General features: G+C 39.0%; 1 protein-coding gene across 9 annotated transcripts; it reads right to left on the reverse strand.

Moving 5' to 3' along the window:
- Positions 1 to 11,137: 11,137 nt before the first annotated feature.
- On the reverse strand, positions 11,138 to 30,605 carry LOC107785883 (formin-like protein 20). Of its 9 annotated transcripts, none has more exons than XM_016607284.2 (17): positions 30,089 to 30,600; positions 28,717 to 29,423; positions 28,415 to 28,636; positions 25,946 to 28,317; positions 25,738 to 25,864; positions 25,379 to 25,450; positions 23,945 to 24,043; positions 23,736 to 23,777; positions 21,081 to 21,161; positions 20,963 to 21,013; positions 20,799 to 20,880; positions 19,450 to 19,544; positions 17,161 to 17,232; positions 16,965 to 17,081; positions 14,899 to 14,967; positions 14,743 to 14,804; positions 11,138 to 11,974 (listed from the first exon to the last, which is right to left on the reverse strand). In XM_016607284.2, exons 1-16 carry the CDS (start codon positions 30,159 to 30,161, stop codon positions 14,772 to 14,774), a joined length of 4,314 nt encoding a protein of 1,437 aa, XP_016462770.2. In that variant the 5' UTR covers positions 30,162 to 30,600; the 3' UTR covers positions 11,138 to 11,974; positions 14,743 to 14,771. The 9 variants fall into 9 exon arrangements, 3 of the variants coding, with proteins under 3 accessions (XP_016462770.2, XP_016462763.2, XP_075104142.1); XM_016607277.2 differs by having other exon boundaries at positions 14,743 to 14,809; positions 30,089 to 30,595; XR_012706620.1 differs by lacking the exon at positions 19,450 to 19,544 and having other exon boundaries at positions 30,089 to 30,603.
- Positions 30,606 to 72,089: the final 41,484 nt, after the last annotated feature.

Below are 72,089 nucleotides of genomic sequence, written 5' to 3' on the forward strand. Positions count from 1 at the left end.
TCCTACTCCAACACGCCCTTGCCTCACGAATTGGCCTCCAAATGTCTTGAATCTAGCCACAAATAGTTCGATACAATCAACACGAGCTAAAGGAATAAATCCCATAAGAAAATACTAAGTTATTAATCAAAAGTCAAAAAGTCAACTCAAAAGCTTGTCACGGCCCGACCTTGGGGAGCACGACCGGCGCTCAACCGAAATAACCCGGTCGAGCAAGCCTGTTAGATTTTCTTCTACCCAACTTATCCGTGAATAAAGAGGCTATATATTCTATTAATTAAACACTGAGATGATTTCATAAACAACCCCAACTCCATTTCCATTAGTTACTTCATTTTTAAGTCTCAAAATACAAACACTTTCATAATTTGAAGTGGAACATGTGATACACATACAACATTACTAGTTTGACTTTTCCAACACCAATACACAATCCACACTGTGTCTACGGAGCCTCTAATAGATACAAAAGAGTACAATGATCGTGCCGGCAATAAGGCTCCGACTATACCTCAAAACATAATACACACGGAATAAAAGATGCACGCCTCCGAAATGAAGTGGGGCTTATCTAGTCAGCTGGGAAGAGAGTGTACCGCTATCACTGGTCAATACCTCCCGCTGTGGAACCACCTGTATCCATTAAAGATGCAGTTCCCCCGACAAAAGGGACGTTAGTACATGTCAAATAGTACTAGTATGAAAACCAAAACACCTATTCAATGACTTGGAAATACAACATGAATATGATGAATCATGGTAACAATAATAGAGCTTAAATAGCCGTTAAAGTCAAAATAAATTTATTAAGAACTTCCAATATCATTCATAAATTTCAAGTCGGGGATCATCTGCAACCACCTTTACACAAAGCTGCCCTGCAGCCTCACCCCAATGTATGCGGGTGGAGGTGTAATCACAATACCACAACTCTACTCAAAGCGGCCTTGTCGCCTCACCCCAATGTATGCGGGTGGAGGTGTAACCATAATACCACAACTCTACACAAAGCAGCCCTACCGCCTCACCCCAATGTATGTGGGTGGAAGTGTAACCACAATACCATAACTCTACACAAAGCGGTCATGCCGCCTCACCCCTGTATATGGGTGGAGGTGTAACCACAATACCACAAATTGGATTCTCAAAATGATAACAGTTTGTACAAAAGATTTCCTTTCAAATCGATCCCTTTGGCACCTTTGGCCTTAACAACAATATGAGTTTATAAGATTTCATCATATAAGAAATAAGTGTTTGATTATATTAATTTTATACAAGGTTTTCTTCCCAAAAAGGGTATAAAATAATTAAGTCACAATAGAAATCTTTAACACATGAGGGTTCGGACACGCTATGCAATTTGGGAATCAATTTACTAGCTTGAACATCCCACCTCAATAGTGTTTCAAGTTCGACTACACATGATGGAGTTTTGCAGGGATTCGAGAATTCCGATACTAGAAGAAGCGTTTAGCCTTCATACCTCGAAATAGCTTTCCTTGGTGTAACAATAACGTCCCGACACTTCTAACGATGTTAATCTATAAAAGAGGGGAGAATTACAAGCATGATTATAGGAATTCGTATGGCAAGAGCTGCTACACTAATGACCCAACCTTCCCTCAACTAATTCAAGAATAAAACCACCCAAGATGGTTCAACAACTTCCCCACAGTCTCTATTAGCTAATGCATGTGATAAATCTATACCTCAGATTCAATGCTAATGCTTGAGTAACTCAAGCCATCTTCTTTGCCTCATATTCAATTCCTTCTGTTTGAAAATGTACTGAAGGATCTTATGGTCCGTGAATATATCCACATGGACCCCATACAGATAATGACACCAAATCTTCAATGGAAAAAACACCACCACAAGCTCTAAGTCTTGTGTTGGATAGTTCTTTTCATGATTTTTGAGTTGCCTAGAAGCATAAGCTACCACCTTTCCATGTTTCATTAATACACATCCAAGTCCGATTCTTGAAGCATCACAATATACCACAAACCCATCTGTGCCCTCTAGTAGGGTCAACAACGGTGCCGTAGTCAATCTTGATTTCAACCCCTGGAAGCTCCTTTCACAATCATATTACCATTGGAACTTAACCGCCTTCTGCATCAATTTAGTCAACGGAGAGTCAAGAGTAGAGAACCCCTCCACAAACTTTCTGTAATATCCAGCTAAACCCAAAAAACTGCGAATCTCTATTGGGGTAGTAGGTCTAGGCCAATTCTTCACCGCTGAAATCTTTTGAGGATCAACCTTGTTTCCTTCTCTAGAGATAACATAACCCAAGAACATGATAGACTCAAGCCAAAATTCACATTTTGAAAACTTCGCATACAACTGGTGCTGATACAGGGTCTGTAAAACTGACCTGAGATGATCGACATGGTCCTCCTGACTGCACGAATATACCAGAATATCGTCAATGAACACTATCACAAAGGAGTTAAGAAAAGGCTTTAAGACTCGATTCATAAGATCCATGAAAATTGCTAGGGAATTTGTTAGCCCAAAGGACATTACCAAAAATTCAAAGTGCCCATACCGGGTCCTGAAAGCTATTTTCGGAATATCCTACTCCTTGATCTTCAATTGGTGATACTCGGATCTTAGATCGATCTTGGAGAAGTACTTAGCACCTTGTAATTGGTCAAACAAGTCATCTATCCTTGGAAGTGGGTACTTATTCTTGATTGTGACCTTGTTGAGCTGTCGATAGTCAATACACATTCTCAGTGACCCATCTTTCTTCCTTACAAAAAGGACCGGTGCACCCCAAGGCGACAAACTCGGCCGGATGAAACCCTTCTCTAACAAATCCTTTAATTATTACTTTAGCTCCTTCAATTCTGCCGGTGCCATTCTGTAGGGTGGAATAGATATAGTCTGTGTGCCTGGTATCACATCAATCCCAAAATCAATCTCCCTGTCTGGTGGGATCCTAGGGAGCTCATCCGAAAAGACCCCCAGAAATTAATTCACAACAGGCATAGACTCAAGTGTAGGTGCCTCAGCATCGGTGTCCGTAACAAGGACCAAATGGTAGATACACCCTTTGTTAATTATCTTCGTGGCCTTAAGGTAAGAAATAAACCTACCCTTCGGCACCACATCATCCCCCTTCCATTCAATCACTGACTCATTTGGAAATTTAAACCTAACGGTTCTGGTTCGACAATCAAGCATAGGAAATATGAATAAAGCCACTCCAACCCATTACTACATCAAAATCAACCATCCCCAATTCAATGAGATCGACCATGGTGTCCCTACCATGCACCATGAAAACACAATCCCTATAAACCCTGCGGCCACAATAGACTCGCCAATCGTAGTAGATATACAGAATGGCTCATGAAGTTGTTCCGGTTCTATCCCAAACTCCATAGCAACATAAGGAGTGACATATGACAAAGTGGAACCGAGATCAATAAGAGCATATACATCATGGGATTGGACAGTCAATATACATGTGACAACATCTGGAGAAGCCTATGAATCCCGGCGCCTCCGCATAACATAAAATCTGCTGGGCCCTCCCGAGTTTTGGGTACCACGCCTAGCTGCACCACGCCCTGTGGGCGCTGGAGTGCCTCGAGCTGGAAGAGGCGTTGCGGATGTAGTAGCTGCAAAACTAGCTGGATGTGCCGCACCCCTGCCCATGATCTGGCGGGACGAGCAGCAATTCCTCTGAATGTGACCCCTCATACCGCACTCGTAGCATATAGGTAGGTCCATAAAGAAGACCCCAAAGTGCATCCTCCCATACTTAGGGCATGGGGGACTCCATTGCTACTGGAATCTCCCTCCAGGCCGACCCTGTTGGTAGGGTCCCCTATTGCCCTGACTGGGCCTAAAATGACTCCACTACTGCTGACTGGGCCTAGATGGTTGTGCACACATCGAGGACTGAGCGAATGACTGAGATGGCTCTAATGACCCTCCCCTAAATGTCATCCTACCACCACCACCACCGGAAGAACCACCAAAGTTTCCCACGGACAGGGCCTTAGTGCTACCCTCTCGCTCCATCCTGGTCTTTAATTTGTGGGTCTTTGTGGCTTGAGCAAATGCCACCGTCTTCCCATAGTTCATATCAGAATTCAAGGCAGCCATCACAACCTCATTAATAACCAAGGGGCCAAGGCCTTGTACAAACCGGCGCACTCTAGCCTCCATAGTGGGCAACATGTGAATAGCATACTTGGACAGGCACGCGAACTCCATATGGTAGTCCCACACATTCATGCTACCCTGCTTTAGGCTCTCAAACTCACTCCACCTCGCTGGAGGGCTCCCCTCCTCACGGGACTCCTCCCACATCTCAAACAAAGAGTAGACCATCCCTTTCAGGCGGTAGGAGGCCAACTCCACTACCTCCGTCTCAGTAGCATGCATAACTAGGAGAGTCTTGTGCATCTCATCAATGAAGTCCTGAGGGTCCTCCCCAGGATTAGTACCTGTGAACACTGAAGGATCCAACTAGAAAAATATGTTCACCCTGGAACTAGCGGAATCCCTTGGTTGACTAGAAGAAGTGGGTGCAACATTTGATCTCTGGGCCTGGGAGGCCACTATATGAGCCAACATCTGTATGGCTCCCCTAAGATCCCTATCAGAAACACCGGGACCAGAAGTTGGGGCTGGAGGTGGAACTGGAATATAAGTTGGAGGGACCGTTGCACCCTCAGTAGGTGTAGGAACTGGTGCAGTCTGAGCAGGAATAGTAGATTCATGCGGTGTAGTAATTGGGGGAATATCCTCACCCCTCAGGTGCTCACCCACATCATCAAATATAGAATCAATTGCCACTCCTGGGGTGACATTAGCTCCTTGGCCAGTTCTTGCCTTCTTCCTAGGCGCCATGTACTGAAAGTTAGAGCAATGCACGAGTTAAAGGAGGAACAATCTTACAATCAACATTATCGCACGATCGAGAACATCAAAGAAGGGTATTATTCCTAAATGTCCAAGTAGCCTCCTAATTATAGATGTGGTCGACAACACACCGATAAGAAGGACTCTACTAGATACAGCTCCGAGACATCCTAGGACACTTTAAAACCTTAGGCTCTGATACCAAGTTTGTCACGCCCCGACCTCAGAGAGCGCGACCGGCGCTCAACCGAGATAACCCGGCCGAGCAAGCTAGTTAGATTTCCTTCTACCCAACTCATTCATGAATAAAAAGGAGAAATATTCTATTAATTAAACACTAAGATGATTTCATAAACAACCCCAACTCCATTTCCATTAGTTACTCCATTTTTAAGTCTCAAAATACAAACACTTTCATAGCTTGAAGTGGAACACATGATACACATACAATATTACTAGCTTGACTTTCCCAACACCAATAAACAACCCACACTATGTCTACGGAACCTCTAATAGATACAAAAGAGTACAATGATCGTGCCGGCAATAAGGCTTCGGCTATACCTCAAAACATAATACACATGGAACAAAAGATGCACGACCCCGAAATAAAGTGGGGCTCACCAAGTCAACTGGGAAGAGAGTGTACAGCTATCACTGGTCAATGCCTCCCGCTGTGGAACCACCTGCATCCATTAAAGATGCAGCGCCCCCGGCAAAAAGGACGTTAGTACATGTCGAATAGTACTAGTATGAAAACCAAAACACCTATTCAAGGACTTGGAAATATAACATGAATATGATGAATCATGGTAACAATAATAGGGCTTAGATAGACGTTAAAGTCAAAAAACATTTATTAAGAACTTCCAATATCATTCATAAATTTCATGTCGGGGATCCTCTGCAACCACCTTTACACAAAGCGGCCCTGCCGCCTCACCCCAATGTATGTGAGTGGAGGTGTAACCACAATACCACAACTCTACACAAAGCAACCCTACCGCCTCACCCCAATGTATGCGGGTGGAGGTGTAACCACAATACCACAACTCTACACAAAGTGGCCCTACCACCTCACCCCAATGTATGCGGGTGGAGGTGTAACCACAATACCACAACTTGGATTCTCAAAACGATAATAGTTTGTAAAAAAGATTTCCTTTCAAATCAACCCCTTTGTCACCTTTGGCCTTAACAAAAATATGAATTCATAAGACTTCATCATATAAGAAATAAATGTTTGATCATATTGATTTCATACAAGGTTTTCTTCCCAAAAGGAGTATAAAATATGAAAAATGAAGCCCCGATGCATATCTGCATAATTCTGCGATTCGCAAAATGGACTGCATAATGACCCTATAAAATCGGGCGTTTCTGCTTCACTCTGCGATAGGTCTGCGGTCCGCAGACCAATTCTATGGTCACATAATGGACCGCAAAATCTCCTTCCGAAATTCTCATACGGGATCTGCGATGGGATCTGTGGCACGCATAATGGTTCTGCGGCTGCATAATGGTTCTCAAAATTGAAAAATCTTTCTACTTTATTCCGCGGGCGATCTGCTGCCCGCAAACTAGTTCTGCAGTCTCATAGTTGACCGCAAAACTACCATGTTCTGCAAACTTTTTTTCCTTCAACACCTCGACGCACTGAGCAACCCCAAAAGTCCGTACCATAGCGAGCTTGCGAGCCGCAAAGAATTTCTACAATCCTCAAACACATTAGCTTACCTCGGCACCACAAAAACCTCGGTATCTTGGTAAAATTTCGCTAGGCCTTATAAAGACGGCCCCCGAGCCCACATTTCGGAATCGGATAAAAGTCACAAAATTCGAACACCCATTCAACCACGATTCCACCCATAGATAAATTACTCAAATCCGAAACCAAAATCTCAATCAAATCCCCAAAATTTGGCCTAAGAACTTTCCTCCATTTTTCCCTAATTTGCCACCCCAACTCACTAATTAAATAATGAAATCAAAGACATAAACATGGAATTTAACCAAAACTAAGTAAGAATAACTTACCCCAATCACCCACTTGAAAATCTCTCCAAGAATCGCCTCCCACCGAGCTCCCAAAATCAAATTGTAAAAATGAACTCAAATCCTCGTTTTGAAATATTTAAATTTCTGCCCAGGTGACTTTTCTTCGCGAACGCGACCCTCTTCTCGCGTTCGCGTAGCACAAACCATTCTGCCGCCCAAAAACCTTATATGCGAACGTGAGGTCCCTCTCGCGAACGTGATGACTAACTGACCCCAGGCTTCGCGAATGCGGTCCCCCTACCATGAACGTGTGAGGTCCTAGTCTGTTCCTCTCTTCTTCACGAACGCGGCCCATTTCTCGCGTTCGCGATGCACCATCTGTTCCCAGACCTTCGCGAACACGGTTCCCCACTCGTGAACACGATGAAAAATTCTTCACATGCCTCCAGATACTCTTCGCGAACGCGGAACTCCCATCACAAATGCGAAGTAGGAAACCAGACACCAGAAATCTGCAGCTTCAACCATCTTCCAAGTCCAAATTTCCATCCGTTAACCATCCGAAATCCACTAAAGGCCCCCGGGACCTCAACCAAACCTACCAACAAGTCCTAAAATATCATACAAACTTAGTCGAGCCTTCAAATCACATCAAACAACGCTTAAACCACGAATCGCGCATCGATTCAAGCGCAACTTTTGAACTTTTGAACTTCCAACTTCTACATTCGATGCCGAAACCTATCGAATCACGTCTGATCGACCCCAAATTTTGCACACAAGTCACAAATGACACAACAGACCTACTCCAACTCCCGAAACTCTATTCCGAGCCCGGTAACCACAAAGTCCACTCTCGGTCAAACTTCCAAATTTTTAACTTTCGTCATTTCAAGTCTAATTCAACTATGGACCTCCAAATCACAATCTGGGCACACTACTAAGTCCAAAAATACCCAACGGAGCTAACGGAACCATCAAAACTCTATTCCAGAGTCATTTATACACAAGTCAACATTCAGTTAACCTTTTTAACCTAAGCTTTCAACCATGAGACGAAGTGTCTCAATTCATTCCGAAACCTTCTCGGACCCGAATCAACTACCCCGGTAAGTCACATAACAACAATGAAGCAGGGAATGAACAGTAAATGGGGAAATAGGGCTACAACTCTTAAAACAACCGGTTGGGTCGTTACAAGTAGTTACATCCTCCATTGTCCTTTAAAACATATCCAACTAAATCAGTTTAAAAAACTGCAAATTCGTACCAATATTAAGATCAAAGAAACAGAAAAGATTATCGAAATATATACTTACTACACCATGTTTGCATACAAAATACCTTATGTCTGGGTTTACCGAACTCCGTGAGATTTTCGACACACATGCCCGATCACATCGACACGAATCAGTCCTCTCTGAATTTTCAGACATTGTCAAGCAACAAACTGAGAGAGAGAAGATGTGAAGAAAGCTTCAACTGAAATCGAAGGAGGACGGGGGTCTTTCAAATTGGAGAAAAAAAATTCAATTTTGCCAGAGAAATTCGGGCTGAAGAAGAGGAATTAGGGCTTGGAGAAGAAGAAGAAGAAATGGGAAAATGGGTTAATATAACGTGGGGTTTAGGATTTTTACCGCTGGAATAGTCCAGTCAGACTATATTTTTACATTCACGTGCTCATTATATGTGATTCACATGCGAAGTGCCTCGTGGGATTTTAATATTTAAGTGGCACAAGAACGGACTAAAGAATAAGTAGTAAAGTGGAAAGCGATCTCAACTTTAGGGGGATGTCGATGTATTTGGCCTTAAGTAAAAGAGATAGTTTACTTAAATTATTATTTGAAACAGAAAGCAAATTTCTACTGTTTAATTACGATAAAGATTCTTTAGTTTTTATATGTTTCGGTTTGAATACACACATAAATATTAAAATATTACATCTAGAATTGAACAATGTGTAATTTATATTGTTTGTTTTCTCAACAGCTGAATGTGTAAATTTATTTTTATTTAAAAAATAATAAATATAAGATTTACATAAATTAATGATATTATTATATTCATAAATATAAATATTAATTTATAAGGTATTGTATGAATTGTTTCTTTGATGAATCACACTATGGAACTAGAATGATGGCATGCGGCAGCTGGAGTTGGTGGTGGTCGTATGATGGCCGTAAGGTGGTGGCTGGTGGAGGAGGCTGACAATGTATTGTGGTGTCTCATGATGGTTATGTAAAGGCGGCAACTAAATGCGTCGTGGTAGCTCAAAGTGGTGGTGGTGCCTGGCGATGAGGTCGTTGGTGGTAGTAGTTGCGTGATCGAGGTTAGTGGTAGAGATGGTTGGTGGTGGTAACTAGTGGTGGAGGTAGTTGGTGGCGATAATTATGCGAGGTAGGTAAGTAGTAGAGGTGGTTAATGGTCAGGGCAGGGGCGACTCGACATAATATGGGGCTAAGGCGAAAATAAAAAGTGAGGCCTTAAATTGTTTTTAATTTTTTACTATTATAATTTATCGAAATCTAAAGAAGTTATAATCAGTTTAATTATTAATGTCTAACCAATTTGTTTAATTTCTCTTGTGTTATCATGTTGAACTTTATTAATTTAGTTTTGAAAAACTTTTTCAACCGAGGCAACTGCTATAGAAATTATTATCGGTAATTGAATTAACACTGTTTACCTGATTGAGTTTGCCAATTAGAGTATTCTTCTACTTATACAGTTTCTCTTAGCATTTTTTATTCTAAATATAAGTTGAAACAAATAATACTGTAGTAACTATTATGTTTCAAGAGTAATTCAATGTTAAGGACGAATTTTAATTGTTACTTATCAAAGTAGCTTGAAAAATACCTACAAAAGCACTCAAATAATTAAGAAAATTGTTCTAAACTAACATTGTAAGAAGATCAACTTAAATTGGGACGAATTAGAGACAGGAAACAACTAGTAACTACAATTTAAGATGTGTAAAACTTTTAGTTATAACTATTTTAACCAAATGGTTTAAAAATTCTTTCAATAGTGCATAATTATTAAATATTATAAAGATTATTTATAGATTTTGGGGCCCTAAGTATTTTGGGGACTAAGGTCATTGCCTTAGTGGCCTTAGGCTCCAGCCGGCCTAGGTCAGGGGTGGAACTATAAGCCTGAGTATGGGTTCGGCAGAACCTATTAGTTTTGATCCTAATCATATATTTGCATTAAAAAATTCATTTAATATATATATAAATAAGTTATCCAAAACCCAATAAGATATTTTTTCTATAATTTAGAACCCATAAACTCAAAATCGTAACTTTGTCTTTATTAACGGTCGTAACTAGTGGCGGAGATAGGTGGTGGTAGTGACTGATGGTGAAGGCAGTTGGCGATGGTAATGGAGGTCGACGGTGGTAATAAATATAGCAATGAGTGTTAAGAAATATATAGGTGAACCTCTTAATGATTTTTAGATTCTATATCCTCCTCTGTTCACATTTAGTTGTTCACTTTTGATTTTGCACTTTCTTTAAGAAAAGATAATTGAAGTATATATTTTACAATTTTATCCATAATAATAATAGTATTTTCAAAAGTCTTGAGAAATAAGTAGTTAATAATAAGGGTAGAACGGGAAAAAAAGATTGTCTTTATCTTGATTTAGTATAGTAGATAAGTAAAAGTGTAAATGTATTTTTAGTATAGTGGACGAGTAAAAGTAAACAAAGGGAGTATATCTGAACATCCATACCTATTAGTAAAAGCTAATATATAATTATGAAAGAAAAACAATTTAATGCACTTAATAGCTGAGATTTGACGGATTCAGATCCAAATCTGCATTAAGTGCAGACAAATAGAACCTAAAGAAATATAATCATCAGAAAAGATGCAAGGACCAGTTTGGCTGGACTTCTAAATCTGCTTATTATCATCAAATTACTTCTTTTAAGGTGGAGTTTCAAAGTAATTCAACGAATTCACAGATTTCCGTTGGTTATGCAGTTGTGCTAATATGAAAAAGAAAAAGAACATAAGTATAAAATTTTCAATCTCCTTGATCCTAGATCCTCAACCTCGAAGATCAAATCTAGATATGGAGAAGGATAGAGGGTCAGACCCATTGTCTATCGAGTTTCGAAACTTGCGCCATTGGGCCTTAGGGATTTTTCCATTATCCCACATTAATATATTTGTTTATCAAAAAAGGAGAAGGAAATGCAGAAACTTCTCTGCCATTAATAAATAAATATATCATAATTTTTTCAAAATTATGAATATAGGAAAGGAGAAAAACTCGTCTACAGCTTGCATTTTGTCAAGTCGCTATTACTAACAGAACCTTTTCCTATCTCTTCTATGCTTTGTGTACAACCAATTTCCTGGTGGATTCTCATTGAATCTGAAATGACTAGGAACCTTTTTCCTATGTTACAATGAAAAGAATCAAATTTGAATCTACATACAAGAGTTGGAGTTTAGTAAAAAACCCTGTTAAGCTTCCAATGTACATTTTCCGTGGCATAATTGCTGTCGATGGTGAATGCCGAGACCATGGAAGACATTGTGCCAACGTCGAGTCCATCATGTTGGCTCGCAAATGCATACCTAAATTTGCATTATTAGACGCAGTCATGATCACCTGACAGCAACAAAATTCAAGTGATCCATTGGATGACCAACAGGTTGTTTGCGTCATCCAAAAGCCTGGAAAACAATGTGTACCAGCTTCCTCTCTGCAATGCATTTCCAGGTTCAAAAGAGCCTCGACGTCGGACTTCCTTTTCTGAATCCAGATAATGCCAGAGCACTGTAATAGTGTCGGAGGCTTCTGGCCTGTCTTTGAACAAGCGTCCTCGGTCAACACTGGTAACCGACAGAGAAACCACACGACACCAGAATTCCCTCAAGGAACACAACGAAATCATTCCTATTTACTCCACACCCTTCTTTGTTTTTAAATTAATTCCTTTTGCTTTCTCCATTTCAGCCTCCTTTTGAACTTTCTTCTTTTCCAATTCAGCCTGTTTCTTGTTCTCTTCGTGGGCTTTGCAGAACAACCGCACAAAATTTAAGAGCGTTGCCGCGACTGCACAGATTATCACCCAGATACCAATCAGAAAAGCATTAGCACCTAAAAATGTTAAACACTCACATGAACATACCAATGACAACATTGAGGCATACATGAAGCATAGGAAGACAAACACAAGAGACACTAAATGCATATCAAATTGAAGTGCAGTGCACAACATAAGCACACTTGTTGAGTAAATCAATCAAATGTAATAATAAGCAGGTGGTACAGCCTCCCTGAAATGACGGAGGACCAATCTTAAACCAACCAAAAAGAAAAAATCACAGGAAAATACACAAAACCTCCACATAGGATATCAAAGATCATGCTGACTTCAAGAGGAATATAATGTCAATCCACGAAAGAAACTGTGGCAAGTACAGCAGAAAACCTAAAAGATTGGCATTTTAACTTCTTTAACAAAAACGACAGTTAGTCTTATGTGTCCAATCAGAAGAAACTAAAATAGGAAAAAATCTAGCCAGAAAGTAAGTAATTGTTGAAGGTCGGGCTGTATAAAACTGCTGATTGTAATTGGCGCCTTGCATTAAATTGTACGAGAGAGTGAAATTCGTAGATGTCCACATACAAAATAGCTAATAGCCTCATGGATCACTGCCTTCATTTTCTTTAGACCAAGTATTTTTCTTTCACTGAAATACCAATCTCTGCCAACAGGATTTATTTAACCGTTTTAGGCAAGATATTATGTATACCATTGTTAAAGAATTACAGTCCAATAGCATAGTAGGAACCAAAGAAGGGCAGCCCGGTGCACTAAGCTCCCGCTATGCGCGGGGTCCGGGGAAAGGCCGGACCATAAGGGTCTATTGTACGCAGCCTTACCCTGCATTTCTGCAAGAGGCTGTTTCCACGGCTTGAACCCGTGACCTCCTGGTCACATGGCAGCAACTTTACCAGTTACGCCAAGGCTCCCCTTCCATAGTAAGAACCAAGTAAATCTTTTAAGAAAAGAGGATCGCCAATTTGTTCAAGGTGTTATCTGTGTGGACAAGATGCAGAGACAATTAGCCATCTGTTTTTATATTGTAGATTAACTAGCTAATTGTGGGAGTTATTCATCAACCTCAGGGGTATTAGATGGACAATGCCAGGAAGAACTTATGAACTTTTGTCTAGTTGGAACACTAGGGGAAGCTCTACATCTAACAAAGACAGATGGAAAGTTGTCACAGCAGCTATTTGGTGGACTGTTTGCAAATAGAGGAATTCAAGATGCTTTGAAGATACAAGTAGCTCTATACAGAAGATCAAGATGAATTGTATTCTTCTTTTTAGTTTTTGGTGTAAAAAAGAATATATAGATGATCAGGATTCAACCTTAGAAGTTTTAGGCTCCTTGTAAGAAGAACAAGGATTTTTGGTTTCTGCCTTTTGTTTTAGCCCTTCAAGATGTAAATTTTGGTTTCAAGTACAAACTTTGTGCTGATGATTTAAAAAATATATTGGATATGTTACCCAAAAAAAAAAAAAGACTTCCCTATTCAACTTCTTACTTCTGCTGAAGCTTTCGATGAATAAGTGTTTGTTGACGTAGCTTCCAGTATACAACAATAACAACAACAACATATCCAGTGTAATCCCACATAGTGGAGTTTGGGGAGAGTAGTGTGTACGCAGACTTTACCCCTACGTAGCTTCCAGTATAATTAGTTTAATATGTACGTTAAGAATTACAAAATTATAATATGGCAAGAGCCCATTCCTTGTCTATGTAGGAAAAGTTTAGAATCACTATAATTGTGTAAATACAATAGGACGTACTATAATTGTGTAAATACAAATAGGACGTACTAGGTACTAGTTTCCTTTTAAGATCACTTGTAAACACTATATAAAGCCCAATGTGCTTGAGGAATGATCAGACAATTCATTCTCAAATCTCCTTCCTTTACAATGTGATTACGACACCGTATACATGCTTAAAATCACACACATCTACGTTCATTTTCTCAAGCTACACATATTTTACACTACCCAAGCAGTTGATGATCTTATATTACCCCACTTCTCCTATAAAAGCCCTATAGAAAAAAGGAAAAAGGCAAAATATACACTGAAATTGGTTATAGTAGTTGGTATCAATAAATTGAATCTCTAAATTGGAAAAGAAGATCCACTATAATCGGAAATTTTTCTTACACAAAGAGCTACAAAATCTCAATGTTTAATCACAAAATGGTTTTATGTTTGTAATTTGTCCCTTGTTGAAAAAACAAAGAGTGATTTGAACAAGGTTTTAATGTGCCGTTTCACATTTTAAAAATGAGGGAGCATGTTGTTAGGTGACACTAGTTTATAGTTTCATCAACTCTTCATTTCTGATTGTCAAAGAAGTTGAAGTGTCACAAAATAACTAGTCATATTAGCTTTAATTAAGTAGAAGGACAGCTTTAGATCTATCTCCACTTATGTCCTAAATGGTCTGCCAGAACCCTAGACAAGGCAACCTTTACAAGAAAGCCAATATATACTAGATCAACCCAGTCTGAAAACTTTGCGTACACTCCAGACCTGTCACAGCACTAACCTAAATCCACACATATCTTTCTCTAAAACACGACTGGGTAAATTAGGATGGTTTCTATATCCTAGTAGATTAGCAGTACGCAACCTGTAAGGCACCTCCTATTACAATGTTCTTGTGGTTAGTATTGTAATTCTGAAGGACATTCATTAGCTCAAAACTCTTCGTGCTGACCACTTCCATAAGCTAAATTTTGTCAACACAGAGACAAGGAGGGAATAAAATATGCTACCTTGCTCAAACGGACAGCGGGCAGGATCCTCACCAAAATATAGTGCTAGTGCATCCGCATTTCTGCCCTGTGCATCAATTACAGCAGTAAAACATATGAGCCTCTGATAAAATGATTTGGTAATGAGAAATAGAAATAAATTGCAGACGACATTACCGCCAAAGAATACAACTCCTTCACAGAGCCCACCTCTGCTTCAGCCACTTCGATGAATTCTTTTAAAGTCTGATATGCCATATTTAAAATAGAACAACTCATAAGGACCAACAAGGGTATGCATTTTACGTCTTTCAAAGGAGATAAATAATGGAAACGTCATAGTATAGCATCTGATCAACCCTTGTTAAATGAGTGAAAATTCAGGAAAGCAGGAATATGAAAACAATTAACGCCATTCAATTTCATTTTAGGCCAAATAGTGCTAGTCCATCTTAATGCAGCTGCAGCTTTAAACAGGAAAGAAGCTAAACCTGATTTCCCTTTTAGCAAACAAGTAGGAGGGAGATCAACATTATGTTTCTATTATCTTCTAAGCCAAATCATCCAAAAGCTAGATTGTACTTACCGCAGAATATTGTACTGTAAAATGACAAAATGGTTACTTATGTATGAGGGTGGGTCCAAAATGGTCCATTAAATATACTCCCGAGCAGCGTTGGTCCTCTAAGTTCGCTAAAAGTGAACACTTTTGGTTTATATCAAATATTTAACAAACTCTAGTTGATGGATATAACGGGAACAGTGAAAAGAGAAGGATTTAAGCGCATTCATCAAATCAGCATATCTTTCTTTTCTCTTATTTATCGCATTGAGCTCTATATGAAATGCCAATCTTTTTGCTTGATTAGCTTTATGCATGAAGTTTAGTCCTACTTATAAAAAGAAAAAAGTGTCAAAAATACCCTCTACTATTTTTTATTATTTAAATATCCCCGTTATATTATCCATCCACATTTACCCTTACGTTAGACAAAGTTCTAAATTTGCCCTCATTTTAAACGGTTGGACATGTGGAGGTTTCTAATCAAAAGACCCAACCCATTGATTAAAAAACAGCCCCATTAATCTAACCCATAACCCGACCCGACCGCATTCCCATTAAAGCAGATTAGGGTTCAGAAGAAAGCACATTTCGTTGTAAGGAACCTCACAACGATCTACCAGAGGACGATGCGGGGAGCTGAGAAGAATTCCCAAATGAAGAATTAGAAGATTCAGAACTAGGAAAATGAGCTTCATTCCCATGGAATAAATCACCATCTTGACAACTCTTGACTTTTCTATGAAACTCCTCAATGTCAAAATCCATTTCCACATTCTCAACCTAATTAACGTTCAAACTGTTACACTCATCACCCTCATAGTTCGGACCAAACAAACACCACCCTCCTCTGTTCTTTATAGCCTCTACCAAATCCATTCTTCCAGCTTTTTCCTATTTTTTTCTTGTTGGAAAAGCATTTGGGTTCTCAGATATCTCAATGAAAGCCAGAATCTCCTCTTCCAGCTCCAAATCATCTTCGCTCCCCGACCTTTTCCTACACCAGCAATATGCACTGTCCTCAACTCTTTCCTTCCCAAGCTTAAAAACCAAAAAGAACATATTTCTTGGTTAAAAATCGCAGCTTTTCTGCTACAATGAAGTCTTTTTTGGGGGTTACAACGGGAATGGGGGTCGGGTCGAGTTATGGGTTAGAGTAACGGGGCTGGGTTTTTAATCTATGGGGTGGTCTTTTAATTAGAAGCCTCCACGTGTCATTCCGTTTAAAATGAGGGCAAATATAGAGCTTTTCCTAACTGTAAGGGTAAATGGGGACGGATAGTATAACGGAGTACACATTTAGAAACTAAAAGATAGTAAAGTGGTAGGTTTGCCCCTTTTCCGTTAAAAAAAAGAATCATGAAGTCAGTCCTTACAGAGAGCGAGATAGAGTGGGGAGGGGACAATATACAAAAGAAAAGAAAAAGGCCTTGCAGTTCCAATTAGAGCCAGCTAAAGGACAAATGGCAACAAAGGGTATTACTTCAATCAAAATATTTGATTCTAGAGGCAAAGGTTGTAACTGGAGGTCATTCAAGAGATGTCCTAAACAAGCAATAAGATCTTAATCTCAGATGAAAGAACAAAAAAGTTTAGCCCTCCTAACATGGGAGGTGTTGCACATATGCATACATAAAATACTGAGACATAGTTTATGAAGGACTTACAATCTCCATCATACCTTACAAAAAGTTTCAGACACAGGGCCATCAGTCTGAGATGCCTCCAGTTCCTTCTTTACTTTTTCCAGTCCATTGATGATTGCTTGCATTTCTTCAGCCAAAGACTTCAATTGAATCTGCAAGGTGAAACTATTTTCTAACTTATCCTAATTAAATATAAAAGGAATTATAGCAAGCAAAAGATAGATAAATAACCTTTGATGCAGCTTCCACACTTGCAAGATCTTCATGGAAGTCTAAAAAAGCTGGCGACTTGGAAGCAAGAACCTGAGATAAAAAAGATATTATCAACAAAGGCAACAATATATGATAACACCTAATATTAGAGAGGAGGGTTAAGAGCCACGAAGAAATGGGATAGGATATCTAAGTAAAAGAGTAAATGAAAAAGAAAGAGATTCTCAGTCACAAAAATGTCCAGACAACAGAGCGAAGAAGCATTACATGCCGATAGAACAAAACAAAAAGAATGGCCAAGTCAAATCACACCAAAAAATATAATGGTATATCACAATTGTATAAGGCAGAAGACAAGTGACCTTTTCACAGGAGCATGCCTTCAATCTGAAGGTTTTAGTTTTAACATATTATGAGAAATTATTTTCACATCAAGTTATGCCCACAGTTAATCACCCCAGCAAACATCAATCATCAAATATAGAAGCTCTATTACAACAACAACAACAACAACAACAACAATCCCAGTTTGATCCCATAAATGGGGTCTGGGGAGGGTAGTGTGTACAATCACATGATATTCAAGAAATGAATAATACGAGCTTCGTGTCTCCAAAATATGCTTTCTTGGAACTTCTTTAGAGTTTGGTCATACCTAGGTATCAGACGGAACTTCTTTCTAACACTGTACCTATCGATAAATGAAAATCCAATGTCCCATTGTAGCATTAATTACATTCGAGCTCCACTGCAGTGCATTTTCAGAATTCAGAACTGAAGGTATCCGACTGCGGCCACTGCTATATGCCGGCAGAAAGAACCGGTCACATCCAAGTTGAACCAGAAAAAAGTTTTGGTTGACTAACTAGATCGATTTGGTCTGTTATCCTGAAATTAACTGTTCATCAAGTTTCTAAATCACATCTCAGTTTCTTTCACGAGTCTCATTTTATAAACTCCTCACCATCTAAGAAAAGACGTGTACGTCTTTAAACTACTTGCCATCTATGAATAAGCAAGGTTTGTACGCTCAATATGCAATAGCTTGGAGTGTCTGGTTTGTCTCTAACCAATGCAATGCTTTATCTGTTTCAGCTAATCCACTATAACAATAGTAAATCTTCAATTAACAAGTTCATGAAGGCCATCATTTCTGTACCATGTCATCTTCATCTATTTGAGCTCCAAAGCAAGTTCATCACAATTTTTACACATTTGCATATTTGTAGCTCCTGAGCAAGAAACAAAACAAAAAGAAATCCCCCGATGCTGTCCGCAGAATCCTCAAGATAAAGTAAGTTTAACAATCATATGGATTTTTGAGGTTTGATGGATTTTATTTGTAGAGAGAAAGTCGAGTCTGTTACCAGAAGTCAGGAAACTGGTTGGCTGGAGATTATAGAATGTTGACCTAATCGGAGGAACTCCAGGAATTCAGCCAGAAATAGAAGGGGGTTCGAGTTAGTGAAGAAAGAAGGGAGAGAGAACTGTAATTTGATTCACCAATATATAAACTGTGAAGTTGCATTTATAGCTAAAGCTTGAGAATTATGCTTTAGCATGTATTGTATCTAATTACAGTACTTATTGAGCTCATGAACTCACTCTTTCTATTAGCTAACTGCCTAACTGAGATGCTCTGTAACCACCACCAAATGCCACTAGCGTCCAGCTTTCGTTGAGCTCATACCTTCAGTCCCCGAGCTTCCTCATAACTACCTCTCCTTATATGGACTTGGGCATTCCTCCCCTCGTGAGCTTGCTTTTTGAGGCTGAGTTAGGGCCAAGGTCCATATGTTTCCATGGTATCAGATCCAGGTCCGTCCCTGTTTGGAGTGTCCACGCTCCAGTTGGCGGTCTAGGCATACGAGGGAGTGTGAGAGCAGGTTAGAGTCATACATTGGTTGGGAAAACTTTTAACCCTAGAAGCTACCGCAATTTCTGTCACACATCTTAAAAATTGTACCCAATTTGTTCCCAAAAATTCTCTTTTTTGGGGTCCATATCTGCAGTACTTTCAGAACATAGAAAATCCTGCAATTCCACATGCACCCAAATTATCCTCTCGAGATAAGTTTTTGCATAGTGTTGCCAAACAGTCAACCGGTGCAAAGGAAATCTTTCAGGAAATATTGAAGAAGATTTAAAACAGAGAGTGTGTTCATGAGGTAGTGTATACTGTATACTGATGACTGTATGAACCAGAGATACCATTTTCCAGAGAACAGCTAATAAGAAAGAGGGGGAAGTATTAACTCAAGTAGCTTTCCTTGGGAACAGGAAAAATGAAATGAGAGTAATCCACACCTTACAAAGATAATGCATGAGTGTCATCCTGTTGTTAGTAGCACGTGTATCAGTGAGCTTTGAAAGACTGTCCAGTTTAAATCCAACGGCAGAACCTGGAGTAAGAATGTACAGGGAACTCAGTCTCAAAATTCGATATACTTCTGCTTGACCACATAGAAATATAACATCCTTAGTTTGTAGTCAGGTCCTCCTTAAGTTCCACCAGAACTACTTCAGCCACATAAGATGAGTGCAATATGTGCTAATTGCAAAATATAGTACCAAGAAACCAAAAATGTCAGCGCTTATACTCCAAAGAGCAACTATCATTTCCGAATCAAAATATATGCTTCTGTTCTCCAGATATCCAAAATGGAAAACTGATCTAGGTTGGGAACAAATCAATCAGTAAGCCCTAGTCAGTAATTTAGTAGGCTTGGAAATTCAAGCAACAAGTATTATTCAATCTAATAATTGAAGTCCATGAAGGTATAAGTCAAGCCAGACACCTAATCGCTATGTTGCTCCGACTCTCCAAAAGTGTTGCCGCACCCGTGTCGGATCCTTCAAAAATGCACAAAATTTGGAGGAACCGACATGCACCCAACAACATTTTTGAAGAGTCAGAGTAACATAGCCTAATCGTACTTGGTAATTGGGTCTGTTATGTACCAATTTAAAGCTCACAGTTATCTATCTAAAGAAATATTTTACACAGAACTCTTTTCAAAATTTCTCGGTGACAGAAGGATTCTGTAACTCTGCTTATTGATAAAATTTTAAATGAATTCAGATTTTTCTTTTCTAAAATTAGCAGAAACATGATGAAACTAGTGGCGGAGACACACTGCTCCAAGGGGTGTCAATTGACAACCCTTAATTACACTGTTTAGATGGGTAATTTTTTTAATGTACATATACTATGTCATGAATCCCCTTGACTTCTTCGTGTATTTACTTCTTTAAATTTTGACACCCCTTAGTGAAAATCCTAGCTCCGCTACTGGATGAAACTTGTGACTTCCCTTTATGAATTGTATACATAATATGAGAAGCCAACCACCATTTTTAGGGTCAAAGCCCATATTCTACTTATCTAGATAGAAAAATCGTTATTCTTCTTCTTGTTCATGGCAAGGTCAAGCAATCATTGTTATCAACTTCAGCAAGCATTGTATACAAATTAGATGTCTTCGGTTCCAGATTTGCAGCAATTACATTAACCATACATGTAGAATATCAAGTTTCGGTTTTAGTTCACATTTAAGATAGCTGAAGGATTGTAAAACCTCTATGACAAGGATGGACATCAATGGTTAAAAAATAAAATGCATGTAATAACTAAAGACAAGGACAGAGAGTCCTACCTCTGGCAGTTCCCTGATTCAATGTGTTCCCTAGATACAATATTTTCTTCATAATTTCCTTCAATTTGAGGGAGTTCCGGGCCTGCTACAAGCGAAGTGACTCATGCAAAGGCTAAGATAGAAATGGAACAAACAAAGAAGAGATACAGAAACTGTAAAAGTACCTCTTCACTAGCAGAGTTCACGGTGTTTAAGCTTTTCTTGAAGTCTGAGACCTGAGATGAAGCTAAATTCAGACGTCCACAAGAATACTTCAGCCAGGATCTCTAGATGTACACATACCTGAGAGCTGAACTGAATCTTGAAGAGAAAAACTCTTAATTTTGACTCCACTCGTGGCACCTTCATCAGCTCTAAAAAGAACTGAAAGACAAAAGGTAATATCAGGAAAGCCACTGATGCATTGGAATCTGAGCTAAAAGGTACTGCAAAACCAGGTAAAGTGTCAGCTGCTTTTCCAATCTTTAAACGTACAAGATCATGGATGGCAGGGAAAAGATTTAGAAGAATTTCCCCAAACCAATAACGGAACAAGGGAATAATTTCATAAATCAATCAGACCTAAATCAGTCTACAATAATTTCATAGGAAGAAGATCCAATAAGATTCAAGCTATCATGAATATCTGTTACAAGCAAGGACCTCTTAAGTAAGGTTGCAAACAAATTGAGAAACAGATCATGCCCAAATTCAATTGTTGCAGGCTTGCTAAAAGCTTGAGCTCAAACATTTTATTGCTCAACTGAAAAATTCACGAGCTCGGCTCAATAAGAGTATTCATATTAATAATTCTATATGTATCCACTGTGTTAGTTCTTTTAGCTAACCATAAACTCAATGTATCCATTGTGCTAGTTCTTTTAAAGAACCCTGACGCAGAAAGCGCCAAGGACCTTATCCAAAAAAAATTAAAAATAAAATAAACATACACTCAGATTACGAAACAGAAGATAGGTCCAAGATGTTTACTCATGTTAAAATAGATAACAAAAATGACAGCAAATTTTTGAGAAATATAACACGGAAGAAAGAAATATGTGGAATGCGCGAAGACAAGTGTATGTTATGTTGGATCTTTTTATATCAACACTTTACATAATCATGTTCCCACGATGTGGGATGCTAACAGTAAGTATAGCTATATACAACTTAACTATGTACATTGATTATCTAATACTCCCCGTCAAGCAGTGCATACAAGTTTTATGTACCCGGCTTGTTACAAATGTAGTTGATTCAAGAACCAGTAAGGAGTTTGGTGACAATATCTACAAGCTGATCTTTTGACTTCAAATTTTGTGACAATGATACCTGAGAGTATCGATCTCACTCATGAAACCTGGATGCGATGCAACATGCACAAACTTCAATTCTTTAAATGTTTGATCGAAATTAGTTCCAAAGTTGCCACAACCATTGCCTATTCTGCTTCTACAGTAAATTGAGCAACCATATTATGTTTCCCACTTTTTCAAGACATAAATTACCTCTAACGAAAATACACTATTTCTATCATAAGGTGATCCCGCCCAATTTGCAATTTGTGTATCCAACAATCTGCTCATAGCCTCGATCATCGAAAACTAGTCCGTTCTCTGTTGCTTATTCTATGCTGATTCTATGGGTTGAAGCATACGGACAAATGTATCCCAAATTCACATGGAATACGAATTCCGATAAGTTTCTGAAATCCAATTGAGTTTTAGCATATGCGTAATTACCATCACCTATTTTGAACTAAATCAAGTATTTGCTAGTCTATTTTTGCAACAAAAAAAAGATGTTTTAAGACATATCTAAAGTGTAATACGTTACATGTGTTCTTTTAATATGAAACTTGTTGAATTGTCCCACATCGGAGAGATTTGAGGTCCTTGGTCTCCTTATATGGTCTTGGGAAATCCTCGCCTCATAAGCTAGCTTTTGGGGTTGAGTTAGGCCCAAGGTCCATTTATCATGGTATTAGAGTCAGGCCCATCCAATTATTGTTACCGATGTTGGGCCCCCATTTATGTTGTCCACGCTCCAGTTTGCAGGCCTGGGTGTGAGGGGGGTGTTGAATTGTCCCACATCGGAGAGATTTGAGGTCCTTGGTCTCCTTATATGGTCTTGGGTAATCCTCACCTCATAAGCTAGCTTTTGGGGTTGAGTTAGGCCCAAGGTCCATTTATCAAAACTAATGAAGTTCATTTATAAATAAAGGTAGCATTTAAAATGGTGTATTTCATGTTTACGGACAATCCATGTGACATTGGGATACAGTTGCCGTATTCTTCAATACATACAAAATCCCAAAATAAGTTCCATCCTCTGTTTCTATTGAAAAACATAAAAATGCCTAACAGACACTAAATCTAATGAAGACGTAAACTTAAGAAAGACTATGTACCTAGACTCCTCATCAATTGCCCAATTCATATAGCAAAGCTCATTTGCAATTAGGTGTCTACAGGATCTATTCTAAGTTGGAAAAGAACTAGTCTGAGCTGAACTTTCTTTTTGATAATTAAAAGAAATTCTTGGAAAAGAACTATTCTGAGCTGAACGTTCTTTTGAAAAATTAAAATAGATTCATTAAGTTGAAATTTGCATATGAGCCCTGTTAAACTTTTTTACCCCTCACCAACCTACATCTCTTTATCTTCAGCTATAAGATGAAACAGAAGAGCCGTCTGAGGTACTTCCTGCTATTTGATAGTACAAGAAACTTTTTTGTTTGCCTGATTTGAGAGGTCACAGTAAACAATGGAAGTTAAACTACTCAATCTAACGTCCAATCATCATATATAAACTTACGCACTACAACGGATATTACTGCAAAACTAAACTCAACTACTTCCTTGTTCTCCCATTTTCGGTTCGTAAATGCATCTATGACAACATGTAACAGTAGAGAGAAATAAAACTTGAAATGAATATATTATCAAATCTACTAACCTGTTCACACTTTCCCAGAAGCTCTTTGTCACCGGTGTAACCCTGAGCAGTTATAATAGCAAGAGACAATTAAAAACAAAAATACTTTGCGGAAAGATCAACCCAAAGAGAGGAGACAGAAAGGAGCCGAGAAATAAAGGTTCTTTAGGATATATAGAAAAAGAAAGTTACAGCTAATAGAATAAGAGCTTCAGACGGGCTTGCTTCACCTTGAGAAGATCCATCTCATCTTTTGTAGGACAAAACTTTATAAGATTCTCCACCTGATCAGCATCTAAAATTGACACATCCATTGCCAGCACAGCTGCCTGTAAGCCGCATAGATAAACGTTGTTACTGGGTAACAAGATAGGGAAAAAAATACCTAGTGAATAGCATCCAGACTAGCAACAATATTCAAGAAAAAGAGAATCACCCAGGTCTAAACATAGATAGCGATTTGTTAAAGGTATACATAAAATAAAATATATAAAAAAGGCCCAAGGTCTGCTGGGTTTTAAGAAGAAAGCGTAATTTAAAGTGAAGGATTCAGTGAAGAAAGACACAAATGAATAAAAAGAAAATTAAAAGGTACTGCAAGAGAAAATAATGATGAAAACAAACAACAGTTGCATGGATTATGGACTTAAAACCCATATAAATCAAGTTCGGAAACTGCTTCAAAATTTCGGATACAGATGTAAAGATATACTTACTACCATTTAAGATTCTAATTTAGGCCTAGTGACTAGCTTTCTTATTTCAAATTTTTAATTTCCTATTCCTAATCAATAACAAATTAATCCATAACATTTCATTAACAATTAATATCACTTAACTAGCTATATTTATTGTTTAGTGTCGAAACTCTTCAAGATAGAGTCCAAGTAGAACGAGTTGCATGCCTTAGCCTTTTGGTGATTTTATTGAAGCATCATTTAGGAAATGCGAACTGCTTGCACTACTCCTAGAATTTGGGTTTAACCACGCGTCAGTTGAGCCTTTAACAACACTCTAAAACAAGCTTTGGGTGCAAGGTTCACAGGAAAGAAATGGCTTCAGAAAAAGTAATTGCAGGCTTTTCCAGACCAAGGCTGGATTTGAAAATGTGGTTTGACCAGACATTGATTATTTAAGATAGATCTCAGCAGTTCACTCCCTTTTTTTTTCCTGTAAAAGCCTAGTCTGGGTGTTATGGACCCATGTAGCATTCCTGCCAGTAATTTCTTTTCTTTTCCCTGCTTTAATATATGCATTCTAGCCTTTGTTTGTATATGTATTCTAGCCTCTTGACATTAACTATGTGAAACAGAGAAATGGTCCAAACCAGCGGAATAATAGAAGAAAGCAACAAAACTGAGTGGGTAAGAGATAAGATATCCCTTCTACGATTGGCCATAAGCAATTTAAAATTTAATACAGAAACCAAAGGCAGTGTCATGCATTACTACCATAAAAAATGAAATTTGCAATATTCTGACAATATATAGCTCCCATTATCCTGAACACAGCATATAATTCTACCATGAAATGTGAAAACAATCTCTCTATGTGCATGTTTGTTTGCAGGACAAGGTGTTATTTTTATTTCATAATAAGGAAAAGAGCATTCAACAATGACAACAATGGAGATAATGACATTGAAGAGAAAATACCAAACTCACCATCATGTCAGGAAGTGGCATTTTCACCTTAGTGAGCATAATTTCAGTATTATTAGCCCTCCTTAGATCAATCTTTTAAACAAAAACAACAGAGAAAAGCTCATCACAAGGAGGAATTATAACTCAGAGTTAAGAGAAACAATAAAGGAGAAAAAAGGAATTCCATCACTCACCAATACCAGATCTACAAAGAAGAACGAAAAGTATCATGCAATAGGAATCTATGTACAGGAAAAAGAAAAAATAAACAGACAGGACAGCACATTGGAATAGCATACTATCAAGACAACTGCATTTATTGCAAATTTAGATCCTTTTAAAAATATTCGCCAAGAAAAGGTATTAAATTAGTCGATTACCAGGTGAACCCTGTCTGGTTTAGATCCAATTGACTTCTTTGCTCCAATTTTGCCTCCGGTGCCATCTTTCTTGGGGACTGTCGCAGAGAAAAGAGTCTCAATTTCTGACACATCAAATTCGGTTGCACTAGAATTGGAGCAAAAGGGTATCAGTATTTTACTTGAATGGAGCATAGGCAGTATTAAACTACAAAAGCATGGAACTTACATTTGAGGCTCTCCACGTCTCTGCAGTTCCTCCCATAAGCTACCCCCTAGTGCCCTTGTTACCTTGCTCCAATGCAATGGCTTTAAGGTAGATCTCCGAGGAGCTATACTGCCTGCTGTTCGTGAAAGCCCCTGCCCTCTCCCTACAGTAAGGCCTCCCCCAAGTGCCCTAGGTGGTGGCGGAGGAGGTCCACCGCCTGGAGGTCTTGGAGCTCCTGGTGGAAGAGGTGGACTAGGTGCGCCTCCTCCAATAGGGGGTGGAGGAGGTACACCTCGTGCATAACCTCCAGGAGGGGGTGGAGGAGGGGGTGCTCCACATACTGGAGGCGGAGGTGGAGGAGGGCCACCACTAGGAAGAGGGGAAGGAGCAGGAAGCCCTCGCATTGAAGGAGGTGGAGGAGGAGGTGGTCCAAGAGGTGCACGTGGAGCTTCAGGCAAAGGAGGAGGTGGTGGGGGTGCAGATCCACACAAAGGAGGCAGTAAGGGTGGGAATGGTGCTCCAGGGAAATAACATGGAGTTGGAGGAGGGGGAGGACCACGAATTGGAGGTGGAGGTGGTGCAGGTGGATTGTTGTATGAAGGAGGTGGAGGAGGTGAAGGTGGAAATGGTGTTTGTGGGGCACTTCGTGGAGGTGGTGGAGGTGGTGGAGTTGGAGTAACACGTGAAGGAAGGGGAGGTGGTGGAGGGGGAGGTGGAGCTGAAGCACTAAGTGAAAGAGGACGTGGAGTTGGAGGAAGAGGTGATGGTGGAGCACTAATTGTAAGCAAAGAAGCAACTCTATGCCTAGCTGGAGTTAGTGGAGGAGGTAGTGGCAATGGAAGTGGAGGAGAAGGGGCACCATATAGAGGAGGAGGGGGAGGTGGTGGTGGTGGAGAATTCGCTCCAGAACTAGCAGGTTTGGATACAGTGTCAGCATATATAGGTGGAGATAGAGGTGGAGGTGAAGGTAGCAATGAACTTGATAATGCTACAGAGGAAACTGCATAAGCCCCATTTGACCAGGGGAGTGGTGGAGGGGGTGGCGGCAAGAGCTTACAGGTAGCAACATTCAGTACGCTGGATGATGTAGGAAGCGATGATGGGGGCGGGCGAGAGGTACCAATAGGAGTTATCAAGCCAGTTAATGTAGGCAGAGGAGGAGGCAGAGGTTGAGATAAGGGTGGAGGTGATAAAGATGTGGCATTACGAGTAAGTGGCAGGGATGGATGAGGCAGAGGGGGCAGAGGTGGTGGAGGTGGGGGTAATTGGTGAGTCACAGAGGCTTTAATAATGTGGCTTTCCTGCAAAGACAGAGCTAGGATGTCAGAAGCTGGTAGATTTGTCCTTGCTCCGTGAATTTGAGGAACTCTATAAGATGAAGTTCTTGAACATGGAGGCAGTGGAGGAGTTAGGGGACGACCTGGAGGAGATGGAAGAAATTGCATGGCTTGGCTTTCAGCTGATGCTCGTAAAGAGTCTTTAGTAAGCAATGCCTCTTGGACTGCTAACATGTCTAATAATGCAGGACATGAAGAGTTTTTCCTTGGAACACGACCTGCGTCAGCTGGAACCATAGCTTTTACAGAAGCTCGAGAAGATGGAGATTTAGATTTTGAACGAGATCGAGAATCCTTGGTGAGAGCAAGCCCACGAGGAGCATTATTATATCCTGATGGTGGATATGATACATGCATTGAATTAGTATAAGAACCTTTATTAGTAGGAATCCACTGAGATACTGCATTTGGCTTCGCCAGTCTTGAAGGAGTGCACTGAGATTCCTGCTGTTTGGATTTATTTTTCGGACCAAGCCCATCAGCGGCTGGTTTTGAGTTGGATAATAGCTGTCTCTTTAGAGATGAGGGTGGCATTTCATCCTTTTGTTTATTGCTTTCACCACTCAACTCCTGTTGTGAACCCTGCGGCTCAAACTTCTTCTGTTTAAGAGTGCCTTCTCGATGCTTATTCTCCCCTTCTGCTGACATGCCACTAGCCCCAGATATTACAGCTTTTGATTCCATGTTGCTTGTAACATTAGAAGTCACAACTTTTGAGGCCATTAACTCATCCCTGTTACCTAAACTATTCTTTTTTGGTGCCCGCTGCTTATACATCTTTCTTTCTTGTTTGTGATTTACCCCATCCGACACACAATCTTGTAAAGTGTGACGCCCTAACTCCTCTTTCCAGACTATTTCAATATTATCATCCTGCATTCCATTTGGAACTGTATAGGCATTAGACTCCGCTCTTCCATCCTGTCCATCAACACTGAATATCTCTTCCACCTCAAAAAACTCCTCACATGACGCGCCTTCACTTTCATTCTCATCTTCATATGGTGCTTCTGTGGTGATGATAGATTGATCAGCTTCAGCACCCGAAAAAAGCACCTGGTACAGGTATGAGTATTCTTCAAGTCCTATAGCTTCTTAGTAGACGAAAAAGTATGAATTATAGAGAACTAAGTCAGAGAAATAAACAGCCAACCTCTGCTTTAAATTCTCTTGGAAGTTGGTCTTGTGCATCCCATGGAACATCAACTTCATCACGGGTTAACGTCAAAACATTTGACTGAATAAATGTTGTGTGAAACATGACCCTGAACATCATTTCTTCCCTTAATAGATCATCTTCCAAATGGACGCACTCAAGAACAACATCTCCTTGGACACGACAGCGGATATCTATTTTCACCAGCGCACACTCTTCCTGCAGTGAGGAGTCAGCAGGACACTTCAGATTTCAGCTAATTACCTTTCAAGTCTCAAACGTTTTAAGCTTGGAATTACCTGTTGGTAGAGGCAAACATGTTCTTTTGACGTTGAAGTTGAATATAAGAGCATAGATCCTCTATTAGGCATAGTTGAAGCGGGATCTTGACTGTAGACACGAACTACAGGTCGGCAGCCCCTCCCACCATCAAATAGAGGAAGGACTCTAAGTATGATACAATCTAAGGAAAAAGGTGTATCTGATGGCAGCCAATCTGAGTCGAAATTTCTTCTGGAGATATACTGGAGATATCTAAGCTGAGATGGCTGTGGATTCAGAGGTGACAGAAGATGTACAAGTTCCCTAGGAGCTTGAGTATATACCATTTCAAGAGTCTTCTGCTCACCAGCGTACTGTTTTCTGTACAATAGAAGACCAACAAGTATGAAGGCAAGAACAGGCCACCCTCCTCTCTCACAGTGCATCAACAACACGTTCTCTTGGCCTTCGATGGAAAGCCAGCTCTCACTCGATCGCAAGAGGTGGTAGATCATTTCCAATGGCAATAGCTGACACCCCTCATATTGCCTAGGATAATCCATGACTGTCATACCATACTGGGACAAAATGTCAGATACTTGGCTCCTTCGATCACCTTCTCTAAAATTGAAAACCATGAAAGCAGCATCTGGATAGTGGTCCTGTAACTGAGCTACAATCCCTCCCATGTATGTCTTGTATTCATCTTCATCCAATATGTTGCCAGAGAAGCAACAATCGAACACTGCAAGCATGAATTTTAGAGCAAAAGAAGATAAAAACATAATACTGACAAAACGAACCCAAGAAATCATTGGTCCAAAGTAATTCCTTCTTTGAGACGACAAAGTAAGTTCAAGAGAAATCACTTAAACATGTAACTTGGTACTTGAGCAAGTTCGACCAGAATATGAAATAATTTATGTTCACAACCACCAAGTTATGGGCAAGAGGTTTCAACATTTTCCACATGAAGTTGCATTTCTTTAGCTCTGTCATTTTGCAGCTCATTTACTTCAAACAACTGGAGAAACTAGAGCTAAACTATAACTATTAGCAGAAGTAACTCCAAATTTAGCTAACCGATAAGATGATTTATTAAAAAAAAAAAATTATCATGAAATATCATACGATCATATTGATTTAGCAAAATAAGCCCAAATTAACAACTATTACTGCTACAATGTCTCAATTCCAAACTAGTCCGGCGATCATATGAGTGATCAATATCCATTCAGCTTCATTTGGACCCATTCATTCCAATACTCAATAATTTATCTTTTTAAGTCCAAGTTACTGCGGGAAAGAAAACATTAAAATTTGAAACCTATAGGTAAATTAACACTTGTAAACTCCCAAAAAAGGAAAACGCAAGATTGAAGAAATGGGGAAGAATCTGAGAAGGCGTACCATAAACACGCTCAGAAATCTCTAGAAGTCGATCAGGCGGCTTCCGGTAAAAGAAGTGTCTCAACAGCGCCATTTAATGACAATGGCAATGGCGCTGTTTCTAGGAACCAAAATTAACGCGTATTGACAGCCCAATGATTTCACAATGCAATTTGATTAAACTCTCCAAAAATCAAATTGAAATGGCTGAACTAATACTTAATGGAGTGAACAGTTATTGTTGGCTTTTTAATAATTAGAAAAACTCCTAATGAAATTGAAATGAATAAAATAAGATCAGAATGTCAAAATAGATTTAGAGTATAAGGAAGTGCAATGAGCCTTTCGTTTGAGGGTTTGTGAGGAGAATAAGGTTATATAATTTGAGGGGATTTTGATAAACTGATAGATATGTTCATTGCCATTGTTTCAGGAAAGGAGGAAAAAAAAAAAAAAACAGGAAGCGTAAACAGACAGGAAGCAGACCAGGACTCGGACCTGTTCCATTCGTTATTGTCTGTTATTTGCAGCTTTTGTATGATCAACAAACATAAAGCAAAACCAAATTTTAAAATAAAAATTACTTTTCGGATTTCGAGATTTAAACTTTGTTTAACCATAATTTTTCCATAATTTCTTTTAGATATTTTGATTTATAGTTCACCCCTCACCTAAAACCTCAACATCATGGGTTCGAGTCATCACATTAGCAATAGCTTTAACAAAGGAAAATCAAAGGGGAGGGGAATCAAAAAAAAAAAAGTACTCTTTACATAATTTTTAAATATGTACTAAATTTTATTTCAAAAACTTAAAGATTTTATGTCCGAATTTAAAGTTAAAATTAAAAGATTTAACTTTTAAAATAATTCATAAATTAGGACAGAGGAAATATTAATTTTCTTTTCTTTTTCCTTTTGGATCAGAGACTAATAAGAATGGAAATAATGCATGACAATTAGACTTGAACTCACGTATACTGTTAGGGGCCTCACTCTTTGCCATCTGGCGTGGCCCGGTTGTGGCCAGGATTGGGCGTGATGGCCTTGCCATTGACCTATGTGCGGGCAAAACGATCATGTGGGCAATGAGCAAGACATTGTCACGTGTACTGTTGTGGGCAAGTATTGGCCAAGGTTTTGGGGCAGGCAAGACATGCTTGGCAAAGGCTTGACAAGGTAGTGTGGGCAAGTTGGGGCGGCATGGCATGCCATGCGCGCCAAAGTTAGTAGCCCGGGCACTTTGGATTGTGGCAGCGCCAAATGCGGGCTAATCTAAGGAAAAACAGTACAGATGGCAAGGGCTTTCAATAGCCAAGGCACGGCTATGTGAATCAAAATACAAGCATTGGCACAGGTGAAACAAGGGTTGACATAAACAAGGCAAAAACTCGGCCAAGACATGTGCGGGCAGCAGTGGCGTCGGGCATGTGCGGCAAAATCATGGGCGGCAGGTTGCGGGCAAGGCATTAGTGAGGAGCAATGTCGAAAGGAGCCAAGGCTGGGTGCAATACCAGCCTTGGGCGTGCAACAACTGACCAAGTCAAGGAGCACATGCCAAAGTAGTTGGCAATTATATTTTTGTAACTACTTGTACCCATGTCTCATTTATGCTTGTATCCACTATCATTTCATGGAGATAATGGCCTATGTAGTTGGGGATGTCAACTAAAAGATAGGAACAGATTTAACATTAGCCCGCTAAGTGGCAAAAGCTGTAGACAACAAGTGTCAATGTGTTGTCAAGTGCCAAAGGCTGTCTATGTGCTATAAATAGGTGCCTTTGGACTCCGTCAGATTTATGTGTAAGAATTTCGTGTGAAATTCAAGAGGGAAACAAAAGTGAAACGTGAGGGTTTCTAAGTGTTTCAAAAGGGACTAAGGCTAGGCATTGGGCAGGTCTTAGTGTTGGCTAAAGAACGACTTGCGTTCTTTGTCAAAGTGGGCTTGTGATCGACTTGTGATCATAGTCAAGTGAGGGTTTCCTTTGTAAGTTTTCAAATTAATACAAAGGTTGAAATTTTTCCGTATTTGATTGTGTTCTCTTTACTTTGCTGCCTAAAATATTTCTAAGTATAAATTTGCTAAAAATTTGTCTAAGTATTGGGAAGGCTGAGTCAAGTGCGCAATTTAACTGCCGCGCGGATGTGATTTTGGGCTGACTAAAAACGCCCCCGTGACAACTGATATCAAAGCAGAGCAGGTTCGTGGCGGTGGCAAGACTACTAGTAGCAGATTTTGTGTTACTATTTGAGAACATGGTTGGTGACACAAATGTTGAACTACGTCAAAGGGTAGAACATTTGGAAGCACTCGTTGGGCAGGCTCTTGAAATAGGCGTTGATTCTTCTTTTGTTTTGAGAATGGCACGTTTTGAGGCAGATTATGCGGCGAGTCATGAGAGTACGTTGGCTGAAATGGCCTTGGTACGTAAAGAAAACGAAGAACTGCGTGAGGAGATGGTTCAACTTCGAAGGGCATTACAAAACACTGCCCCTAGAAGTGCCAAAGAACTGGAAAGTTTCTTGTGGGATATGGAGTAGTATTTTCAGTCTGCTCGTGTGACGGATGAAGAAAAGGTGACCATCACATCTATGTATTTCACTGATGATGCGAAAGTATGGTGGCGTACACGAGTTGTAGAAGTGAAAAGTGCTGGAATGCCCAAGATTGAAACTTGGGAGATGCTGAAGAAGGAATTAAAATCTCAATTCCTTCCAAGCAACTCGTCATGGGTTGCAAGAGATGCACTGCATCGCTTGAAACAAGGTGACCTATGTGCGGGCAAAATAATCATGCGGGCAATGGGCAAGACATTGTCATGTGGACTGTTGTAGGAAAGTATTGGCCATGGTCTTGGGGCAAGCAAGACATGCTTGGCAAAGGCTTGACAAGGCAGTGAGACTAAGTTGGGGCGGCATGGCATGGCATGCGCGCCAAAGTCAGTGGCACGGGCACTTTGGGTTGTGGCTGGCAGCGCCAAGTGCGGGTTAAGCTAAAGAAAAGCTGTACAGGGTGATGGCAAAAGATTTCTATAGCTAAGACTCGGCTATGTGAATCAAAATACAAGCATTGGCATGGGTGAAACAAGGGTTGACATGGACAAGGCAGAAACTCGGCCAAGACATGTGCATATGGCAGTGGCGTCGGGCGTGTGCGGCAAAATCATGGGTGGCAGGTTGCGGGAAAGGCATTGGTGAGGAGCAATATCAAAAGGAGCCAAGGCTGGGCGCAATGCCAGCCTTGGGCGTGCAACAACTGACCAAGTCAAGGAGCACATGCCAAAGTAGTTGGCAGTTATATTTTTGTAACTACTTGTACCCATGTTTGATTTATGCTTGTATCCACTATCATTTCGTGGAGATAATGGCCTATGTAGTTGGGGATGTCATCTACAAGATAGGAACAGATTTAGCACTAGCCTACCAAGTGGCAAAAGTTGTAAACAACAAGTGTCAATATGTTGTCAAGTCCAAAGGTTGCCTTTGTACTATAAATAGGTGCCTTTGGACTCAGTCAGATTTATGTGTGGGAATTTCGTGTGAAATTCAAGAGGGAAACAAGAGTGAAACGTGAGGGTTTCTAAGTATTTTAAAAGGGACTAAGTCTAGGCATTGGGCAGGTCTTAGTGTTGGCTAAAGAACGACTTGTGTTCTTTGTCAAAGTTGTCAAAGTGGGGTTGTGGTCGAAGCAGGTCTTAGTGTTGGCTAAAGAACGACTTTTGTTCTTTGTCAAAGTGGAGTTGTGGTCGACTTGTGACTATAGTCAAGTGAGGTTTTCCTTTGTAAGTTTTCAAATTAATACAAAGGTTGAGATTTTTCCGTATTTGATTGTGTTCTCTTTACTTTGCTGCCTAAAATAATTCTAAGTATAAACTTGTTGAAAATTTGGCTAAGTATTGGGAAGACTGAGTCAAGTGCGCAACTTGACTGCCATTCGGGTGTGACTTTGGACTGACTAAAAATGCCCCCGTGACATATACTATGTGATAGACTATAGAAGATATTATTAGCTTTGATGTGGTAAAACTTAGGGCCCGTTAGGCCTTAAAAAAATTTTATTTTTTTTCGAAATCAGTGTTTGTCCATGAAATTTTTAAATTTCACTTGAAGTTGTATTCCGAAATTTTTCGAAAATTTGAAAAATTTCAAAAAATTATTTTTTAAAATTTTTACTTTATTTTTTCCGTATTTGATTGTGTTCTCTTTACTTTGCTGCCTAAAATAATTCTAAGTATAAACTTGTTGAAAATTTGGCTAAGTATTGGGAAGATTGAGTCAAGTGCGCAACTTGACTGCCATTCGGGTGTGACTTTGGACTGACTAAAAACGCCCCCGTGACATATACTATGTGATAGACTATAGAAGATATTATTAGCTTTGATGTGGTAAAACTTAGGGCCCGTTAGGCCTTAAAAAAATTTTTATTTTTTTTTCGAAATCAGTGTTTGTCCATGAAATTTTTAAATTTCACTTGAAGTTGTATTCCGAAATTTTTCGGAAATTTGAAAAATTCCAAAAAATTATTTTTTAAAATTTTTACTTTATTTTTTCCCCACTTTTTTCCGGAATTTTACAATTCTTATATCCAAACACCCACTTAAGGCATGCTGAAATTTTCATTTTTAAAAAAACTCAAGCGTAAATGCCACCTTTCATTCACAACTTCTTTAAAATAGTTCATTCATACATAGAATTCAACATTTTGAGATTGCAACTTTAACGATATCGATTACTCCACAACTAGTTAATTATGTAATCTACATGATGTGATGGATAATTGAAATCTTTCCAACTTTAATGATGTTGATTAGTTAAATACTCGTATGTAATCTATTTGATATGTGATCATTCCTTGGAACGTGATATAATGTTTAAAAAGGCTTCGCGAAACAAAACATTTTTTCCTGCACAATTATTTTATTTTCTATTCAAACAAATTTATTTTGTTCTGTTTTAAAAAAAGAAACAGCACAATCAAAGTACAGAAATAAAACTCTCACAGAGCCTTAAATTAATTCTCGCAGAACTAAATTAGAGAAAACAAAAAAAACCAAATTATATTTGTCTAAAAGCAGGCTACAGCCGAAAGAACAAGAAAAACGAATACTTGTTGAGATCCACCTGCAGGGACTTTATATGTGGAGTTCACGTTACAGCAAAAATGTTTTTTAAATGGTAAGAAAAAAGTAACAACATTAAATCTAGTATACTTTCCGAATAATTTTCAGTATCAACAACTGACAAAAAATACGTGTTATTTGTACATCATACATCTTTATAATTTTAAAATGAAAAAAATGATATTTTTATATCTCTTATGTGTAAATAATAAATTTTTCACATATAAAACTAAAAATAAATTTGTAAAAGAGCCACAATTGACCCAAAAATACACAAGTTGTCGCGTAATTCCCAGACTTAAATAAATAATAGAAAAAGAAAAGTCAACGTGGGGCTCTGCGAAGTAATGTCCTACCACGTTTTTAATCATAAGCTGCTACTAACTACTAATAGAATTTGTGGGAGATGTCAGATGATTAAAAAATTGGGACAGAGTGGAAGGAAAGGAACAGAAAAGAAAAGGTCATTTTGAAAGGGACAAATTAAATTTTTTCTTTTTTGGACAAGTAGACAACGTTGTATACATTACTATATATTTGATTCTGTTATCATGAATTTACTAGTAATACAAAACTATGCCGTTTTAATTCGTTTTTATCATCAACAAATGACTTCTTTCTTTTATTCTTGTTTTTTTTCTTTCGTTTGAGTGAGAAGCATACTACTATACTTGGGACCATATGGAGGAGAACAAAAATTTGGACAATAGATGAAAAACCAGAGGTGGCTCAACAGAGTCCGGAACCAAAATGTGGTGCTTTTGGACTCAAAGAACTAAAATGTGTGGAAAAAAAATATATTGACCAAAATATATATAACGCCCTTTTAAAAGGCGCTATAGTTAAACATGAAAAGAGCGGGAAGGTATAGCGCCTTTTATTAAGACGCTATAGTATATCGTCTTAATAAAAGGCGATATACCCACATAAAAATCCGTCCCCTTCCCTTCCCCACCAAACCAGAAACTCCCCCTCCCCTAAAACGACCTGCCACGCTAGAGCTACTATTGCTACAGGGCGAGCATAGGTCGTCCTACATATGGGAGGACAGTTACTAGCCCAGACGTTCCGTGCAAGGAGAGTAGACGATATGTGGGACTTTCTTAAGGTCCACCCTCTCCATCCTCGTATAGTTAGACGCCTCCAGGATACGGGTTTTTATAGGATTGTGAAGATCGGCCGGCTGCAGCTGGATTTGTCGTTGATCATGGTCTTGATAGAGCGGTGGCGACCGGAAACGCACATATTCCATTTGTCCATTGGCGAGGCCACTATCACGCTTCAGGACGTGGAGGTCCTGTATGGGTTGCCCGTTGATGGACACCCTGTTGCTTTGCCGAATGCTATCAGAGAGTATACAGGTTTGCAGTACCTGGAGATGTTGCAGCGGCTCACCGGTTTCCAGCCACCGGATGAGACTGCATTGATTGGGGCTAGTCGTCTACAGTTGACGCCCGTCCGGCAGCATTTGGAGGCGATGCACACTGACATCACAGATGATACACCGGAGCTTCATATTTATCGATACACGAGGTTGCTGCTGCTGCTTATGTTTGGAGGGGTTTTGTTCCCGAACACTTCGGGGGACCTAGTTAGCTTGAGATTTCTTCATCATCTTGAGCGGCTAGATGATTTACATCATTACAACTGGGGTGCTGCTTTTCTCGGTTACTTGTACAGGCAGATGTGTCGGGCGAGCATGGGCACCCAGCGAGACGTTCAGGATTTTTGCCGCTGCTGCAGGTGAAAACATAGTCGAATACTCTCTTCATTATAACATACATAGTAAAAATATACCTTAAATTTTATGTCCACGTTGTATATTAGGTTTGGGCATGGGAGCAGATCCTGCAGTTGCAGCCACCTCTACCACCTTAGCTCCGGATGCACCACCTCCATTTCTCCCTTTAGCTAGGAGGTGGGTTGATAGGCGAGGATATGGATGGGAGTACGAGGCTCGACATAATATCCCCTATTGCAGAGATTTGCTGGAGGGCGCACAGGTAAATGTATACCTAAGTTTACTTAGCCTGGCTTTATATGTGTTGCGTATACTCACGTTTCCTATTTTTACTTAATAGTTCATTTGGAGGCCATATAGCGACGAGCTAATAGCTGGTTTGCCTGATTATTGCTCGATCGGTCGAATTATGTGGAGCTCTTCCGTCTCGTTGATGTGTCTCGATATTATCGAGCAACATGCGACCGAGCGAGTAATTCGCCAGTTTGGTCTCCCGCAACTTGTACCGCCACCGCCCGCTTGGCATATGATACATTACTAGTGGGATGATCGTTCCAGGGTTGACCAGACATATGTGGCATGGCTAGAGGCGCAGATCAATATTTGGGACCAGCGGCATGACCTGATTCTGCCACGCCATTCACCTGACCGTATGGATGGTGAGCATGAGTATATGGGCTGGTACCGCAGTGTTACCCGACTTTTCGTTGGGAATCCCGTTTATCGTGCTGGCGGTCGGTACGTTCCATACGCCGGGAGGAACGAGGCACTGGTATGTTATTTGGTATACTTACTTATAATGTTAACCTAGCGTTCCGTAATTTATATTTTACATGTTGTGCAAGCTATTGGCCTACATCTGTTCCACCAGTTGGGACTGCAGATGCAGCAGCATACCGGCGAGGGAGCAGCCGCTTTGCATGAGTATGGCCGGCAGGTTACCGATCTAGCTTCCCGGACATTGAGGCTAGCCCAAGATGATGAGCGCTTAGGATACGAGGCTGAGTATGTGGTGCCAGAGCAGTACCATCGTGGGCCACCAGTAGAGCCGGAACGTGGTTGACATGGCAGGCGGCACCAGAGAGGAAGGGATGTCCTACGAGGTAGGGGTATCCCACGAGATCGTAGGGGTCGGCGAGGAGGTGATCCCCAGCAACGGGCCATTGAGGCACCTGTTGAGGATGTTGGAGTTGATCAGTCGGGTGACCACCATGAGCCAGACCATGCTCCTAGAGATATGCCGTCATTCAGCCTTCAGCTTACTCCAGGGACTTCGCAGGTGACCCCGTCAGCTCTATTATTGATCGTGGGCACAACCATTATGTGACATGAGTGGGATTAGTATTTTTCTGACCCATCGACCATTGCTGATGATCGTCCGACACGAGATGTGGATAATGGGCGACAGCTGAGTTATGGCTCATCATCGAGGGATGCTGAGGATCTTTCACAGGCACATGTTTGTTTGTATTACTATTATTTATATTTATTTTTATCTCATTGGTTAGTCATAAATATCTAAAAAAAAAAAAATTAAGGCTTCATCCTCGCCCGTCACGGAGGCCACCTTGTGCGATACTGACATGGTTGCGACGGATGATTATATTCAGGAGCCTGACGAGACCATAGTCAATTTAAATTTATGTGACTTAACACGTACATTACTAATATATATTTCATATACTAAAATATCTTATTATTCTGTAGGTTACTGCTAGACCGACGACCCCTTCTACCGAGCCTGCCAGCCCTACTGACGATCACGCTGCAGCGCATCCTCCGATAAAGAGGCGACGTAATGAGGATGATCCTGATAGTGTAGCCGGGCGGGATGGGATGCGCCTCAGGCCAACGGCTGCTTTAAAGCATACATGATGTGGGACACATTGATTTTTTATTTTATTTTATGTACATATGACATTCAGTAAATAATAGCAATAATTTTTATTGTTTATATTATATGAGCATTATGTTTTTATTTCTCCGGTTCTTCGTTATTTTAATACTACAACACAAACACAAACACAAACATAACAACTTAACATAATTTAAATTCAGTACAACTAATGAAAATACATGACACGGAAAATATAAAGATAAAATACTACACTTAATACATACATGTGTTTGTTTAGTCACTATCGCCTATTATTTTCTGCTCCAACCACTTAAATTTCTCTTCCAACCTATTTTTTTCTTCTTCCAGCCTATTTTAGTTTCTCCTGCACTGCCGCAATTTCTCGTTGCATTTCAGAGATCTGGCGTTGGTATTCACTGTTCATATTCCAAACATACTGCAAACATGATTTGTAGTATTCTTGGTTAATGGGTTCATTATACCATTTCTCAAACATACATTGATTTCCTTAATTGCGTCCAAACAATTGTTGACATATCTAGTATTTGCGCCCAACATTACCATCTAACCAACATGCCTTCAAAATCGCACGTTTGCCACAATAGCACCTTGGTTGGTCATTGCGTCCAGACATTTGTTAATACAAGAAAAATAAAAAATTTATGGAAAGTTTTGCTATTTATTTTGGTTAAGCGCAGATAATAACTAAAACGCGCTAGTTATTTATAGGCAAGACAACACACATAATGTAGTATTTCACCGCGCTATGCTTCGCGTGTTAAAGATTCTTTCGGGTACAAAATAACTTTTTCAGAAGATAGCTTTTGCAGGCGAGCAGCTTTTTAGGTCGACAAGACAATACACATAACGTAGTATTTCATCGCACTATGCTTCACATGTTAAAGATTCTTTCGGGTACAATACAACTTTTCCAGAAATTAGCTTTTGCAAGCGAACAACTTTTCAGGTCGACAAGACAACACACATAAAGTAGTATTTCACCGCGCTATGCTTCGTGTGTTAAAAATTCTTTCGGGTACAATACAACTTTTCCATAAGATAGCTTTTGCAGGCGAGCAGCTTTTCAGGTCGACAAGATAATTATTTTTTTTAAAATGGGTCTATGTTAGATTGTTGTACTGAAGTATTAATGTTAAATATCAATAAGATTTAACAGCAATGGAAACATAAATTTATTTCAAACATTCTGCAAGATAAACAAGTACATACACTTATTACAACCACATTACGGAAACAAAACACTACGTGTATCCTTGATAGTTGGGCACATTAGATGAACTTCCACCAGGAGCTAGATTACCACTGCCACCCAAACCAGCTGAAGGACATTTACGACGGTCGTGTCCTTTTTGCGAGTATATGCCACATTTGCGCGCATAAACGGTATCACCAACATCCATTTGGTTCCGTATACACATTCTTTTTTCCACTTGTCATTGACGTACATAGTCCTTATTACACACCATTTTAAATGGTTCCGGCGGCCAATAATGCTCAGCACCCACTGGCTGCAACTGCCCATTATAGTTGTTTAAGTATACAACAACACTATATTCTTTATCAACGTAGTTGGTTGCCCCTAAACCTGCATGTTGAAAGCACTCGATGGCATGTGAGCACGGCATGTGGTAGATGGACCATTTCCCGCAAGAGCATAACCTTCTGGCTTCATTTACGGTATGTGTATTATTTCCCCGGTTTTGATGGATAGCGGTGCGAACTTCAAAAATATTTCGCTCATTGCAATACTATAAATATGAATGCCAATGTGCTCGCCGCCTATATTTCTCAAATATTTTCATTGGTATTGGCATAAATTCAACACCCTTTCCATCAATGACGATGCACCTCTAGCCCTTTCAACAAACCTCTCCGCCATCTGCTTGAATGGCATCCGCACCATGGCAGTGACAGGCAATCCACGTGCAGACTTCAATAACCCGTTGAAAAACTCTGATAATTTGTAGTCAGAATTCCCCATCTTCTGCCACCATCCACATGCAAAGTCCACTTGTCAAGCTCATGTTGCATTAACCAACGATATGCTCCCTCGTCTTCCTGCCTGATAGATTCCATGCGCCTCCTGAATTTACACTCTTGGTGATCTGTTGCAGCCATCCACATTAAATCATGCAAATCCTTATTGGGATATGCCTTCTGGAAATTGGCCTTCAGGTGCCTCACACAGTAACGGTGGTAGGCATACGGTTCCTGCCATGCACGCAAATTCTATACAGAACTTAAAATACCACCATACCGATCAGATATTAGACAAATACCTAAACGATGTTTGATAACTTACTCTTTCAAGTGGTTCAAAAATAGTATCCACGTCTTTTGGCTTGCATTGGCACAAATAGAAAAAGCTAAGGGAAATACACTTTCATTAGCATCTACTGCAATGACGATCAACAACTTAATATTATACTTTCCATAGACATGAGTGTCGTCTATGGATATTACCGGCCGGCAATGTAGAAAACCATCAATTGCTAGTTTAAATGCCCAGAACACATATCTGAATATATGTTCTGGTATTCCAGGACTCCGCTTGAGCTTCCATTCAACAACAGTCCTGGGGTTAAAGTGTTGCAATATATCCATGTACCTGGGTAGAGATGCAAAGGACTTATCCCAGTTACCATAAACAATTTCAAACGCACGTTTGCACCCAAGAAATGCCTTTCTTTTGGTAATGGTGCACCCATATTCCTGGTGGACGGATGTTATACACCCTTTGATCTTCTACCTTGTGGACGCTTCAATGTGTGGAATCAAGACAAGAAAAATCAAGTCAGCATTCAAGTTAAAATGATTCTCACTGAATGTGTCCATTTCACAATTGTGGGTGCCAATGTATTTACCCACAACTCACATATTTATTTTCTTCTTCCTCGCACGCAGCATCCAATTACAACCCGTAAACCATCTACGACATATTACCTTGTATACATCTGGAGATGACTCGCGTACCGTGATCTCACAAAATTCTTTTACGCTGTACATTAGCACCGCCCTGGTTAGGCGTGCTTTATCAGTAAAAATCATGCCCTTTGAAAACACCGTTGCTCTAGATTCATCCCACATTGCTGTCCGAATTTCGTCAATATCCCTTGTGAGGGCATCCACATCCGGCATACTTGGAAAATGATCAAGGTAGGGAATTTCCCTTGAATGAAACGACACGTGAGACTCGTACACTCTTGGTCTAACGGGGGGTGGAGCATGCCCCCTCGTCAAATCAGGTCCAGCATTCTCTTCCTTCTCATCATCACCCTCATCAGGGAAGGGTGTGTCATCTCCAGACTCATCGGCATTGTTGTCATAATCACTATTCTCTTTCTGACTTTGTGCATCTGCCAGATCCCGATTAAATATGTCGTCTTCGGACAATTGAGTAAGGACAGGACCTTCAGGATGCTCGTTTTCACTGCACAACCAATAAAATAATGAGTTATTCAAATTGATAAATACTTTACATATAGCTATATCACTTCACTTACAAATCGTAATGTGTTAACATCCCATGATGGACATTATCCTGTTGGTGATAACTCTCGGATGGACCACCATGATCCAACATACCAAAACTAGGCATATTCCAACTGGGCGTTGGTTCATAACTTGTAAAATTCATATTTGGTCGGTACTCCCTGTGGAATATATGAGTGTTAATATAAATTCAATACAGCAAAAATAAATATCGTAACACAAAGGAAAATTGAAGTTTACTACTCGTCTTGTGAATTATGTAAACTAGGAGAGAAATTATTTTCTCGCTCCTCATTCGCCCGTGGAGATAAGTTTAGATCAGGACAAACTCTTTTAGCCGGAACCTATTCTGCTAAAACTGCTCCAAAATAATCACCCGATGACTGAGGGATATCCCTGCTTTGCGCAATCTCATTATTACGAACGTTTTCAACCTTGACGTATATTTCCAATATTTTTATCACAAGAAATTCTCGGTATTCATCCGGAGTCCTCAAAAAATCTCTCAAAATTTTATCGTCCTTGATGCTAAACTCAGCATAACAAGTAACCCCTTGCGGAGTGACAGAATACGGATATCTTCCGGTTACTTTAAGGTTCATCGAACGTTTGCTCACACTTATTTTTTTACATAACAACTATACCAATGTATCGTACTCCATTGTAAGTGGCAACTTAACATGACACTGTGGAGATAAACTATAGGTTACTAAGTTATTCGCTATAGGTTATTGAGTTATTCGCCACCACAACCTCACCCCCAATATAATAAAACCCTTATTCTTCGTTCTTCAGACATTATGACAAAATGCAAAATAACTTAACGAAGAAATATTTCAGAAGACTTGAGAATATTTGTGAATGGATTTTTAGAAAATCCTTAACCTCTTTAAATAAGGCAAAAATCAATCTGGGGTACAATTTGTTTAGGTATAGCGCTTTAAATAAGGGCGATATACCTAGTTGAATTATTGTTATGTCAGTTAAGCCCACAAGAATTATTGGTGGGCCCACATAATATGTATAGCACAGTAAGGAAAGGCGTTATATATATAGCGCCTTTTAAAAGGGTACTATACCTTAACGGGCAAATGGCCGTTAAGGTATAGCGCCCTTTAAAAGGGTGTTATATATATTTTGGTCACTATATTCTTTTCCACACATTTTGGTTCTTTGAGTCCAAAAGAACTACATTTTGGTTCCACTCTTGTTGGTGGTCTAAAGAAAAAATTTAATAAGAGACATTAACTTTTTAAATTTTTTTATATATATTATTTGAAGTTTATTTTCCCAACTTTTTTAGATGCAAAATTGTTAATAATATTCTTAAAATTGAGTTATTCTAATAAAAAAATTTCAACTGATAATATTGCTAATCCGATTTTTAGCGTACCGTGAAACATTGTTGATCCTATACAAGATTTTATCAATTTTAATTTGGAAAACCTTTTTTATGGGATGCAACTGTTATATTGATATTATTCTATAAGGGATATAGACATTTGAAAAATAAAATAAAGTCTTATTTTTTTTAATAATAATTGTGAATAGTACCATTTCCAAACCACATTAACTTATACACCTAAGAGCACCCAAGTACTAGTCTCGCAGAACTGGAAACAGTAGGTCTCGCACTCTATTTACAAATATGCTCAATGAAATCTCTACATCTCCTAGCTAATTTTTCCTCCCTATACATTTGAATCCTCTCTATAACTATGTTCTTTATCTGGTGTAATACAAAATCCCTACTAACTTTCTATTTTCTAAAGAAGAATAAGTTCTTACTCTGCCAGATATTATATATTACAGCTCCTACCATTGCAGCAGTCACTTCCTTTCTGAATTTGCTCCATTTCCTGCGTTTGATCTTCAACAAAGTAACAGGGAGATCATCATGTTGTGTAATGTGCACTCCTGTCCATTCCTTCACTTCTTCTCATAGCCTTTCTGCCCATGTACACTGTAAGAACAAGTGCTGCATATCTTCCAGACTATTCAGTTTACAAAGTCCACATGTTCCATCTACAAACTGAATTTCCATTCTGATGATTCTGTCTTTTGTTAGTAACTTCTTCTGCACTGCCAGCCATAGTATGAATCTGTGCTTGGGCTGCATAATTCTGCTCCAAATCAAATTTGCAATATTCCACCTTAGGCTTTCTCCTACTAGTTGGTTGTACCCCATTGAGATCGAGTACCTTCCATTACTAGTAAGACAATAGCTGACATTCCTGTACCATCCGTGCATTTGTGGCTTTATACCATGTAATTTCCTTTAATACTAGCTGCTATCCTGTGTTGGTTGATGTGTCCAGATCAAGTCTTATTATTTTATTAAGTATATCGATTAGAGTTTTATTTTCTACTTGTAATATTTTCTTTAACGCTATATAATTTAAAAAATATGTCTAAGCTATCATGTTAGAGTGACTATTATGTTTTAGTCGAGACTAAGTCAATATTTTTTTCAGATTTTTATCATCCAGTGATCTCAATTTTTATCCACTAAATATTTAATTAAATATATTTTTATACGCTTCGGGTTATTTAAATCTCAACAGTCAACATCAGTAACAAATTATTTTTTTCTCTCTTTTTTATATTAAAAATTAGGGATTGTTACACAAATAGCCGACCAGTATACATATATTATATACTGATTATATAAAATTATTCATGTATTGCACATGAATTATACATATATTGTATATCTGTCGGTTATTCTAAGTTTAAGAGATTAGGTGAGCGGCTATTTGGGTTAATTCTTCTATACTTACTTTTTATCCTTAAGATAATTAAGTTTTTGTATAAAAAATTAATTCATACAATTACAACTAATGAAAAATGGGGCCCCCAAAATTTGGGGGCCTAAAGTCACTGCTTGGCCTGTCTTACCCTTCAGCCGGGGTTGTGAAAAACTAATTGTTATCAAATTGAAAAAAATATTACTACGTCAAATTTTAATTCTAAAGTCAATACCTTCTATTGAACGAGTTTTCTCATTGATATGTTATACGTAAATAAAGAGCTAAGAAGCCACCATAAGAAGCACTCCTTACTACGTACTTGTACCAACTTTCTCATGTTTTCTTATAATTCTTTCATGGTTTTCACATCAAGATTTTTTTAGAATTTTTGTTTAGATATGCAGTTTCTTTCAGGTGATGTGCGTATAATATGATCTTTGTTGACCAGTATTGTATTGATTGACGTCTATCATGGAATTCAAGCTGCCAATGGATGAATTTCAATTCCGGGCAGGGACAATCAATTAAAGAGGGTAGCAGATGGAGTATAGCATCTATGGTTCAACTAAATCCAATAACCTTTACTGAAAGTATCGGGGTATATATGAAAAATGAATAAATTTTTTATAATATTAAATCATAAACTCATAAATTTAAAAGTAGGCAGAATAGCCTAATAAACACTTGTACTTGTCGCGTTTGTCATCCCGTTTCCTGTACTCAACAAAATTTCATCCAGACACTTATAATTGTTCAAAATCAGTAATTTAAATCCCTCTCACCTCGCGTGTTCGTCAAATCTCTAACATGGATGACACATCAATGTCCACGTCAAGTTTTTTGTAACACGTCGTTATAAATTTATTTTTCACATTATTTTAAATTTTTTAATTTTTCTTTTTTATTCCACCATTCCCTCCACCACCTTCCTCCTCTCTGACCATCTTTATTCTCCATCATTCCCCACACCTTTACCAACCTCTTCAATTTTTTTGTATTTAGCAACAAATCTTAAAAATCTTCTAACCACCAATGTATGTGATCCCTCTTCGACCATCCTTCTGTTGGGAATAAACACCACACAGAAAATAATATTTATGGTAATAACAACGGAACAATAACGTAGTACCGAGATATGATAATCAACATGAATAAAAAGAATAACAAGGACACAAAGATTTTAACGTGAAAACCCCTTCTGAATAAGGAGGACAAATCCACGAGCTCGAGAGAATCAAAGTAATCCACTATAATGAGGAATTTTATACTCCGTAATCCCGAGTAAACACTCCAGGAATCACTACATACTCAAAAGAAATAACCCTCTATTGAGATTCCTACCTTACTACAATATTGTTCGCACTCTCTATTTTCCCTCACAAACTAGTTTTCTATTTTTGAAATGCTTGAAGCTTCGTTGCTTCTGTGTGTCTAAAGAATGAAGCCGATGCACCGATTTATAGGAAGACTGGCCTCACTTCAACCAATCAGAAGCTTGCCTCGGTGCAACTTGCCAATTTGATTCTTGCAAATTGATATCAAAACCAAGTTTGGCTAAAACTTGTTTTGGTTATCTGACAATTCTTTTTTTTTCTTTCTTGCATGGACCCTATCAATCTCCCCCTCCAAACCCATTCACCTGAAGGAGGTAACACCGGACTTCTAACTTGAATAAGCTGTCTCTTGGTACTATCTTTGTCAGCATATCTGCAGAATTCTCACTTATGAAAATCTTCAGGACTTGCATATATTCACTCTCTACCTTTTCTCGGGTACAGTGATATCTCACGTCGATGTGATTGGACCTTGCATAGTACATGGAGTTCTTGCTCAAGTTTATTGTACTTTGACTATCATAATAGACAACATATTCCTTCTGATGCAAGCCAAACTCTTGAAGGAACTGTTTCAGCCATATCTTCTCCTTCCCAGCTTCGGTAGTGGCAATGCACTTCGCTTAAATTGTAGAGAGTGTGATACACTTCTGCAACCTCGACTGCCATGATATAGCTCCCCCTGTAAATGTAAACAAATATCCGGTAGTAGATTTTTTATTATCAATGTCACCTTCCATATTGTAACGACCCGACCGGTCGTTTCGAGAGTTATAACCCTATTTTCCCCATTCCTACTTTTTTTTGTGTTATTCAACTATATTATATTATATCAGGTTAGTTGGTTCGAGTCCAGAAGGAACTCAGAGTGAAATGAGACACTTAGTCTTATAATTAAAAAATTTTAAGTTAGAAAAGTGGACCGGATATGGACCTATATGTAAACGACCTCGGATTTGAATTTTGATGATTCCAATAGCTCCATATGGTAATTTTGAGCTTAGGAGCGTGTCCGGAATATTATTTGGGAGTCCGTAGAGGAATTAGGCTTGAAATGCCGAAAGTTTTATTTTTGAGAAGTTTGACCGGGGGGTTGACTTTTTGATATCGGGGTCGAAATCCGATTCTAAAAATTGGAATACCTCTGTTATTTTATTTAGGACTTGTGTGCAAAATTTGAGGTCAATAGGACGTGATTTGATAGGTTTCGGAGTTATTTGTAGAAATTAGAAATTCCAACGTTCATTAGGCTTGAATTGGGGTATAATTCATGATTTTAGCATTATTTGAAGTGATTTGAGGATTAAACTAAGTTCGTATGATGTTTTAGGACTTGTTGGTATATTTGGTTGAGGTTCCGAGGGCCTCGGGTGAGTTTCGGATAGTTAACGGATCAAAAAGAATTAAACTAGAACAGCTGCTGCAATTTCCTTCTGTTGGAAATTGCTCTTGCCCAGATCGAGCTCAGAGTCGAGGGCCACGACCGAAGCCCAGATCGAGCTCAGAGTCGAGGACCACGATCGAAGGCATGATCGAGCCCAGGGTCGAGGGTCACGGTCGAAGGCCGGGTCGAAGACATAATCGAGGGCCAGGATCGAGAACCAGGATCGAGGGCCAGGATCGAGAACCAGGATCGAGGGCCAGGATCGAGAACCAGGATCGAGGGCCAGGACCGAGGACCAGGATCGAGGATCTCAATCGAAGGCCAAGATCGAGGCAGAACCGAGGATATCTGGGCAAAATTATAAAAAAAAAAAATGGGGACTTCGTCCCATATGCCATTTTTGATAAAATGGAGCTTGGGGACAGGCGATTTTGATATATTTTCAAGGAAAACTTGAGGTAAGTCCCTTGTGATCATTTCTACTCCATAATATTGAATTATCATCGAATAATCCGACTAGATTACATGATTTTGAGGTGTAAATCAGAGATTGAAACTTGGAAAATTTGGAAATAAGATTTGTAGATTTGAGGGTCGAGTTGAGGTCAGATTTTGGTAAAATTGGTATGGGTAGACTCGTTGTTTAATGGGCTTTCGGATTTTATAACTTTTGTCGGGTTCCGAGATGTGGGCCCTACAGGTGATTTTTTAGCCAATTTCGAGTTTTGGTCTAATTTTGAAGCTTTTCTTGTGGAATTCATTCCATTAGGGTATATTGATGGTATTATACTGATTGTGAATAGATTTGGAGCATTTGGAGGCAGAGTCCAGAGGCAAGAGCATTGCAGGGTAGAGATTTGACCGGTTTGAGGTAAGTAACGATTGTAAATCTAGTCCTGAGGGTATGAAACCCCGGATTTCGTATCATTCTATTATTTTGAAGTGACGCACATGCTAGGTGACGGGCGTGTGGGCGTGCACTGTTGGGGATTTGTGACTTGGTATGTCCCGTAGCAACTGTAAAGTTGCATACTTTGTTGAAACCATTTGATACTTATATGTTTTAGAAAAACTTTCAGTAAATTGGGCTGAATGCCATGTTTGGGCCTTGCGCCAATGCTGTTTGGACCCTTAGGGGCTGTTTCTTATCATCCTCTCACCGTTTTCGATTGAAAATCTATACTCAGTCATGTTTATATTTGTTTACCGCATAACTCAGTTTTATGACTCTATTTTGATGCATATAAATGTTTTGGGTCGAATGCCCTATTTTACTGGAATGCCCGAGGGCTTGAATTGTGAGGATGAGTGTGGATCGTGGATGCCTGCCTGCAGCATACTTGTGACTGAGTGAGGCCGAGGGCCTGATTGATGAGGATGAGTGTGGATCGGGGCTGCCCGCCTGCAACATACTTTATTATTATCGCACGTGAGTTGTCCGTGCAGATTATAGCGCTTGGGCTGAAGGAGCCCCTCCGGAGTCTGTACACACCCCCAGTGAGCGCAGGTACCTACTGAGTGCGAGTGCCGAGTGCTGAGTGACTGGGAGGCAAGAGTGATTGTGAGGCATGCCCGAGTGGCAAGAGTGATTATGAGGCATGCCCGAGTGGCAAGAATGATTGTGAGGTATGCCCGAGTGGCATGAGTGACTGTGAGGTTTGCCCGACTGGCTGTTTATGATTTCATCATTTTTGCTCACCTTTGCATTGAGCCTTTGTTTGAAAAACAATTAGAAAAATGTATTTAAAATGATTTTTATTGGAACTGGGTTTAAATGAGATGTTTGATTCAAATCCTGATTTTTAAGAGCATGTGGTATTTTACTGAGATTTCCTGATATGAACGTTATATGCTTTATTGCTCGTCACTACTGCTCAGTCTTTATTTATTGTTGTTACTTACTGATTTGGCGTACTCACGTTACTCCCTGCACCTTGTGTGCAGATCCAGGTGTGGCTGGACACGGTAGCGGTTATTGAGTATTCTGGTTGCAGATTTTCTTGGAGATAGCAAGGTAGCTATTTGGCGATCGCAGCCCCTGCTCTTCTCCCTCTTATCTTCCTCTAGTAGTATTTAGCTATTTTTCCAGGCTGAGTTAGCCTTGATATTGTTAGACAGATTATAGTAGATGCTCATGACTAGTGACACCCCGATGTCGGGCTTTTTCTTTCTGCACTTCTATTTTTCTTTGATTTGAACTCTTTAAATGGAGGTTGTTATGTTAAATAACCTTGAAATTATCTTTGAAATAAAAATATCCTTTTGTTTTGGAAATGAGTCGGCTTGCCTAGTTCCACGATAGGCGCCATCACGACAGAGGGTTAGTTTTGGGTCGTGACAGATTGGTATCAGAGCCTAGGTTACATAGGTCTCACGAGTCATGAGCGGGTTTAGTAGAGTCTTGCGGATCGGTACGGAGACGTCTGTACTTATCTTCGAGAGTCTGCAGAACCCTTAGGAAAAATTTCACTTTCTTTTATTCTATCGTGCGAAAATGATTCAGCTTGAGACATAACTCTTTGAATTCCTTCCACGCATCTCGTATGCGCACATGAGTGCTCGGTATCTTTTGTGCATCGCTGGTTTGTGATTCTATGAATGAGGTTCGAGATGTGTATTATGTATTTTGGTGATGGGCTAGTCTGGAGGACTTGAGGCTAGGTTTAAATCGTAGTTTTGGCTCGGTAGCTTCAGTTATAACCTATACATTTGGACTCATATGTCCGATAATGTCCCTACGAGTGGAATTGTGGCTCGATGGGCAGTGGAATGGTTTTGTGGTGAGTATGACGTAACTGCTAGAAGTGTTAAGACTATGCGAATGTGACGAGAAGTGTTTTCTTTGAATGTAAAGGAAGGCCATTGGGTGCTTGGATTTTCATTTTGATGAGATGTACCATCTCGAGTGTGAATGTTTTGAAGGATCTTCCACGTTGTTAAATTTTGGGGCAAATTAAATTCGCATGTCTGTCAATGAGTTGAACTCAAGAAGAGTAAGTGGTTGTGTAGTAATGGTGGTTGCGAATGGGTATTTTGATGTTGATGGCTCGAGAAAGATAATCTTTGAAGAGACTTAGAGTCGGTAACATTTTATTGGTTCAGGTGCAACAAAAATACATTTCGATTTGATGCAGCAGTTGGGTAGCAAAGTATGAGGGAAGACATGACGGGAAGTGTTTCGTGGTGGTTGAAGTACTAGCAGGCCAAGTAGAAGAAGTAGAGGTTGAGAAGTTTCTTAAAGGAGATGATTTAACCGAAGCAAGAGTGGCAGATTATATGAATTCACTAGTAGGGTAGTCGTGCACCTTGAGAAAGTGTAGAATGGTTTGGGATCGTGTTACTATGTAAACCAGCCTGCATACTCTATTTGGAGTGATGGTTAGTGTACAAAGTGTGTTTGGAATGAATAGAGGCGTGAAGATCTGATTATTGTGTCAGGTGCAATATGACTTGAGTTCGGAAGGTATTGTTGATGTACAGTTGATGTCAATAGGGGAAGTGCTGACTTATATAAATGGTGGGCGAGCATGAACTCAGGAGAATTTATGAATTTCGTGATCGTTGCACTCAGTGCAGTGTCATTGGGAGATGTCGGTAAGGAATTTCACATGTGGGTTATCTCCTGTGTGTAGCTAGCGGTGGTGTGATGTTGATGAAGCTTTTGTGAGGAATATTACTAGCTACCCGGTAGGAGGTCACGTGTGTAATTTTAGCTGGAGATTCAAAATGATCATGAAAGGCTTTATAAAAGACTTCGAGAATTCTGGCAGGTTAACGGTGTGAGACCTTGGTAACTGAGAAGGAGAAATCCTTACGGGTTCTAATTTTATATAATTGCAGCTTAAGGCTATGTGGGGGATTCTGCTATCGACAAGTTGATTGCACGGTTATGAGTCGTATTAGTTTCAATTCGGGTATACCGGTGAATCAGTTATGACTTGCAGAGGTCGAGGATGACTCGGGTAAAGGAATTTCTGGACATAAGTTATATTACGCTCTATGGTTATAGGAAGACCATAAAATAATTGAGTGGTTATTCGCAGAGAATGTAGTGTACATGGAGCGGGAATTTGCTCGGTTACGTAGGAGTGTGGGTTACTCTTTATTCCCTTGGGTGTTGGTGTGCTAATGGGGCACAGTTCATTTCGGTCTGTTTGGTCGGTTAATTCGAGAATGGTTACAATGGATTCAAGATTTATAAATATGGCTAGAAAACAAGGAGTTGCATTGAACGGTGTTGAGACTTGTGGCATCTTATATCATTGTGAATTATGCATTTCGGTATCAAGAAGGTAAAGGAAACTATTTTAGATTCACCTAAAGTCTCTTCGGAGTAAGCATTTTTGGTTGTGGAACCTTTGGAATACATAAAAAGGGAATTCGGCGGCTTATAAGCCTTAGGGCAGTGTGATTCTATGCTAGAGTTCGTGGGGAAAGTTTTAGTTAAGGATAGTAGTGTTCTAATAAGGAAATAAAATAGCAATTTGAAGGCAATTTGGAAAGGACTTGGGGAAATAGGACAGTTTGGAAGTAGTTTGGGGTAGTACAGTAATGGGTATGATCGGTTATTTGTGTACTTATGACATGGCTAGTATCTACAGGTGCTTCGTGGAATTGCTCCCGGATTTGGCAACCTGTGTGGCTTGGTGAAGTTAGAGGAATTCGGTTAAGATATCTTGATTATGTGCAAATGGATCTCAAAGTGTTCATGATGGGTTCTACCATGGTTTAAACCGGATAATTTCTACCGATGTACGGAGCGTGTTGTGTGTTATGATTTTCTCCTAGAAAGAAGCAAGAAAGAGGTTTCTGACTAATAAGGTATGTAATTTGCTAGTGACTCAGAGTTGATAATGGAATTCTTATGCTTGTCACATGATGGCATAACAGATGTGGTGTGTTATGCGGGAATAGGATTTACATGTACTAGGTCACAGTTCAGTTGAAGGGAAGGACATAAATTCTTAGGCAGCATGAAAGGTTTTCGATGAGTAGGTGGCACGGAAGAAGTTTCAAAGTATTTCTCGTGGGAGGATTGTGTATGAGAGAGGTGTTAGGCATTCGGGCGATGGAGATGGAATCAAATAGGGTGATTCATGTATTCTATGGAATTGAAGATTGGGAGTTCTCATGAGCAGATTGTTTCATGGTGGTGGACTGTGAAGTTGTGGCCGGAGCTAGCCAGATGATAGAAGGTGTTATGATTCCGTCATTGTGGACGTTCGGAGGTTGTTTATCTATTGGTGGCTGACCATAGTTGATTCGGGGCCCATTGGTAGGCCCAATTAGGATGTGTATTCTATACCGAGCCGGATTGATTGGCTTCATACTGCTATTGTTGAAGGATGTGCCATTCGGTTGATGTGAAGCCTATTCGTGTTCTGGAATGATCTGTGAGCTACTCTTCTATGCTACGAAGAGTTGTGATTCGTTGGTTATATGCACATATGGTGCGGTTCTATTATGGCCTTATAGCGGAATTTGAGCGAGAATAGTATTGGATATTGCTTGGTTGATGACGTATTGGTCACGTTCTTTCAGATTTTATGTGGCATGGTGTCGTTTTCTTCTCTGTGGTTATAGTAATGTACTTTGGGTACTTGATGTCGAATTGCGCATGGTTATTGATTTTAGCAGGGTGGCTTGAGGTGTTTCATATGGACCAGTATTTGGATAGGGTCGCGTATTGCAGCAGGGTTATGTGGAAATATGATCCCTTGTGTAAGATTCGTATATTATAGTTCTGCTGTGTGTGATGGGTTATTAGCATTGCGTCGGGGTGGTACTCGTCGAGCTTGCGGAACGGTTCTCCTGTTTGGGTCATTATTATGATTGGGTACATTTGGAATGTTGCTATCTGGTGCATGGATTGCACGGTTTGTGGCTTAAAATTGTATTAATGTGTCATGTCACTAAAGTGGTCGTGTTGGAGGAGACGAGGTCATTGGGCCTAGAATTGATGCTATCAGATTGATTGTGGTATAATTAGGAGGATAATATCGGAAGTCGGCTTTGAAATTGGCTATAGTTCTTGTAGAAGGAACGAGAGCTCCATGGTCTGATGGTCTAATGAATGGTTATGAATTCAGTATGTTTCTTTCATCATCGGCATTGTACGAAGGTTTTAGAATGAGGGTTTGGTTGATATGAGGTTTATTACTGGCACTGGATTGATTTGAGTCGATACTGTGATTTAAAATCATTGCTTCGAGCATTCGAGCTATGCAGTATTTGAATTTGAGTATTTGAGTTATGGTTACAGCTTTTGGTACAGATTGTTCAGATTTATACGGTATGTAGATGCAAACTTTTCATCTTATAGAAAATTTCGAATGTTGGAAATTTGATTCGAAGGCTTGTAAGCTAGGTTGAATTGAGAAATTTCAGTTATGCTGTGCTATCGGACCTGTATGGGATAGGGTGATGTGGGATCAGCCCCGGGTATGTGCATGTGAAAGCTACACAGCGATTTGATGGCTTTTGGAACAACTCTGGGCACGTTCGAGGACGAACGTATGTTTAAGTGGGGTAGGATGTAATGACCCGACCGGTTGTTTTGAGAGTTTTAACCCTGTTTTCCCCATTCCTACTTCTTTTTGTGTTATTCAACTATATTATGTTATATCATGTTAGTTGGTTCGAGTCCGGAAGGAACTCGGAGTGAAATGAGACACTTAGTCTCATAATTGAAAAATTTTAAGTTAGAAAAGTGGACCGGATATGGACCTATATGTAAACGACCTCGGATTTGAATTTTGATGATTCCAATAGCTCCGTATGGTGATTTTGAGCTTACAAGCGTGTCCGGAATATTATTTGGGAGTCCGTAGAGGATTTAGGCTTGAAATGCCGAAAGTTTTATTTTTGAGAAGTTTGACCGGGGGGTCGGCTTTTTGATATCGGGGTCGGAATCCGATTCTGAAAATTGGAATACCTCTGTTATGTCATTTAGGACTTGTGTGCAAAATTTGAGGTCAATCGGATGTGATTTGATAGGTTCCGGAGTTATTTGTAGAAATTAGAAATTCCAACGTTCATTAGGCTTGAATTAGGGTGTAATTCATGGTTTTAGCGTTGTTTGAGGTGATTTGAGGATTAAACTAAGTTCGTATGATGTTTTAGGACTTGTTGGTATATTTGGTTGAGGTCCCGAGGGCCTCGGGTGAGTTTCGGATGGTTAACAGATCAAAAATAATTGAACTAGAAAAACTGCTGCAATTTCCTTCTGTTGGAAATTGCTTCTGCCCAGAAATTGAGCCCAGATCGAGCTCAGGGTCGAAGGCCACGACCGAAGCCCAGATCGAGCTCAGAGTCGAGGGCCACGATCGAAGGCATGATCGAGCCCAGGGTCGAGGGTCACGGTCGAAGGACAGGTCGAAGACATAATCGAGGGCCATATGCCATTTTTGACATATGCCATTTTTGACAAATTGGAGCTTGGGGAGAGGCGATTTTGGTATATTTTCAAAGAAAACTTGAGGTAAGTCCCTTGTGATCATTTCTACTCCATAATATTGAATTATCATCGAATAATCCGACTAGATTACATGATTTTGAGGTGTAAATCAGAGATTGGAACTTGGAAAATTTGGAAATAAGATTTGTAGATTTAAGGGTCGAGTTGAGGTCGGATTTTGGTAAAATTGGTATGGGTAGACTCGTGGTTGAATGGGCTTTCGGATTTTGTAACTTTTGTCGGGTTCCGAGACGTGGTCCCCACAAGCGAGTTTTGAGCCAATTTCGGGTTTTGGTCTAATTTTGAAGCTTTTCTTGTGGAATTCATTCCATTAGCGTATATTGATGGTATTATACTGATTGTGAATAGATTTGGAGTATTTGGAGGCAGAGTCCAGAGGCAAGAGCATTGCGGGGTAGAGATTTGACCGGTTTGAGGTAAGTAACGATTGTAAATCTAGTCCTGAGGGTATGAAATCCCGGATTTCGTATCATTCTATTATTTTGAAGTGACGCACATGCTAGGTGACGGGCGTGTGGGCGTGCACTGTTGGGGATTTGTGACTTGGTCCATCCCGTAGCAACTGTAAAGTTGCATACTTTGTTGAAACCATTTGATACTTATATGTTTTAGAAACAATTTCAGTAAATTGGGCTGAATGCCATGTTTGGGCCTTGCGCCAATGCTGTTTGGACCCTTAGGGGCTGTTTCTTATCATCCTCTCACCGTTTTCGATTAAAAATCTATACTCAGTCATGTTTATATTTGTTTACCGCATAACTCAGTTTTATGACTCTATTTTGATGCATATAAATGTTTTGGGTCGAATGCCCTGTTTTACTGGAATGCCCGAGGGCTTGAATTGTGAGGATAAGTGTGGATCGGGGCTGCCCGCCTGCAGCATACTTGTGACTGAGTGAGGCCGAGGGCTTGATTGGTGAGGATGAGTATGGATTGGGGCTGCCCGCCTGCAACATACTTTATTATTATCGCACGTGAGTTGTCCGTGCAGATTATAGCACGTGGGTTGAAGGAGCCCCTCCGGAGTCTGTACACACCCCCAGTGAGCGCAGGTACCTACTGAGTGCGAGTGCGGAGTGCCGAGTGCCAAGTGCTGAGTGACTGGGAGGCAAGAGTGATTGTGAGGCATGCCCGAGTGGCAAGAGTGATTGTGAGGCATGCCCGAGTGGCAAGAGTGATTGTGAGGTATACCCGAGTGGCACGAGTGACTGTAAGGTTTGCCCGAGTGGCTGTTTATGATTTCATCATTTTTGCTCACCTTTGCATTAAGCCTTTGTTTGAAAAACTATTGGAAAAATGTCTTTAAAATGATTTTTATTGGAACTGGGTTTAAACGAGATGTTTGATTCAAATCCTGATTTTTAAGAGCATGTGGTATTTTACTGAGATTTCCTGATATGAACGTTATATGCTTTATTGCTCATCACTACTGCTTAGTCTTTATTTATTGTTGTTACTTACTGAGTTGGCGTACTCACGTTACTCCCTGTATCTTGTGTGCAGATCCAGGTGTGGCTGGACACGGTAGCGGTTATTGAGTGTTCTAGTTGCAGATTTCGTTGGAGATAACAAGGTAGCTGTTTGGCAATCGCAGCCCCTGCTCTTCTCCCTCTTATCTTCCTCTAGTAGTATTTAGCTATTTTTTCAGGCTGAGTTAGCCTTGATATTGTTAGACAGATTATAGTAGATGCTCATGGCTAGTGACACCCCGATGTCAGACTTTTCTTTTTCGCACTTCTGTTTTTCTTTGATTTGAACTCTTTAAATGGAGGTTGTTATGTTAAATAATCTTGAAATTATCTTTGAAATAAAAATATCATTTTGTTTTGGAAATAAGTCGGCTTTCCTAGTTCCATGATAGGCGCCATCACGATAGAGGGTTAGTTTTGGGTCGTGACACATATCAGCATATGTATAGCCCTTTAAGATTGGATCAGATCCTCTAAAATACAAACAATCTTTTGTGGTACCTCTCAAGTACCTGAGTATCCATTTGACTGCTTCCAGTATTTTTTTTAGGATTTTCAAGAAACCTGCTAACAACACCAATTGCATGAGTAATATCAGGTCTGGTGCATACTATTGCATACATCAGGCTTCCGACTGCTGAAGAATAAGGAACTATGGTCATGCTCCTTTTGTTTTTATTGTTGTAGGACACATCTTCTTGCTTAACTTCAGATGGCTAGCAAGAGGTGTGCTGATTGACTTAGCACTCTTCATGTTGAAGCATTCTAATAGACGTTCAATATACTTCTCCTAAGACACGCATAACTTTCTGCTTGTTCTATCTCAGACAATCTTCATCCCCAGAATCTATTGTGCTGGCCCAAGTCCTTCATATCAAATGACTTGGACAAGTCTCCCTTCAACTTTGCAATCAGCTCCTTGTCTTGTCCAACAATTAACATGTCATCCACATACAACAACAAAATAATAAAGTTATTGTGAGAAAATCTTTTGAAGTATACACATGGGTCAGAATATGTCTTTATGTAAGTTTGACTTTTCATGAATGAGTCAAACTTTTTGTACCACTGCCTTTGTGTTTGCTTCAATCCATAAAGACTCTTATTCAATTTGCACACTATGTATTTCTTTCCAGCTACTTCAAATCCTTCTGGCTGCTCTATATAAATCTCCCCTTCCAAATCTCCATGAAGAAATGCAGATTTCACATTCAACCACTCCACTTCAAGATCTAGGATAGCTACTAAGCTCAAAATTGTTCGAATAGAAGTAATTTTGACAACATGTGAGAAAATTTCATCAAAATCGATACCTTTCTTTTGTTCGAAGCTTTTTACCACCAATCGAGCTTTGTATCTAATTAGCTTGCCATTTACATCTTTTTTGAGTTTAAAGACTCATTTGCATTTGAGTGATCTTTTATCCTTTGGAAGTTTAACCAGCTTGTACGTGTCATTTTTTTATAGAGATTCCATCTCTTTATGCATGGCTTTCATCCACTGATTCTTTTCTGGATGGGAGTCCACCTCCTTAAGATTTTCTGGCTCCCTTTCATCGCTGATAAGGACATACTCTGTGTACCTGAATGACTCTACCCTTGGCCGTTCTGATCTTCTCAGAGGTTGAGGTTGTTATTCTCCCTGATTGGGGTACTCCACTTGCTCGACAACATTATCAAGTTGCTCCCCCTGCTCAATAACCTCATCAGGTTGCCCTCCCTACTCGACAACCACGTCGGTCCTACTTTATGCACTTACGGGATTGTTAGAAGTAGAAGGAATGGTAACAAGGCTAGGGATTATATCATTCTTGGCCTTCTCTGCTGGTCATCTGCAATTTTAAATTCATTTTCACAAAAGATTACATCTCTACTTCTGACGACCTTCTTCTTCACTGGATCCCATAATCTGTACCCGAATTCTTCATCTCTATATCCGATGAATATGCAAGGAACGGATTTATCATCCAACTTTGTGCTTTGCTCCTTTGGTGCATGTGCAAAATATCTGCAACCGAATACCTTCAGATGTAAGTAGGACATCTCCTTGTTGGCCTAGACTCCCTCTGGGATGTCAAACTCCTATAGAACTGATGTACTCCTATTGATCAGGTAACAAGATATCTGAACTGCTTCATCCTAGATGACTTAGGTAGTTTATTCTGAGCATGCTTCTCACCTTCTCAACAATGGTGCAGTTCATTCTCTCAACTATACCATTATGTTGTGGAGTTCCAGGAACTATTTTTCCATGTCTGATCCTATGGCTCGAACAGTACTCTTCAAATTTTCTTAAAGTGTACTCACCTCCAATATCAGTTTGGAGACGCTTTAGCTTTTGATCTGCCCCCCTTTCTGCCAGAGCATGAAACTTCTGGAAAACTTGAAACACCCGATCTTTAGTTTTCAAGATATAAACCCGATTACTAAATACCAAATCGGGTGTACTTAATTCTTCTTTTCAGATGATGTCTGAAATGAGACTCTATGATGATTACTAAATAAACAGTAGTCATAAGATTTTACCGTTGTACCTTTGGCAAAAGAGATGATTGATTTCCTGGCAAGAATCTACAACCCTTCTTGCTTATATGACCCATTCTTTTGTGCCACAAATCTGCAAAAATCTCATCTTGTGCAGCGTTCAATTCACCTCGGCATATTTCTGTATTTGTCCTATACAACGTACCACGAGCAACTACCTTTGCAATTATCATGATCCCTTGGTGAGTCTTCATCTCGGTCCAAAGTTATTCCCAAGATTAAGTTCATTCACAAATCAGGTACATGTCGTACGTCCTTTAGAACTAATGTGCATCCAACATTTGTCTTGATACAAATGTCACCGATCCCAGAAATCTTTGAGTAACTCGTATTACCCATTCTCATAGTGCCAAAATCAGCTGCTACATATCTGGAAAAAAATAATCTTACCGGTGAGGCATTGTGAGATTCTGTTGTATCAACCACCCATTGCGACTCTAGACCTGCCAAGTGCATGCATTCCTCATCCTCATTTATGAAGAGAACAACATTATCATTGTTTTGCACCGTGGCAGTTGTGTTGTCGTTATTTTTCTGGCCACTACAATCACTTTGCCCTTCCTTAGATTTGGGCAATCTCTTTTGAAGTGACCATATTGATCGGAATTGTAGCAATTTCTGGCTTTTAATTTGGATTAATTCTTGGGCTTCCCATGACCTTCGGGTCTACCAAAGTTACTCAAATTCCTTTGGTAACTCCTGCCTCTACCTTCTGTGATGAGAGCTTGTCCTTGATTTTCAGGCTTCTTTCTCATCTTCTCATTGAGTAGAAGAGCCGATGTGACGTCCTTCAACTCAATAATAGTTTTTTCGTGCAGGATGGTTGTTGCTAAATTATCGTACAAAGATGGCAATGAGTTCAAGAGCAAGATTGCTTTATCCTCTTCCTCAATTTTTACTCCGCGGTTTGCAAGCTGCGAGATTAGTCCATTAAACACATTCAAAAGTGACAAAAAAATTGTACCTTCACCATATGTAGGGCGTATAATTGCTTCTTCAGACACAATTTATTTGTCAGCATTTTGGAAATATATAGGCTTTTCAACATTGTCCAAATGTCACATGCAGTGTCTTCATTGATGATGTTATTTATCACATTATCTAATAAGTGCAACCTAATTGCACTAGTAGACTTTTTATCCATGCCAGCCCAATTCTCTACTTTCATGGTATCAGGCATCTTGGCATCACTGTCTAATACCTTGTGTAATCCTTGTTGGATGAGCGAATCGCTCATCCTTTTATGCCATATTGAGAAATCGCTATCTCCGTTGAATTTTACTACCTCGTACTTTACTCCAAATATTTTATCTTTTTACCAAGTATAGTACTATAGACTGTGAACAGTATTTTTTTGAACTAGAAGAACATGTGCTCTGATACCAGTTGTTAGAAATAAACCCCACTTAAAATAATATGTACGGTAATAATATCGAAACAATAACATAGCACCGAGATATGGTAATTAACATGAATAAAAAGAATAACAAGGACACTAATGTAACGATCCGACCGATCGTTTTGAGTATTATAGCCCTGATCCCCTATTTATTGACTCCTCTATATTATATTATGGTTATGTAACTTGCCGGGGTATTTTATTTTGGTTTCGGAGTGAAATAGAACACATAGTCCCTAAGTTGGAGTCTTAATTGAAAGAGTTGACTGTAGTTTCGAATTTTGTGTAGACGACTGATGGTAGGCTATAATATCGTGTTTTAGTCCCTTATTGCACTCTAATTTACTGTACTTTATTCGTTTTGAGCTTTAATTGATAGTGTTTTGAACTTATTGTGTGTTTTATACCTTGTAGGAGTGATTCCGAGCTATGTAGATGTTATGGAATGAATTTGAGTGATTTGGAGCGTTGAAGTCTGAGTAAAAGCCCTAGAGATTAAGCCGAGATCGCGTTCGGGGTATGTGATGGTTGGAACGGGTGTGCTTTTTCCTGTTTCTCAATCCAAGTGTGTTGTGATCTTATATAGTTTCCTTATCATGAAAGATTTGAGTAATTGTATGGAATATTGTGTATGACTCGTTAGTTATAGCTAGCTATACTTAAAGTCTTTTATTTTAGCATCTTAATATACAAGGCTTACAATCAGAACCATAATCCGAAATATTTATCCGAACCGAATTTAATTTGGTTCGGATTCGGATTGCAATTTACCAAATCCGAAATCCGAAATTATAGTCCAAAGAATGCCAAATCCTGTCCAATCCGATCCATGAACATGCCTAACCGAGGTACGCAAATTACATCGTGATTCTGGAAGGCCGTACAATGTGAGTTAGGCACACATGTTGAATTGAGCACATCATTCCACCCTCAGACGGATGGACAGTCCGAGCGCACTATTCAGATATTAGAGGATATGCTTCGTGCATGTGTCATGGAGTTCGGGGGTTCGTGGGATCAGTTCTTTTCGCTTGCGGAGTTTGCCTACAACAACAACTTACCAGTCGAGCATTCAGATGGCTCCATATGAGACCTTGTATGGGAGGTGGTATCGGTCTTCGGTGGGTTGGTTTGAGCAGGGTGAGGCTAGGCTATTGGGTACAGACTTGGTTCAGAATGCTTTGGAAAAGGTTAAATTGATTCAAGATCGGCTTCGCACAGCCCAATCTAGACAGAAGAGTTATGTGGATCGGAAGGTTCGCGACGCTGAATTCATGATTGGAGAGCGGGTCTTGTTCCGGGTTTCACCCATGAAGGGTGTTATGAGGTTCGGGAAGAAGGGCAAGTTGAGCCCTAGATATATCGGACCTTTTGAGATTCTTGAGAGGATTAGAGAGGTGGCCTACAATTGCACTGCCACCTAGTTTAGCTGTTGTTAATCCAGTATTCCATGTTTCTATGCTCCGAAAGTATCACGGTGATCTGTCTCATGTGTTAGACTTCAACTCAATCGAGTTGGACGATGATTTGTCTTATGTTGAGGAGCCGGTGGCCATTTTGGACAGGTAGGTCCAAAAGTGAGGTCGAATAACATTGCTTCAGTGAAGATTCAGTTGAGAGGTCAACTAGTCGAGGAGGCGACTTGAAAGACTGAGCATGATATGCATAGCCATTATCCTCATCTTTTCACCACTTCAGGTATATCTCTATACTCGTTCGAGGACCAACGTTTATTTTAAGAGGGGGAGGATGTAACGACCCGGTCGATCGTTTTGAGTATTTCAGCCCCGATCCCCTATTTATTTCCTCCTCTATGTTATATTGTGGTTATATAATTTGCCGGGGTGTTTGATTTTGGTTTCAGAGTAAAATGGGACACATAGTCTCTAAGTTGAAGTCTTAAGTTGAAAGAGTTGACCGTAGTTTGACTTTTGTATAGCCGACTCCGTAATGGAATTTTGATGGTTTCAATAGCTCCGTATGGTGATTTTAGACTTAGGAGAATGTCCGGATGTTGATTTGGAAGTCCGTAGGTCATTTCGGCGTGAATTGGTGAAAATTAAAAAGTTGAAGGTTTGGAAGAATTGGAAAGTTTGACTGGGAGTTGACTTTATTGATATCGGGGCTGGATTCTAATTCCGCAAGTTGTAATAGGTCCGCCATGTCATTTATGACATGTGTGCAAAATTTGAAGTCAATTGGAGTCGGTTTGGCGTGAATCAGCATTAGTTATGGAATTCAGAAGTTCATAGTTTCATAGGCTTGAGTTGGGTTGCGATTCATAGAATCAGCGTTGTTTGATATGATTTTTGGCCTCGAGTAGGTCCATTATGTGTTTTGGAATTTGTTGGTACATTCAGACGGGTCCCATGGGCCCCAAGTATGATTCAGATTGAATCCGGAACAAATTTTGGCTGGTTCATATTGTTGAAGTCCCAAGCCTGCTGGTGTCATCTCACCTGCGGAGGGATTGACCGTAGGTGTGGAAGGTGAAGCGCAGAAGAGAAAAGGAGAGACAGGGCTGGGCTCGCAGGTGCGCCTCCGTAGGCACGGACATTTCTTCCGCAGAAGCGAAATTTGGGAAGGGCCTTAAGGCAGGACCGCAGATGCGGTCATTTCTTCGTAGAAGTGGGCTCGCAGGTGTGAGCCATAGTCAGAAGCGGAACCCTAGAGTTAAGTGGGAATCGCACCTGTGATGGATTTTTTGCAGGTGCAACTAAAGGGCCGCAGATGCGGAATCCCTAGGCAGAAAAGGGGTCTTCGAGGGTTTGAGTTTCATAATCCATTTTTGGACCTAGAAAGCTCGGTTTGTGGTGATTATTCGGGAGATTTTCCAGGAAATGATTGGGGTAAGAAATCCTAACTCGGTTTTGGTTAAATTACACAAATCTATTGTTGTTTTTATCATCTAATTAGTGATTTGAGTTGGAAATTTGGGGAGAAATTACGAAAACTTCTTAGGCTAATATTTGGGGATTTGAAAGGCGATTTGAGTAATTGTTATATGGTTGGACTCGTTATCGAATGAGTGTTCGAATTTTATAATTTTGGTCGGGTTCCGAGACGCGGGCCTGTGTTGACTTTTTGAGTTGACTTTTTATTTTTTTGCAAAGATTGTAACTTTATAATTCGAAATAGTTTCCTGTAGCTTATATTTATGGTATGAAGTTGTTTTGGATAGATTCAAGCCGTTCGGAGTTGAATAATCGAGGGAAAGGCCTACAAGTGGATTGATTTAGCATGTTTCGAGGTAAGTAGCTTGCCTAACTTTGTGTGGGAGAATTACCCCTTAGGATTGATATTGTTTGTGTGGGAGAATTACCCCTTAGGATTGATATTGTTTGTGATAACTGTGATGTGTGAAAACAGTGTACGCAAGGTGACGAGTGTGTGTACGGGCTAAATGTGGAAATTTACCTGTTTTAGCTATATAGATTCCTTTCATGCCTTAATTGAGTTAAATTAACATGTTATAATCATCATTTCTAGGCTACCTTCATATGCTTTACTTGTTTTATCTCTTACTTGTTAATTACTCTACATGTTTAGTTGAAGTTCTTGTTTCCTTTATTCCATATTCATTATTTAACCATTGAATTCTTTACTTGAAGTTGTTATTCTTGGAGTATCTTGTTGTTGAAAGTGGCACTGAGTTATAAAGGTTGTGATTCACATTGAGGCAAAGTGTTAAGTTGTAAATACTATTCTTTTTGAGTTATTCACTTCCGGTTGTCATTGTTGATACTCTTGTGCACATTGTGGTTGAGCCATGGGCTACTTGTTATGAAAATACTATTGTTGTCGGTTTCTTGGCAAGTTGTGATATTGGGCACTTGAGGTGCGATTTGTGATACGTTGTGATATTGATATATATGCAGTGGTATAAGGTTTTGGGGTTGAGACGCATGCGGTGAGATAAGGTGGGTTTGATATGCGTGGCTAGTAGGGGAACTACTAGAAGCCACGTAGTGTGATAAGGTGGGGTAAAACGCAGGATGCTATTTCGGAAAAATAATTTTCAAAACTAAATGCAAGGCTCCCGTGGTGATATAAAGAAATATTGTAAATTATTCTTGTGATTTGAGACTACGAAGTGGTACCTCGATAGTGACTCTTATTGGTATTTCTCCATTGCTGCACTTGTCATTTGTTGTTTTGTTTCCTTATCATACCATTCCTTGTTTTCTCCATGTTGCATTATTTGCTTTAGTTCCGTGTAGCTAACCTTGATATGTTATTGTTGTTTCAATTTCATTGTTATCATTACTACACTGCCATACACTCGTACAATTTTTCCTATTTATTCCAGTAGGACCTTGACCCGACCTCATCACTACTCTACTTAGGTTACACTTGACACTTACTGGGTACCGTTGTGGTGTACTCATGCTACGCTTCTGCACATCTTTTTGTGCAAATTCAGGTACCTCTTACCAGCCCAAGTACTAGCGAGAGCTCAACTTCGGAGACTTCAAGGTATACCTGTCGGCGTCCACAGGCCTAAGAGTCCCCCTCTACCTAGACTATACTATTTTCCTTATCTTTTTATAGACGTTGATATATAGGATTATTCAGTACTACTATTTAGAGCTTGTGACTTGTATTTGCCGGGTTTTAGGAAAATGTATATACTGAGTTGCAGAGTTTCTTTATGTTAAATTGTTGAGTATTGAGAGTTATTTGTCATTTCAGTTATATTCCGTATGTTTTGTTAGGCTTACCTAGTCTTAGAGGCTAGGTGTCATCACGATATCCTACGGAAGGAAATTGGGGTCATGGCAACAAAGAATTTAACGTGAAAACCCCTGTCTGAATAAGGGAAAAACAATAACGAGCCCGAGAGGAGCAAAGGAATCTACTATAATGAGGAATTTTACACTCTGTAGTCCCGAGTAAATACTCGAGGAACCACTGCACACTCAAAAGAAATAACTCTTTATTAAATTTTCACCTCACTACGATATTGCTCACACTCTCTATTTTCTCTCACAAACTATTTTACTATTTGTGAAATACTTGAAGCTTTGTTGCTTCTGTATGTCTAAAGAATCAAGCCGATGCACCTATTTATAGGAAGACTGGTCTCACTTTCAACCACAAAAGCTTGCCTCGTTGCAACTTGCCAATTTGATTCTTACAAATTGATATCAAAATCAAGTTTGGCCAAAACTTGTTTTGGTTATCTGACACTTTTATTTTCATTTCCTTAATGGGTATGGACCCCATCACCTATACCTACAAAGGTTCTTTACAGCCAACAGTGCACTATAGCATCACCAATCAACCACTAAAAGAATCGGCCATCAGAAATGACCACGTAAAACAACATTACCAAAAACATCATCTAGAACTTGAAATTTCACTACAAAAAAACTATATGGAAACAGGTTTCACCGCGATCTTCTTCCACTATTTCTATTTCTATTCTTTGCAAAGACTATTTTTAAAGTTGGGAATTGGGATGTGGGAAAATAATTTCCCAAAAAATTGTTGCTAATCTGGCAGTGGTTTGATCTGTAATGACGAGCGATATCACTGGTGGATGAAGAAGTGGTGGAAGAGAGCTGTGTTGCAGTAGATTTTGGGTTAATATGAGGGAGTGGGAGTAATGTGAAGAAGGGAGGGGGGTAGAGAAAAGGGGGTGGGGGAGGCAGAACGTGAAAGTGAAAGAAAAAACACTCTTCGACCTTTTCTTTCTTCTTTTAAGTTGATTTTTTTTTGTATTTCCCTTTTTCTTTTAATATTTTCCCTTATTTTAATCATTTTTTGTTTAAATATTTATGTTCACGCTCCTTATACGCGTGAAATATACGTATTTTATTTAGTTCAACAATTAAGTTGCCACATAAACTTGATCAATGGTCAGAGAGGGTTTAACACACTAACTTTGAATAACTATAAGTGTTTGGATGAAACTTCGTTGAATATAAGAACCTGAATAACAAACACGAACAATTACAAGTGTCTACTAAGTTGTTCTACCTTAAAAATCTAATAAGTTCATAGTTGAAAACGCATTAGATATAGAACCCATCAACTTATAAATTATGAATCCCCATGAATATTCTGTTGGCCTGAGTCTGATCAACATTGCACAAATTATTCGGCATAATGTGTAAAGGATCTATCACGTGGTACAGGCTATAATTAGCTTGGGTCATGTCATCTCTCCCTCCTCTATTCTATTCCTATAGTTTTGTGCTTCATGTTTCCTAGTTTGTTTCGTCACTCACCACTCTCTTTCTCTTCTTACATTATTGTTACTATGCTTCTTCTTGTTGTAGATGAGTTAAAAGATCCTTTTATAATTCAAGTAGATCGATGTTTAGAAATTCTATTTACTTGTGATCAATATAGTAAAAGGTATTTTCGGGGCGAGTTCCGGGGAGAGGCGCACCAAAAATGTCCCGAGGCGATGGTGTGGGGCGAAAGTCTCAAGAAGCGTACGCCCAACGATTCGGGGCGTACGCCCAGGCGTTTGAGGCGCGTTTTTATAATGAGACGTAAGCCCCAGAAACTTTATCAAATTAAATTAAAATTTATTGAATAAGTCCTTCATATAATACCCAAATTCTCAAAAGTCAACTTGTAATTACTCAAAAAATTTAAAAATGAACTGAAATGTATTAAATTTAAAAGTCAAGACCTTTTTTTGATTAAAGACCTAATTTATGATTTTTTCCAATTCTTTATCCTGTCCGCTAGTCTGCTAATATCCCCAAAAGCAACGAATATTCAATTTTTTTTACAAATACAAAGAGAACTCCATTCTCATAAAGTTCAAAGTTCAAATTGCAGGTTAGTCATCCTTTTTATTCTTGCATGTAGAAAACTTTATTTTTTTCGACTTAAGTTACTTGTGCTTGTAAGTAGCATATAATAGATTATTTTGACTAATGTTTTGTGGGGATGCAATACATCTATATATATATTTTTTACATATTTATAGTTTTCTTCAATTTTTATACAATTTTACATGTTTATAAATATTTACTGTAATTATATTATTTTTAATAATATTATAAATTAAATGCTCATGGGACGAAGCCCCTAAGGACTTAGGCCTAAAACGCCCCGCCTTAAGCCTACGAATTTTAAAATACTGTTTGTGATAGGTTGATCAACATTGATTATGATAGTAATTGTATTCTTGCTAGATAGATGTTGGTAATTGTGATGGATATGGTCAGTGCAACACAATCATTAACTTACACGTTCAGTTAAATAACATTTAAAACTAACGCACAAGTAAAAAGACAATTAACAAATGTATATTATTAGAGAAGTCCAAATTAAATAAGATCTAGATGTTGATGGGAGTTGAAACCAACGATCTTGCGGTCATATAGCGCTTGAAACTCTCTTGTAATTTTATGGAATAGTTGATGACCTTAATCATATTATTTGTTTTTCAAGTTTCGAGAGACATGACATTTGAGTATTTTTTTTTTCAAATATGAATTAAATTAATTTTATAAATTTCTATACTAGTAAGAATTTTTTTTTCACACTGCACACAAATTTCAAGTATGAAAATCAAAGACAATGAATAAAGAAACAAAGTGCAATATTCGATTTTAAATGAGTAATGAGGGTTCCAAAGAGAGTGGCTTATAGTTCTTCAATTCTTCTCTTCGGAAACGATATTACAATGGTTTGACAAGTTTATCTTGAATTTATTTTATTTGTCACGGATAATAACTCCGATTCAATCACACAAACAAATATTTTTAGTTTGAACACAATGAGCTTGAACTTGATATTTTCGATTGCTTATTTTGACTGGCATTTGTGCATGCCATGGTATTGAAAACATGGCACCATCTCATTGGTTTTCTATTTGACTTGCCATGACACGTCTATTAACATGGTATGATCTAGGGCTTTAAGTAACCATATTAATTTTGTGAAGTCCAACCTGATGACCAGCCTAAATAATATTTGGATTTTAATACGGGAATCTTATATAAATGTTCCAAATAAGTCCCAACTTATCAACCTCTAGACATTAATCATAAACTTACCAAAACTAGCCAAGCACATATAAAAATTGAAAATCCAAACAAATAAGGTTCTTTCTCTCCAAAAATCACACGCAAAGATCTTCTTCCATATTTTTAAGCGTGATTAACAACATTAAATGCAAGACGAAAAGTAAATTTCATGGATGGGGTAGCAAATAATTAGGTGATGAAATATAAAAAGATATATATAAATATAAGATTCCAAAATTCTAAGCAAAAAGAAAACTTTTTCATATTGGGATCGAAATAATATGGTGCATGCGGAAGCTAACAATGCAAAGCTTGATGGACGATAAATCAAAGTATAAAAGAAAAATATACTAAGCTAGGCAATATAATTTATTATAGTTTGGTCAATCCACCTACATATGATCTATCAATAATTAATATAAAAAGGAAAAATAAAATTTTTGAGAGAATAATCTCCCCTAAACATGATTCTCGTAAATACTATATTGTGGAGGTTGTTCTTGTTGTGAAAAAAAAAGTCAATTTATAGAAGTACAAAACTTCTCCTCCAAGAAAAGAATGAGGCATATAAAAGAGATTTATTGCTTTTAGGAATCTTTTTCCTTTCCTTCAAGAAAGAGGGTCCTAATAGATTAAAAATTCAGGGCAAAATCCTAACAATTTTCCCCATAGCCTGAAATTTCTTCACAAAACTTGATTCGTCTTCTTCACATAATATTCACCGCTGCTGCTTGTCATGATTAAAATAGGTATAGGTTGAAAAGAATCTTGGTATTGGTTAAAAGAAGCCCAAAAATGGGTTAAAAGGGTAAAAATTGCACGTACCCATATTTTTAAAATTCTTTAACCTATAACCTAATTTTGACAATTTCAGACGCCTCCTCTTCTTCCTCTTGACCTATGCGCTCCTTTCTTCCTCCTCTTCTTTTCCTCTTCTTCTTTTCTCTCTCAAACACATGAGTCTTTGTATAAGTATTATTGATTGGACCTGTAAAATTTTTATTAAATCTTATCAACTACCATATTCTATGTTGAAGGACGAGTAAATAAAACTCCACAAGCTGGTTAAAGTAGGTGTGATTTGTGTCTTTTCCTGATCCATCCTTCTTAAACATACAACAGCAACTGACTACTACATGTCCTCTCTTTCAAGTTACCTGCCACAAGTTGCTCTGACTACTGACTACTGACTACTACCATAGTTGCTCTCGTGATCTCTTGGAATTAGCTTACCCCTTGATTTATGATATCATCTGCAGGAAAAATGACAGAAAAGGGCTGCAGAACTGAAAAATAAAAGATAGGAAAAATAACTTCAGAACATTATCAAAAAATCAATTAAAACTTCAGCACAATTAGGCTTAAGTTATATTTTAAAGCCATCTAACTTCAAAGAAAGGCAGAATACAACTTCAGCTCTAAGACTGGTGAAGTTTAGCAAAAATAAAATAAAAATTTCAGCTCCTAGAATGCTGAAGTTCAGCAAATACAAAATAAAATTTCAGCTCCTAGAATGCTAAAGTTTAGCAATTACAAAACAAAATTTCAGCTCCTAGAATGCTGAAGTTCAACAATTACAAAATAAAACTTCAGCTCCTAGAATGCCGAAGTTTATCAATTACAAAATAAAAACTTCAGCCAAAACATGTTGTAGTTTTATTGAACTGAAGTTTGCCATTACACTATGAACTGAAATTTGCGTGATTGCCTTTGCAAGTCAGGTCAAACTTCAGGCAAAAATATCTGAAGTTTTACTTTGATAAGGCTACACTTCAGGCAAAACATTTTGAAGTTCAATCTTGAGACATAAACTTTTACTACTTCAGGCCCGTATGTCTGAACTTACCCGAAAAGTGGGTATACTTGCAATTATTTTTAAAAAGCGGGTATAAGTTAAAATGTGACCCAAAAACTGGGTATAGATGCAAATCCCTCGTTAAAAGGAGCTCATGCACGCATTAAAAATAAACATAGGTTAAAACTGACATGGGTTAAAAAGAGCTCAAGCACCTGAGTTAAAACTGGCGTTGGAGCTCATGTGTTACAAATAGGCATGGCTTAAAACTGGCATTTGTTAAAAGGAGCCCAAATATGGGTTAAAAAAAGTTTTATTTCTATAAAAGATGCAGCAGCAGGGGTTTTGAATATTTGTGATTGTAATTTATCTCTACATGTAGCATCACGTTCAAACTTTTTGGATAAATCTTCATTATTGTCAAATTAGTTGCGGCTTGATTTGAACCCGCCTGAATATGTCTTCGATCACACTTCGAACCATTGGATCTGATACCACTTGTTGGGATCGAAATAATATGATACATGCGCAAACTAACAGTGCAAAGCTTGATGGACAATAAGTATAAAAGAAAAATATACTAAACTAGGCATAATAATATATTATGGTTTGGTCAATCAACCTACATATGCTCTATCACTAATTAATATAAAAAGGAAAAATAAAATTTTTGAGAGAATAATTTCTCCTAAACATGATTCTCGTAAAGACTACATTATGGAGGTTGTTCTTGTTGTGAGAAGAAAACGTCAATTCATAGAAGTACAAAACTTCTACTCCAAAAAAAGAATAAGGTATATGAAAGAGATTTATTCCTTTTAGGAATATTTTTCCTTTCCTTCAAGAAAAAGAGTCCAAATTGATTAAAAATTCATGGCAAAATTCTGACATTTCAATGGGTATGGTTGAAATTCGTTGAAAATTTATAGATGAGTCGATAAACAAAATTTTAGGAAGATTGGAGGTGATTTGGTATCAAAATTCGTAGTTAAAAATCGAGTTCATAATATTCTTCTGCGACACATGTATCACGCATGTATCTCACACACAGGTATGCATGGATATACATGTGATATACATTTGATACAAATATGATGCATATGTGATACACATATCATTTTTTCATGTTATCTTCTACTTCGAATTTTTAATTCAAACTACCTCAAAACTCCACCAAATTATCCCAAAACTAAGATTCAAGCTTCTTAAGATGTACCCAATCTATTCTAATAATATCCACCTAAAAGAAAGCAAAATTTGATCTTTTTTTGGTACAAATAGCTAATTGGCTAATATTGGTAATATTTGGCTAATATTAGTAATATTTTATGAATTGGCCAATTTTTATAATAAGTTATTTATAAATAAACATAGCTGGTAGTTTATCTTTTACTAAGTCTACTTGACCAACTTATCCAATTTTGTTCAACCACAATCATGCCTGGGCTAATTTCTCTTCAATTTAAGACTTAACTCAAATTTTATATAGACTGGACCTAGTAAAATTTTGCCTACACAAGTTAAAAGACCTATATCTTATTATATGAATATAGCCTATAACTGCACTAACTATAAGAAGACTATTATGATTATCTTTAACCGCAGTATTCTAATGATTCAACTTTGTGTATAGTGATCCATTCA

This window comes from Nicotiana tabacum, chromosome 24 (genome assembly GCF_000715075.1).
Source record: "Nicotiana tabacum cultivar K326 chromosome 24, ASM71507v2, whole genome shotgun sequence".
NCBI classification, from domain to species: Eukaryota; Viridiplantae; Streptophyta; class Magnoliopsida; order Solanales; family Solanaceae; genus Nicotiana; species Nicotiana tabacum.

Bases quoted from the DNA above. Each gene is read 5' to 3' on its own strand.
- LOC107785883 (XM_016607277.2), bottom strand. From the start codon at position 30,161: ATGGCGCTGTTGAGACACTTCTTTTACCGGAAGCCGCCTGATCGACTT. The intron at 23,778-23,944 runs GTGAAGCAAGCC...ATAACTGCTCAG, and splicing joins ATGAGATGGATCTTCTCAAG to GGTTACACCGGTGACAAAGA. The intron at 14,968-16,964 runs GTATGATGGAGA...ATGGCATATCAG, and splicing joins TGTCTGAAACTTTTTGTAAG to ACTTTAAAAGAATTCATCGA.